The sequence below is a fragment of the Primulina eburnea genome, chromosome 4 (genome assembly GCF_022965805.1).
Source record: "Primulina eburnea isolate SZY01 chromosome 4, ASM2296580v1, whole genome shotgun sequence".
NCBI lineage: Eukaryota > Viridiplantae > Streptophyta > Magnoliopsida > Lamiales > Gesneriaceae > Primulina > Primulina eburnea.
The window spans coordinates 873172-941810 of NC_133104.1; the positions used below are offsets into that span (position 1 = coordinate 873172).

The 68639-nt window shown below is 35.8% G+C and overlaps 10 protein-coding genes across 17 annotated transcripts; 6 read left to right on the forward strand and 4 right to left on the reverse strand.

Moving 5' to 3' along the window:
* Positions 1 to 1577: 1577 nt before the first annotated feature.
* Positions 1578 to 6135, reverse strand: LOC140830433 (translocase of chloroplast 159, chloroplastic-like). The gene has a single exon (XM_073193729.1). The coding sequence runs from the start codon at positions 5920 to 5922 to the stop codon at positions 1696 to 1698; it is 4227 nt and encodes a 1408-aa protein (XP_073049830.1). The 5' UTR covers positions 5923 to 6135; the 3' UTR covers positions 1578 to 1695.
* A 2434-nt stretch (positions 6136 to 8569) lies between these two features.
* LOC140830434 (uncharacterized) lies at positions 8570 to 16636 on the forward strand. Of its 3 annotated transcripts, XM_073193732.1 has the most exons (28): positions 8570 to 8749; positions 8855 to 8905; positions 9008 to 9038; positions 9297 to 9418; positions 9503 to 9625; positions 9862 to 10005; positions 10141 to 10418; positions 11029 to 11150; positions 11225 to 11316; positions 11427 to 11634; positions 11726 to 11783; positions 12620 to 12768; positions 12861 to 12928; positions 13036 to 13209; positions 13289 to 13360; positions 13607 to 13708; positions 13792 to 13881; positions 14129 to 14204; positions 14295 to 14391; positions 14520 to 14589; positions 14684 to 14869; positions 14935 to 15057; positions 15144 to 15227; positions 15312 to 15496; positions 15614 to 15752; positions 15874 to 15933; positions 16062 to 16166; positions 16395 to 16636. In XM_073193732.1, exons 1-28 carry the CDS (start codon positions 8672 to 8674, stop codon positions 16506 to 16508), a joined length of 3201 nt encoding a protein of 1066 aa, XP_073049833.1. In that variant the 5' UTR covers positions 8570 to 8671; the 3' UTR covers positions 16509 to 16636. The 3 variants fall into 3 exon arrangements, with proteins under 3 accessions (XP_073049833.1, XP_073049832.1, XP_073049831.1); XM_073193731.1 differs by having other exon boundaries at positions 8855 to 9038; positions 14690 to 14869; XM_073193730.1 differs by having other exon boundaries at positions 8571 to 8749; positions 8855 to 9038.
* Positions 16637 to 17592: 956 nt separating this feature from the next.
* On the reverse strand, positions 17593 to 20231 carry LOC140830435 (uncharacterized protein OsI_027940-like). Its single transcript, XM_073193733.1, has 6 exons — positions 20078 to 20231; positions 19248 to 19434; positions 18721 to 18874; positions 18596 to 18636; positions 18384 to 18507; positions 17593 to 17869 (listed from the first exon to the last, which is right to left on the reverse strand). Exons 1-6 carry the CDS (start codon positions 20080 to 20082, stop codon positions 17799 to 17801), a joined length of 582 nt encoding a protein of 193 aa, XP_073049834.1. The 5' UTR covers positions 20083 to 20231; the 3' UTR covers positions 17593 to 17798.
* A 2546-nt stretch (positions 20232 to 22777) lies between these two features.
* LOC140830436 (ABC transporter C family member 14-like) lies at positions 22778 to 29064 on the forward strand. 4 transcript variants are annotated; one of them, XR_012117625.1, is made up of 13 exons: positions 22778 to 23414; positions 23699 to 25163; positions 25311 to 25631; positions 25751 to 25837; positions 25953 to 26576; positions 26675 to 26839; positions 26957 to 27251; positions 27362 to 27576; positions 27698 to 28003; positions 28166 to 28229; positions 28342 to 28581; positions 28683 to 28835; positions 28902 to 29064. XR_012117625.1 is itself a non-coding variant. In XM_073193736.1 (13 exons), the coding sequence occupies exons 2-12, from the start codon at positions 23763 to 23765 to the stop codon at positions 28781 to 28783; spliced, it is 3819 nt and encodes a 1272-aa protein (XP_073049837.1). In that variant the 5' UTR covers positions 22778 to 23414; positions 23699 to 23762; the 3' UTR covers positions 28784 to 28812; positions 28902 to 29064. The 4 variants fall into 4 exon arrangements, 3 of the variants coding, with proteins under 3 accessions (XP_073049837.1, XP_073049835.1, XP_073049836.1); XM_073193736.1 differs by having other exon boundaries at positions 28683 to 28812; XM_073193734.1 differs by having other exon boundaries at positions 22778 to 23050; positions 23121 to 23414; positions 28683 to 29064.
* A 3533-nt stretch (positions 29065 to 32597) lies between these two features.
* On the forward strand, positions 32598 to 36059 carry LOC140830437 (calmodulin calcium-dependent NAD kinase-like). The gene is made up of 8 exons (XM_073193738.1): positions 32598 to 33306; positions 33422 to 33645; positions 33742 to 33803; positions 33937 to 34158; positions 34323 to 34449; positions 34690 to 35006; positions 35264 to 35408; positions 35603 to 36059. Exons 1-8 carry the CDS (start codon positions 33096 to 33098, stop codon positions 35846 to 35848), a joined length of 1554 nt encoding a protein of 517 aa, XP_073049839.1. The 5' UTR covers positions 32598 to 33095; the 3' UTR covers positions 35849 to 36059.
* A 536-nt stretch (positions 36060 to 36595) lies between these two features.
* LOC140830438 (uncharacterized) lies at positions 36596 to 37839 on the reverse strand. The gene is made up of 2 exons (XM_073193739.1): positions 37519 to 37839; positions 36596 to 37428 (listed from the first exon to the last, which is right to left on the reverse strand). Exons 1-2 carry the CDS (start codon positions 37705 to 37707, stop codon positions 36802 to 36804), a joined length of 816 nt encoding a protein of 271 aa, XP_073049840.1. The 5' UTR covers positions 37708 to 37839; the 3' UTR covers positions 36596 to 36801.
* Positions 37840 to 39518: 1679 nt separating this feature from the next.
* On the reverse strand, positions 39519 to 43864 carry LOC140830439 (E3 ubiquitin protein ligase DRIP2-like). Of its 2 annotated transcripts, XM_073193741.1 has the most exons (8): positions 43731 to 43855; positions 43361 to 43609; positions 42758 to 42857; positions 42105 to 42429; positions 41588 to 42009; positions 41441 to 41491; positions 40192 to 40264; positions 39519 to 39973 (listed from the first exon to the last, which is right to left on the reverse strand). In XM_073193741.1, exons 2-8 carry the CDS (start codon positions 43473 to 43475, stop codon positions 39800 to 39802), a joined length of 1260 nt encoding a protein of 419 aa, XP_073049842.1. In that variant the 5' UTR covers positions 43476 to 43609; positions 43731 to 43855; the 3' UTR covers positions 39519 to 39799. The 2 variants fall into 2 exon arrangements, with proteins under 2 accessions (XP_073049842.1, XP_073049841.1); XM_073193740.1 differs by having other exon boundaries at positions 43361 to 43864.
* A 2454-nt stretch (positions 43865 to 46318) lies between these two features.
* Positions 46319 to 47017, forward strand: LOC140829580 (uncharacterized). Its single transcript, XM_073192893.1, has one exon. It carries the CDS (start codon positions 46319 to 46321, stop codon positions 47015 to 47017), a length of 699 nt encoding a protein of 232 aa, XP_073048994.1.
* A 1036-nt stretch (positions 47018 to 48053) lies between these two features.
* Positions 48054 to 51198, forward strand: LOC140830440 (uncharacterized). Its single transcript, XM_073193743.1, has 7 exons — positions 48054 to 48335; positions 48417 to 48512; positions 49020 to 49107; positions 49677 to 49761; positions 49895 to 49958; positions 50055 to 50207; positions 50897 to 51198. Exons 1-7 carry the CDS (start codon positions 48225 to 48227, stop codon positions 50942 to 50944), a joined length of 645 nt encoding a protein of 214 aa, XP_073049844.1. The 5' UTR covers positions 48054 to 48224; the 3' UTR covers positions 50945 to 51198.
* Positions 51199 to 63738: 12540 nt separating this feature from the next.
* Positions 63739 to 68073, forward strand: LOC140830441 (F-box/LRR-repeat protein 17-like). 2 transcript variants are annotated; one of them, XM_073193744.1, is made up of 11 exons: positions 63739 to 64455; positions 64764 to 64865; positions 65641 to 65785; positions 65882 to 66066; positions 66159 to 66263; positions 66423 to 66520; positions 66620 to 66840; positions 66941 to 67007; positions 67095 to 67180; positions 67479 to 67577; positions 67742 to 68073. In XM_073193744.1, exons 1-11 carry the CDS (start codon positions 63863 to 63865, stop codon positions 67805 to 67807), a joined length of 1767 nt encoding a protein of 588 aa, XP_073049845.1. In that variant the 5' UTR covers positions 63739 to 63862; the 3' UTR covers positions 67808 to 68073. The 2 variants fall into 2 exon arrangements, with proteins under 2 accessions (XP_073049845.1, XP_073049846.1); XM_073193745.1 differs by lacking the exon at positions 67095 to 67180.
* The last annotated feature ends 566 nt before the right edge of the window (positions 68074 to 68639 follow it).

Below are 68639 nucleotides of genomic sequence, written 5' to 3' on the forward strand. Positions count from 1 at the left end.
ATAGAGGGTATTAAATACCTATTGTACTATATATTTATAGGGTATTTAAGTTAAAATATATATTTATAATATGTAAGTAATTGTATGTATTTACTTAGATATCTGTGTTCGATCCCCTTGCAATATAGTGAATGATATATTGCTTTCAGCAGCACCCTTCACTTATATCCTCAGTCACTGACTTAAGCTTCGGAGGGGCTACGCCAGAACACCCTCATGGCCTCTTTTTAACAGTCTTTTTCGTGATTTCAGGCTCAGGACAATTTCAAAACACTGCGTCTGTACTAGTGACACTAGATATATATATGTATGTATGCAGAGCCATTTTTGGAATGATAAAATGTATTTAGAATTTATCATTCGGAAGAGAGAATTTTGAATATGATCTTAAGGAAAATATATCATGAATGTTTACAGAGTTCGTAAGACCTATAACTCCATTGAAGCAACAAAACCCATTGTGTGTTTTCACTGTTTGATGTTAGATTTTTTATAGAAACTAGTAAAAGACGCACATGCAATGCATGTGCTATTATTATTTTTAATTTGATCAAATAATAATAATTAATTAACACGAAATTATTTTCGATTTTGAAAAGTTGTTCGATTTAAAAGGGAAGTATTGTTTTGATTTTTTTCTATTTAAAATATGGAGTACTTGAAAAGATTTTTAGTAGGATAAGAAGGGTAATTATGGAATTAAATATTTTGGTGTCCTCAAAAGTAGTTATTCTAAGGTCCCCACACTTAAAAGATAACCAACCACTGCTGGATGTGATATAGAAATATAGATATTGGAATCAAAATTAGATGATAAGTTATATTCTTCACCAATGCACTGCAAAGACCAAATGTCATCCTCCTATAACAATATGGTTATATCTTGAATATCCATTCAAAAAACAATAGAGTTGACATCCAACCCATCTATCAAGCATCAGATCAATGAAATGAAGAGAAAAGTAATATTTCCTTGTAGCATTGTTGAGCTTCCTATACTCAAAACAAACTTGTCACCTAGCGAGCGTTCGAGTTGTATTCTCATTCTTTACCATTTTCATACCTCCCTTCTTGGGCAAAATAGAATCAATTTGGATAAGTCTATTAGTTTATCCAATATTTGAGGCCCTTTCTCCCGCTATTGCACAAGGTACTTTCTACCAAACCAAATCAATACATTAACACTCAACTAAAGTAATGGCTCCGTACTTTCAGGAAATATGTTGGCGGTGCTCACTGCTTCCTCTATCAACGTTCATTCGTTCGGCTAACACATGAGATAAACATCTGGATCAATCTAGTAACATAACTTTACGGCACACTAGTTCGAAATTAACCCCAATTAACTATCAAATGATAATGATAATACAGTAAAAGCTTGCGGAAAAGTTTTCTTTCCTCAATTCTGTGTATCACAACTCATCAGCGGCATTCATTGAACGAAGCCCTGCAAAATTAGGCTCGAAACCCACTGCAAGCTTAGCATAAATTCGAAACGGAGAGTAAAACACACACTTACTATCTCAAAGATAACTATATAGAAAAAATATTGATCCACGTGAGAACACGAAACCAAGTAGAATCAAACATGAAATTATGCCATGATTATTCAAAAAGAAGACACAGTAGCAGTCATAGTCTTGCTTGGTGCATGTAATCAAAACAAATAATGCAACTACAAAATATAATGATAAACTAATAGATTGAATACTTCTCATTGGTACCAGCCCAGAGTTTTTTGTAGATGGAAATGGCAGTAGGAATTATGGCTGCTAATGCAAGAGAAATATGTTCCGAACTGCTTGTCCTCACAGTGACCTGACCACTGAGCTTGTTATTGATTCCAGCTCGAACTGCCACCTTCGAGTTACGACCCACAGAAAACTGAGCCAGAGTGTTGAACCCGAGTGCTAAATCGCCTTTCCATTTGATGATAGACATGCTAAATGTAGACTGAACCTGGCCTATCGGATAATCATTCTCCCTGCGTTGCAGCTCGAAATTGGCACCATATGCCGTGTCATTCTGAGACCTGACAGCACCAGCTCCGCCTACTAAAACATATTGTCTTCCTAGTGTAATCTGATCTTCAACCTTGACACCAGGGACAACATTATCACCAAGAAATGTCACAGATATCCCCGCAGCAGCTTTATTCTTCTTAAACTTATTAAATTTCGTTTCGCCCCGTATGATATAAGCGAGTTGCTTTCCCATACTCTGAATATCAAAGCCAGCCATGGTTGACGTGCTGTTATCATCTCCATGCTTGGCTGCAATAGAGGAATCTAAGCTGACACTGAAATCTTTCTTGTCTTTGGTGATTTGAATGGTGTATACTGCCGGAAAACGATTAGCAACAGCTAAGCTGTGTTCAAGGTTGACACCATCATAGCCACAGTCATGGTCCCAACCGTGAGTATCAAGAACAGGCCGTGCAAGAAACTGTGAAGTTGGTTCCAAGAAGCGGTATCGGTGAGATGGATTATCACCATCAAATGAAGGTGGCAGAGCCATATCCGGTAGGGGAACTGCCACAGGAGCTGCGGCTTCTGGATTATTATCATCCTCTGCACCAAAGTCAGTTGTAGTATTTGTACCTTTCTTTTTAAGCGCTCTCAATCTTCTCAATTCCTCTTTCCACTGCTTTTTTTGGAGAAGTTTAACTCTGTAATCATACTCTTCAAAGTATGCCTCCCGCTGTTTCTTGCTGAGCTTGGCCAACTGAGCTTTCTTGAGAGGCCTAAATGGTGGAAGCTGATCATACTCATCTTCTTCTTCATGGTCAGAATCAGATAACTCATCCAAGTCCACATCAGAATCAACGCCATCTCCACCCTGATCGGATGGAAGTTTTGGGTGAACACGAGACTGCAACATTGATGACAGCATGTATGGAAGAGGTGGTGAGCGAGAACGAAAACCAAAAATCTTGCGATGGTCAAATGGGTCTTGAGGTTTTGAGAGTGTGCTTGCTTCTGATAAAATTTTCATCGCGTAGCATAACAACAGTAATTGAGGTCTCCAACTCTGACCATTAGGAAGTATTTTCTGGCCATCCCTGTTTTTCCGACAAGACGGATGGTTTTCCACAAGAGAAACCGGATTCATCAGACTCGGACTCATCATCCGTAGATCACCTACTGCATGCCCGATCGACTGCTGAACAATATGAGATCTTTGAGTGACAAAAACCTCATAGCTTATAGGCGCGCCAGAAGGTCCATCTGGTGGAGCTGAAGCAGCATGAGTGAGGGTGACAATGGCACTTCGCCAGATGGAAGGGCCAAGAGCACTAGTGATGGTCCTCAGGAGTGGGAGGTCATTAAGATCTCTAGTTTGTGCATCTAACCGATCCACATAAAGCATGACATCCGGGGGACATTTCTTAGTGAACTTTTTTACAGAAGACAACGTGTTTCGGTTGAAAGCCTGTTCCATTGCCGAAGACTTGAGACCAGGTGTGTCAAATACACGAACCTGAACTCCATCAACAAATCCAGAGATCTCTTTCATGGATGCTGTTCCCACTTCGAATGCATCAATTGGAGACATATCCTGTCCAAATATTGAATTTATGGTAGCACTTTTCCCCAGTCCAGATTTTCCAAGAACCAGAATGTTGATGGAGAAATCCAAGCTCTCTCTTTCATTTTCTTCTAGCTGTAATGCCATCCTCTTGGCAGCATCAAGGCTAAAGGTTTGGTTGTTTTGCCTTCCCCCAAGAAGCGCAAGTCTATATAAAACCTGGGCAGCCACAGATTCCTCAGGAGAGACACCTAATCTATGAACAAGCCTCAAAAACTTTACTCGGATTTTCTGTAAGTTTTCCAGTTTCTTTTTCTCTTCTTCACTCAAGTTGGCCTCAGACTCTCCTCCACCTGTAAAAGTAGAAGGACTGAAAAGATTGGGTTGGTTTGGCCTTGGGGCGGGAGCAGGGACAGGTCTCAAAGACCGAAGTGAAGATCCCAAACCAACAGGACGCTCCACAGAGAAAAGCCTAGACCCATCTTGAGATGTGATTGTAATACTACCACCATCTGAGTCAGCACCGGTTGCAGCCTTTAATAGTGCAGCCAAGGCAGCAGAATCAAATAACCCTTTACCATCTCCTTCATCATCAGTATCAGCATCTTCTTCAGAATCTGTAACAACTTGGCCATCAGCCCTTTGAGAATGCTCAAATGAACTGTCAGCACCTGCCTGAGAACCCACACCTGATTCTTGTTCCAATTCCTCGATGTACTTTCTGGCAGCTTCAGAGCTCCCAAAGATCATACCATCAGTATCACCTTCTGACATTGAATCAACAGGCTCAACTTCTTCACCTTCCAATTCTGTAATTTCCTGAGAATGTACAGCTTTAGATTCAACAGTATCGGCCAGTTTTGATTCCTCAAATACTCCATCAGCTAGTTTAATAACACCAAAATCTTGTTCACCATTGATCTGCACAGTTTCATTTGTAGGCATGACCTCTCTATCAGAGTTGACGTTGGATGTGATGCCTTTCTCAAATGCCTCAGAAACAATAACAGGCTTAAATCCTTCGTCTTCTTTTTCCGCACTATTTTCCACATTCAGATACCCGCTTCTGTCAACAGAATCCCCGCTTTTTGTGCCCCCAGGAACTCCATTAATCAAATCTGTAGCAACTGATTGACCTAACTTTTCAAACTTGTTCAACCCAAGGGCCGGTTCCAGTGGCTTTCGCTCCTCAGCGTCAGCATTATTCTCAGCTGCAGGTTCAAACTTGTTCGACCCGACTTCCATTTGACCAACAACAGAGACATCCATATCTTTGGTTTTTACATTTCCATTTTCTTCCGTCTCTCCAACTACAGCGACTCCAGGACCTGCAGCATCAACCTTAATTGTATCAACAACAGAATCCCCTTCAGATGTGAGTTTCACATCACGACCAACCACCTTCGATTCTTCCATTTTTCCAACAGCAGCTACATCCATTTCCTTGGTTTTTACATCTCCATTTTCTTCTGTCTCTCCAACTACAGCTACTCCAGGACCTGCAGCATCAACCTGAATTATATCAACAACAGAATCCCCTTCAGATGTGAGTTTCACATCACCAGGACCAACCACCTTCGATTGTTCCATTGGACCAACAGCAGGGGCATCCATTTCCATGGTTTTTACATCTCCATTTCCTCCCGTCTCTCCAACTACAGCAACTCCAGGACCTGCAGCATCAACCTGAATTGTATCAACAACAGAATCCCCTTCAGATGTGAGTTTCACATCACCAGGAACCACAACCTTCGATTCTTCTGTTGGACCAACAGTAACCTCCTCATTCTCTGGTAAAATAACCGCATCTTTAATACTCAAATTGTCAATCTCGCCTTTCTCTTCGGACTCCTTCCCTGAATTGTCATCCTGAACCTCACCCCCACTCTTTAGTTCACCCTTCCCTGCAGGGCTCACAACCCCATTAAGCTCAGCACCATTAACATCATCGCTTGCAGCAGAAACAGATCCAGAATCTTGAATCAACGCAGCATCCTTCCCCTCCGCAGCCTTAACATTTTTGACATCATCCGAAACGGGTAAATTTCCAACCTTTTCATCAGATAACCCCGAAGCATCCACAAAGGGGCCATCAGAATTCTCCTCCCTAATAAAATCTCCCTCGTTCACTGCCCTATCAGGGCCATCTGAAACCGGGTTCTCCAAACCCGCTTCAAACTCCTCTTTCCCACTCACATAACCCCCCTCTTCCTCATCATCATCGACGCTACTCCCACCAATATTCTTACTATTTTCATCATTATCATTGTTAGCATCGTTCTTTTTCTGAAAATTCTCATTTTCAGTACTGTAAGAAGATGGAAACGCATAAGAAACAGAAGAACCTGAAGCAACCTCCGAGCTGGGATTCAAATTTCCTTCTTTCGAGTCCATGGAGTGCCAAAAAGTAACAAAAAAAACGAAGAATTTGAAAGGTGGGTGAATTAAAATATGAGAAATTTGAAGAGTTAATGGATAAAAAAGAAGGAGAGGAGCTGAGAAGCGAAGAATGTGATCGAGTTGTGATAAGGTTTTTGTTTTTCGGGTTTTTGAGAGGGGAAAACTGAGTATGGCAGCCGCAGGCAGGCGCTGCTTGTTGTATGAGATTTTTTCTCTACGATTTTTTTATTTAATATATATATATATATATATATATATATATATATATATATATATATTTCCTATTTTTTCCTGTAATAAAAAAATCAATATTTGTTTTGTTTTTAGATATTGAAAAATTCTATAATAATATTTTGGCAAATAAAATATATTTTTATTTTTGTTTTGAATGATATTGTAATAATTATTTTTAGATGGTAATGATAAAATAATTTAATTTTATAGGATAATAATAACATGGTATTTTGAAAAACTGATTAAAAATTTTAGAAAAAATAATATTGATACTATTTGATCGATTTATAGATTAATTTTTTTACTGATTTCGTGTAAAATATGATTATAATGTATCCTGCATAAATTCGTTTTGTAAGATTCTTCTGTTTACGTATTTATCTAATATATATAATGATATGATTTTTAGATAATTTTTTGGTTAAGATTTTAAATAATATTTTTTCTAATTTTTTTTATTCCTTTATGTTAAATGGTCAGGCAATAATAACCATTTTATGTTAATTTGAAAATAAACGACGAAATATTATTCTTAAAAAATATTTCAAATGCAGTATTATGCTAAGAATTAATTATTTTTATTTTTGTAAAAGATTTCATATCTTATATTATGTCAAATTACTTTTAATTTAGCTGAAAAAATTTAAATACAAAAGTTGCGAGGGACAACCACCTCTATTTGCTCTTTTTATTATATGGTTAATTAAATGGTTATTATGGCTATATGTTTGTAGCTTTTCTTACATTAATTGGAACGTCTGATTCCTTGTAGCATATTTTTAATTTTGTACTAAAAGTGCAGTTCGATTGTTTTCCTAACATGAACGATTATTGCTCTATGTTTATATACTACAAAAAAAAAGTTAGTAACATAAAAATTATTTAAACCGCTATAATCATTAATCACCCCGACTGCTTCTAATTAATCTCATAAAACATGTATAGAATATGAAATGACAAAAATTTGTGTGAGATGGTTTCATCAGTCGTATTTTGTGAAATGTGTCTCTTATTTGGATCATCCATAAAAAAATATTATTTTTTATGCTGAGAGTATTACTTTTTATTGTGAATATGTCTCACAAATAAAGATTCGTGAGACCGTCTCACAAGAGACCTGCTCATATGAAATTATATTTTTTTCTAAATTGTATTATTAAATAAATTTGTTGATAGAGTGTAATCTGGGGGAAGATATGCATTTTATAATAATTTTGAGTAACAATATTCAAGCCAAAATTATTATATTTTTGAAGATGGAATCTTTGTTTGGAAATTAATATTTGGATTGGGTATTTTTTTTTTTTTGTTGATTTTTTTCTTTGGATTGCTAAGAAGGTTTGTTTTGGTCATTCAGTCTTCGTGTGTTATCTCCAGATGGATGGCCAAAGCTTTTCCTGATTTACTGCAATTTCTAATAATCCTTGCAACGTGGAAAGGGAACTTTTGGAAGTTACCAACTATAAAGACCTTGGTGTCAAATAAATAATATTAGTTTTTCTGTAAGGTTCTAAAAAGCGTGAAGTGTCCCGAAACGTAGATGTCGAGCTCCAAGTTTTTCAAGCTTAAGCGAGATTATCACGGACTTAAGCGTGAAAAAAGTGTTTTTTATCTTTAATGTAATTGTAATTATCTCAAACCAATAAATTGATAAAATAATACATAAATATGATCAATTTAAGTTTGATACATTAATTCTCATATTTATAAAAACATAAAAATCTCAAAATTACAATCTTTATTTGTTTTTGCAATTAGACTACATTAAAAATTGTTAAATATTTGTCAAATTATTGTCACAAGCTTAATCATAATTAAAATAAAAAAATAAACATCTAAATTATGAACCTAATTTATTATTTTAAAATAAAAATACATAGTGACATACTTTCAAAATAAAAAACTTAAAATAAATAGAAGCGATTAATTATACTTAAGCACGCTTAATTAAACGCATCAATTACACAATTCGGTCAAACTATATTGTTTGACTATTTTTTTCCGCTTTTCTTCGAAACAGAGCGTTTTTATCTAACTTCAAGCTCTGCTTAAGCACGTTTTTTAGAACATTGGTTTTATGTGACAAATTTTAAACGAATATTTATATTAAAACCATATTTTGTTTTGAGCTTATTTTAGAAAATATTTGCTACAAAAATTTAAAGGACTTTACATATTCCGGCTTTTATTTTTCTAAATATTTCAAATATTAATTTTAAAAAAAATTTATTTTTGTATATAATAATTATTTTTTATTTTTTTAATATTTAGATTTCATTAATCTCCAAACAAATTTTATCATATATTATATTTAATGCCATAAAAAAAGTTGTTCTTCAAATGAAACCAAGAGGTCAAAGCTTTTTATAAAATATATTTAGGCATGAACATGTATAAATTGGCAACCTTTTACCGTTATCCAGCGATCATTTTGATACAGTTCGTTTATGATTTTTTCTCTCTGAAGAAAATAAATTTTTGGCGTTTGTTTAAAGATTAGATCAGAAAAATGGTGGAAACGAGGCGGAGTTCTTCTTCTAAGCACCGTCTTTCACTTTCTTCGTTGCCTGTCGGGAAACGACCCAAGGTTGAATTTTTTCTTGTGTAGGATTTTGTTTAATTTGGTTTTATTTTTATTTTTCCATTTTGGGTTTCTGTGGTTTTTATTTCTGGCGGGTTTTTGTTTGCACAGTTGCCCGAGGCGTCTTCTTTATCTAAGAATGATTCGGTGTCTGCGGAGGAAGTGGTGAGTGCGGCCGCGGCGGAAAATGAATCTGTTAGAGATGATGGTGGACTGCATGAACTTGCCGGAGGTGGCTGCCTAAAGAAAGTAGAAGCTGCGGAGCAGGAGAAACCTCCGGAAGTGGCTGTTGAAAGTGAGACTTTAGTTTCTTGGCTGACCGTCGGTGTGATCTTTGCGCTGCATGTGAATTTATTTTTTCTATTTCTGTTTCTTGATGAGTTTTTTATGCAAGTTCTTGGGTTTTCTTTATGGTTTCTTTTTGTTTTGTTTTGTTTTGTTCTGTAAATCTTTGAGTTTTTTCATGATGTTTTTGATAATTCTCGAGTTTACTCGATGTTTTTGTGGTGAGTTATTGAATTTTTCGTTTACGAATTGTGTGCTCTGAATGCAGGTACTGTGATTGATACGGAGAAAGTAAATTCCATTGTGCCGATAGAGAATGGGAGGAAGAAAAGTCAACTGAAATCTAACGTCGGTGTTGCATGGGGGAAACTTATTTCACAGTGCTCACATGTAGACATATGATTTTTCAATCAATTTCATGATATTTCTTTATTTCGATTAAGTTTCTTACTTTTGCTACAAAACACGATCCAGATTCCGCATGTTGTTATGGAGAGGCCTACTTTCACTGTCGGCCAAGGTAATCAATGTGACTTGTTGGTGCGTGATCCAGAAGTCAGTGAATCCTTGTGTTGTCTGAAACAAATTGAGACAGAGGTAAATGTTTTGTTTTTTTCTTGTAGTTGCCTTTAGGTGTGACAATAGAGAGATTCGGCAGTCATCCATCAGTTGATAAAACAATCCCAAAAATAAAAATGCAAGTTGTCTGCCCAATTCATTGAATAGCCGCCTCCCTTGTTACCTTGGTTGTTGTATTTGAAAAATATTTGTCCCTGTTTAGATATTTTATTGATTTGATGCCTAGTGTGGCATCAATTATTGTTTATCCCTAGGGTGGAGCATCAGTTACATTACTTGAAATTACTGGAAAGAATGGTTCTGTCAAAGTCAATGGCAAAATTTATTCTAAAGATTCCACCATTTACCTCAATGGAGGTGATGAGGTGGTTTTTAGCTCGACTGGGGAGCATTCATATGTATCCTTTTGCCAAGATATATTTCTAAGTTGCAGTATTTCTCAGTAGTTAGAACGTTTCGTGTATTATTCAACCTTACATCTCACTGCTTCCTCAACTTGTATCAGCCAACAGTTTTCCTTGACTTACTACCAGATTTTTCATCAACTTTCCAATGACATTAGTTCTGCAATGAATCGGCTGCCTTCAGTAAGCATGCTAGAATCCCATGGCAAGCCAAGAAAAGAATTACGTACTGAGGCAATATTTAGAATCTTCAATGAGCATAGGAAATCTACATATCAACACAATGATAATGACTCTCCTATTTCGATATCATCAAGGCGCCAAGCATTTAAAGATGGCTTACGACAAGGACTGCTTGATTGCAAAAATAGTGACATTTCATTTGAAAACTTTCCATATTACCTAAGGTAAAGTAATCAAATTATTTGTCAATGTCCTGTTAATCTTTATACCTTCCTCCATCGCCGTTTGCACTTTCCCTGACCAATGGCATCGATAAAACTATAACTAATAGTCATGGAGGCATATTAAATATGTAATATTAACCTAAATAATCGTCGAATGACTGAGGCTTCTGTTAATGTGCTGGTTGTTGAAGTATGTGAACAAATGCATCTATGTGAACATAAACCTCGCTTTCTTCTTAAAAATGGCTTGTAAAGTGTGAGCGAGACCAGTTGTTTGGTTGATATCAACCATTAGTGATTATATTCAATATTTATGGCTAAATGAAACATTAATTGTTTACTTCTATATACATGCATGGGGTGAGTAATTTACTCGCCTTCGATCTCTCCTCCTCCTTGTTTAAATTGTCTATGGACTCAAAGGTTTGAAACATGGAAATTTCCAACTTATTGTTACTGTAAATCTGCAATGTGGGTCCATGGTTAGTGCGTCCCTGTTTTTTAACATTTTCTTTTGCTTTGGCATAGGCTATCCTCATTTCTTTTATGCCATATTTGGGTTTTCCTTCTTTGTTGTGTGATCTTTAGCTATTCGTATGACATCTGACAGTGAATGCACGAAGAATGCCCTTATTGGACCAACATACATACATTTGAAGTGTAGCAAATTGGTAGGATATTCTACAGATCTTCCGACCCTGTGTTCAAGCATTTTACTATCTGGCCCCGCAGGTATAGCCCAGCATTTTCTGTTATACTATTAATATTTTCTTTTTCCTTCTTGATCGTGTCTGATTTTCTTACAGGTTCTGAAATATATCAGGAAACCTTGATTAAGGCCCTTGCTCGATATTTTGGTGCGAAGCTCCTAGTAGTTGATAGCATTATACTGCCTGGTGTAAGCTTCCGCCAATGTGTATTTCTCTGTGTTCTTGACCAAGTAGTTCATCATTGTCTGCTGTAAAATCTCTCTTTTTATATCAACATGCATCAATTAAATATACGCAGGGACCAACTAAAGAGAGAGCTGATTCTGTAAAAGAAATTTCAAAGCATGAGGGAGAACATGTATATGCTAGACGGAGATCGCAACGGCTAAAGAAAGCAGCATCAACTGTAGAGGCAGATACGGCTAGTTTTTCTAATATAAGCTCCCAGACTCAACCTAAGCAGGATGCATCTATGGCTTCATCGAAAAACTATGTTTTTAAGATAGGTATCTTATTAAAACCTTGTATATTGTTGGTTTGTTTGAGTGTGGATTGAGAACATATTCTGTTTGATCAATTGCTTTGTTTTATTTTCAGGTGACCGAGTGAAATATGTGGGTTTATTGTCAAGTTCTCCTGCTCAAGCTTCAGTGAGGTTAATAAGCTACTTTCTAATACTAAGTCATAATGTGACAAATTTGAAGTGAAATCATTTCTTTTTTTTATGTTCGTGTTTTGTTCACAAACAAAATCTGTCATAAATGTAAAGGGACATTGGCTTTCTGTTCCAGAAATTCTTTCAAATTCCCGTTTTCTGCAAAGTACACATTTCTGTTGGTGTCCCTGGAGAAGAGAGAGAAGGAGAGAATGTGCGTGTGTTAGGTAACTGTTTCAAATGGCCACAGTGTAACAGGGATGGAAGAAAATAGAAAAGCAGCGACGAAAAAAATGAAATTCTAATATATTGATAATATAAACTGGATTGAAATGATAGTATATTTCCCAGAAATGATTCTCTGTACAAAGGAATAATCCTTCCCCTAGCTAGGCTAGTGACAGTAAAAAAAATGACTGACATAGCTGAATCTCAAAAACTCTCCACTCTCCTCCTTTTCCTCCCCTCTTCCCACTTGTTCGCTTGACATTATGGCCCATTGGTCTTGGTCTTTCTCCTTGAATATACTTGTGTGATAGCAGGCTTCTCGGGTCAATATGACCCGTGTCTTCATGTCTCGTATCAGTGTGCATGCCAGAATTTTCTTCATTAAAACCCTCCTGGCGTCTCATTATCAGGGTTGGTGCCTGTGATGCGTGCTGGTGAAAATCTGGAGGTTCTTTGATGTTTCTATTCAGTGTTTCACTTGTCATGCCTCATGATATTTAGAACATGCAGTTTACAACTTTTTTAATGCCCTGGACTGATTATGGTATTGCACTAATTGCTATGCATGTGTTCTTATGTGCATCTGGTATAACGCATGTTCTGTGCAGGGGTCCAGTTTACGGTTACAGAGGCAAGGTTGTACTTGCCTTTTATGAAAAGAGTTATTCGAATATTGGGGTCAGATTTGATGAAACAATCCTATGTGGCACTGATCTTGGGGGCCTTTGTGAAAAGGATCACGGTTTTTTTTGTGCCGGTAATTATTTGTTTTTTTTTTTCTGTTCTTTCATTTTATACCCCTGAACAAGTATCGTCGATCCTGTTTTTGTGGGGTTTTATTCAATGCAGCTGACGAATTATGCCTTGATTGCCCCATCGAGGATTTTGACAAGTTTGCGCTAAATGAACTCTTCGAGGTAAAAAATTTGCATATAGTTATATTTCGCTATTCTGTAACATACTTATTCTTGGCTCTATCTCTGTTCCTGTGAAAAAAATATGAATAATTGTTGAGAGTTTGTAGGTTGCTTCTCTGGAAAGTAAAAGCTCTCCGTTAATTTTGTTTGTAAAAGACTTTGAGAAATCTTTGGTGGGAAGTCTTACAGCATGTGCATGGCTCAAAACTAAACTCGAAAATTTACCAGAAAATCTTGTTGTAATAGCTTCTCATACTCAGACAGACAGCACCAAAGAGAGGGTAAGATAGTATTATTTAATGTTTTTATTATCCATTCATCTCCTAGAAATAACATTAAACAACCTACCATGTACTCCAGTCTCATCCTGATGGATTGCTATTCAGAAATTTTGGAAGCGAGCAAACTGTGTTGCTCAACTTTACCTTTCCGGTAAGTCAATTAGCAAGTGTTTACTTTCATTCTGTTTAAACTTGTATTTCCTCTCCCCGCATTAGCTCACATTCCTCGCTAATTTGAAATGATTCAAAAAGTTTTTGTGATGACAATCATATATACTATGTCAAGAAGGCGATATTTAGCCATGCATTTTTTCTTCATCTGATTCACTTATTCAAGATTGCACATGAAACAGAATGAATTGTGGTCCTTGATGTAGTTTTAGTTTTATTTTTCAAGGATAATTTTGGTAGACTGAACGATAGAAGTAAAAAAACTCCAAAAACAGTGAAGCTGCTCAACTGGCTTTTCCATAACAAAGTGCCCATACAGATTCCTCAGGTAATCCAATGTTGGTTTCCATTAATATGAGAGTCTATTGTTAAAATTCTAGGCAGGCTGTGAAGGTTGTTGAACTTTGACAGGATGAAACAGTACTATCAGACTGGAAAAACCAGTTGGATCGAGACATTGAAATAATGAAATCACAGTCAAATATTCGTAGCATTCGCTCTGTGAGTCACCTCTGTTTACTGTGCCCTTTTCTTGGCTACTCCCTTTACTTAATTTATATGAGAGTCTAAAGTGCTCCAAGAAGTAAAATGTAGATTGATAATTATACACAACTTTAAAAATTCTCTCCCAATCTTTTGTTGTATATGACTGAATTATTTTCCATCTGATTTTAATCTATGGATAAACTTGTTATCTATGTTGACATCACACATTGAGTCTCTTATTCTGTTTCTTGTGTGAATTCAGGTTCTAAGTCAAGTTGGTTTTGTATGCCCTGATTTGGAAACTTTGAGCATTAAAGACGAAGTGTTGACTATTGAAAGTCAGTTGATATCACACTACTTAAAGCTTCAAATGAGAGACGCCATGTACTTAAATTCATATGTTAAAATTATTGACTTGATGTTGACAGGTATTCAGAAAATGACTGGCTGGGCTCTATGTCATTACTTAATGCATTGTTCAGAGGTTTCTTGCAAAGAGTCAAAACTTGTAATTTCAAGTGAAAGGTAATTTTTTTTGCCTAGAGTTTAACACTTGTTATACGACCGAAAATCAGAATAACTGGAGATTTAAGAAAAGAAAATTCGCTAGCTACTTTTGGTTTGGGCTCTTAATTTTTTGCTTTATATTGCAGTATCAGTTATGGGCTCAACATTCTGCTGGGTCTTCAAAATGAAAACAAGAGTGTGAAAAAGTCTTCTAAGGTGAACATTGCTGCCCCTCTATAACTAATAATATAATTTACTTGATGGTTTCCGATTGTTTCATACAACCTGGGAAGGATAATGTCTGCTTTAGTTTCAGGACGTGGTTACTGAAAATGAATTTGAGAAGAGAATCCTCAGTGAGGTTATCCCACCTGGTGATATTGGTGTTACTTTTGATGACATCGGGGCATTGGAAAATGTTAAAGAGACTTTGAAAGGATTGGTGATGTTGCCCCTTCGAAGGCCAGAATTGTTCAGCAAAGGACAGTTGACAAAGGTAATTGAATTGTACTATGGTGCATCTTTAGAAGTTCAGTCAATCCTCAACTGTTACTTTGGCAGCCATGTAAGGGAATATTGCTATTTGGACCGCCTGGCACTGGTAAAACAATGCTAGCAAAAGCTGTTGCGACTGAAGCTGGTGCAAACTTCATCAACATATCAATGTCAAGCATCACGTCAAAAGTACATTATTGTTTGCGCTTGATAATCTTGCTTGCCCGTGTTTCTTTTTTGTTTTGATGATCAACATGTTCTATTTTTGGGACTAGTGGTTCGGTGAAGCAGAGAAATATGCGAAAGCAGTCTTCACGTTGGCTAGCAAAATTTCCCCTAGTGTCGTTTTTGTGGATGAGGTTGGTATAATTCACCGGCATTTCTTTTTATTTTTCTCCATGTCACTCAACTTTTTAGCTTCTCGCTTCTATGTGTTGTTGTAGGCTGACAGCATGCTAAGCAGACGTGAAAAACCTGGAGAGCATGAAGCAATGCGCGTGATGAAGAACGAATTTATGGTGAACTGGGATGGTTTACGCACAAAGGAGAAAGAGCGAGTGTTAGTGCTTGCCGCCACAAATAGACCTTTTGATCTTGATGAGGCTGTAATTAGGAGGCTCCCACGGAGGTCCTTTTGTTTCTTAACCTCTGCAGAAATCTTTTTAGTGTTTTACCAAGCCATAATGAAAGGTGTTCTTGATGTATTTACACAAACATCGACTTTAACTCTCAATTTGTTGTGCAGGCTGATGGTCAACTTGCCAGATTCTCAGAGCCGAGAAAAAATATTACGGGTGATGTTAGCCAGGGAAGAGTTGGATCCAACAGTTGATATCGAAGCAGTTGCTAAAATGACAGAAGGGTGTTCGGGAAGTGATTTAAAGGTCCGTGCACCACTGTATATCGTGGAACTTCTGGAGTTTTTTTTAAACCTGCAATTTTATTAATGATCGCTGTTCTATATATTACTAAAAAGCTTTCTTAATTTTCATAATCTTTTCGCAGAATCTGTGTGTAATGGCTGCATATCGGCCCATTAGAGAAATTTTGGAGCAGGAGAAGAAGGTTTGCGCCCTCTTTGTCCTCGTGAAGCTTTCCTGGATATTTTCACTTTTGTTCAAGTTACAAGTCTATACCAATATTCGGGTTTCATGTTCAATCTAATGTGTCAAAACTGATTTGAAATAATGTAGGAGAAAGTGTTAGCGCAAGCAGAGAACATGCCGTTGCCTGCCTTGCATAGCAGCTCGGATATCCGTCCCCTGAGTATGAATGATTTTAAAGTTGCTCATGATCAGGTATATTCATCAAAAGCGGGGAATGTTGGGGCATAGTCCAACTTTACTCGTTCAAGGATCACACTGCTTACCAAATGCAGTTGGTGTTATTCACTTTCACTAATGCCATCCATCACTTACAAATTCAAGTCATCTGCACAATAATTTAGTATCTCATAGTCATAAACCCCTATCGTTTCAGCTTTGAGGAACTGAAAAGTATGTTGGTATTTTGTCATCAAAATGTAGGTACGTGCAAGTGTTTCGTCGGAGTCACGAAACATGAACGAGCTCCTACAGTGGAACGAGCAGTATGGAGAAGGCGGATCAAGAAAGAACCCATCACTTAGCTACTTCATATAGAGAGACGTGTATATCTACTTTCCAACCATTTCTTTCCCTTCGGGAAAATATGTGGCTTTTGTAAATGTCTAAATTTTGTTACGATTGAGTTCTAAACGTAGTTTTAAGAATTTATGCGGTACTTTTTATGTTTTGTGGTCTTCTTGCATTCAAAAAATATTTAAAGTTCGTACCCGAAAACGAATCTATATCTGATGATCGGTTTTGGCGAAGGCTAAACAAATCAAGACCCACCGTGCCCTGCCTGGGTTTTCGCCCATTCCGGAGCAAAAGACATCATAAAATGTCGAGGTTAGGATCGACAATTCTTTATTTCGTCAAATCAAGCTATGTGAACGGTTAACACAGTAGAGAAACTTAACGAGGAGAATCTTGTCGTGAGATGAAAGTGATGATAAACAATGCACAGATATTAAGACATTTGGCAGACCTCAAGTCTCCTTGTTATTGTCCGCAACGATTCGACACTAAGAACTTGTAAACAGTCTCTTTCTTCATAGGTACCTTGCCTTGTGGTGTTCTGTTAATTTATCAGCGTAGTCGTCGCCTAAATTTGAGTGGGATTCTTTCGTTTTTGTAATTGTTGATTCTCAGCCTGACATATTTTGTGCATGTAAAGCGTAAACACACCAGTAACCCAAAAATCTTAGGCCGTTTTTTGTTGGGATGTTGTCTTCACCCCGACCAATTCCTAGGCATGAAGGTTGCTTAAGATTTGCGCTTACTTTGGATCAGTAACAGATAAATACTATGTTTCGTTTGATTAAAATTATGGATGAAATTATAATTAATTGATCGATTACAGATTTTTTTTTTTTGACAATTATGAATAACACTGGTTTCTATGGTGAGTAGAACAATTCTTATTATAGATTAGACGATACCATTTCATTTGCCACGCGTCTCAAAACATGGTGTGAATTTGGTATCTGCAGCACTAAATGCCTGAAGAAAAGGAAATACCAATAGATCCAAAACACAAATCATGTAAATTATTCCATGCATTTCATTCAGAATCAGTTTCTCGAATTAACAATGCTTTGGTATTTTCATATCCATATGATTCCTCGAGGAAGGACTTGAATTAGCTAAAAGCACAACACCATGATTGGATACATATAGTTGTTCAGCCAAGGTGGTACAAACCACAAACGTATAGCGATTCGGGAGCTAAATAAATCAAGCAAAAAGAAAAACATTATGCCATATAAAGCACGCTTTTGTCGCTAAGAAACAACTCCAGAAGATAGCATAGGCTCTCTAAGTTACAGACATTAGACTGGAAAACATTCAGCTGTCTTTGGTTGATTCTCCCTCTGCCTTCTTGTCATGAGCCTTTCCTTCTGGTATCTTGATTTGCTCTGCCAAGAAATTGGTTGATGACAATAGATTTATTACCAGCGAAACATATAGATCAAACTATCCTAGAACCCTGTGGTTAAACAAATCCTGGGTTCATGCATGTCTAAAGACGGAAAAACAGAAAACAAGACAAGATGATGAAATTTTGAAGTTAAAATTACTGTTTCCAAAAACCATTTGGCCCTGTGGTACGGTGCTCCCAAATTTAAACATCACTGTTGCAAAGCAGCCCTCTCTGTAACATTGTTAAATGTTCAAGCACACTCGCAGCCAAATCTTTTGTGATTCGGAAAAACGATACAGTAATTTAATTCTCTTCTTCAGCAACATTTCAATGCTACATGCAGTTAATGTCTGCCTTGTGTGTGTGCGGACATAACAAAAACCAGGAATATGTATCACCGTGATGAATCTGTTTTTATTTACAAAAAAAGGCCAACCAATTTAACAGGGTGCGAAAGAATTCCATTACGCCTCTTTCGGACATGTACCAAGTTGAAAATGCAAAAGTACCTTCATCATCACTATCCTCAGAGTCATCTCCAATGGGATCATCTCCTAGGCCACTCATGTCTCCCAGGCCACCCATGTCCCCCAGGCCACCCATGCCTCCTAAGCCACCCATGTCTCCAAATTTCTGCATAATATATTGAGGCAAAATAACCGTTAAATGTCTGTAACCGCAAACATCCAGAATCAGGACAAAAAAAAAATGAAAAGCTTACCGAGAAATCCATACCACCCATGTCCAAATCCGCAGGCCCACCTAATCAATCATGAGTCTAAATAATCTCTATCGAAAGTCGTCAAAAAATGAAAATAACATATGTAAAAAAAATATAAAACATACCACTGTCATCATCTTCATCAACCCATTTATCCCAATCTACTTTCACATAGTGAGGCACCTTTTCACCTCCACGCAATAACTTCTTCCACCATTTTGCCTCTGCTTTTTCTATAACACAGAAAATACTTCTCACCCCAGTGTTAATTTTACTCTCCTGAAAAATGGAACAAGTTAAGAATATTCAAAAACTTAGGGCTTTAGCGAGATTTATTTATCGGGTAGCAGAAACGATTGAAGCTACATCCTTAACAACACTAATTAAGACTCACAAACAAATTAAAAATGTTATGTCACACCAATTTGCTGGCATTTCTATGGAAAAGACATACTGAGATATTTTTAAGTAAACCATAGGTTGAGTGCTTGGCCCAAAACGATTAAAGAGTGAATTCAAATACTGCAGACAAAGGACTAGAGTTCTATACTTGTCTTAGTACTTAAGAAGCCAAGATCAATACAAGAGAAAAACACCCAATGCATAAAAATTATACAACAACGGTCAGTGCAAAATAACAGTTAAACTTCACCTCTACATTAACTCTGTCAAGAAGATCAAGTTTGAGTTCATAGAGATTGTCGTCTGTCCCAGCAGAAGCGGAAAAAGTAAAAACCCCTTCTGGATCAAGTTTGACCTTTGGATTTTTAGCATCCGACAACTGCACTGTCAGATATACCTTGTCCTCCCTTTCAGCCCACTTAACTTCGGGATGTCGGCTACAAGATACATGTATTATTGTCTCATAAACTATTAGCCAATTTTCTATAACTGCTGAAAAAAAAACTTCAAAACACTTCAATATTTAACTATATTGTAGAGCAAGAAGATTGTCGATAGACAGGTAAAAAAATACATAAATAAATGTTTGTGTTCGACGTTCATTGCAATAAACCAATTGCATTTTTATCTCTTCTCGAGTTTCTTTAAACTAAGACCAAAAGACAGATCATGCAACCAGTTCCCATCGTTAATATAAATTCAATCTTCTATAGTAAAATATATGCAGATTCTACACATGGCAAGGCCCGTACGCAAAACGCACCACCAGAAAGCAGAAAATTCCTACAGAGACAGTAACAAACACTAAAATACAAAAGATAACAATTACTCGTTAACTTAGGCTCATACACCTCTGATGTTGGATTAGTTTCAATCCATGAATCACAATTTCTAAAAAAAACGCTGCTACTCCAAAACAAAACACAATCTTTCCCCAAATCAGCTTCATTGCATATTCACTTTCTCATAATTCCTCGATAATCTATGCTAACCTTCTGAGATTTTACTGAACGATAATGCGAAACTAGAAAAAAGAACAAGGATATCGAAACCCTAAACCACAGTGAGATAAAATAATACCTCATCTTCGAATTTGATCCGCAGAAGAGCAAAGACACGAAACCCTAGCCACAAAAGCACCAAGTCTCGCCTTTAAACCCTCAAAGAACAGAGGTTTACTTGAAAAGCGAGAGAGAAGGAAATATCATACATGGGCCTTAAGGTGATGTCATACATGGGCCTTATGATATTTGGGCCTTAAGGTGATATCATACATGGGCCTTATGATTTTCAAGCCCCTTGTAAAATTATATCGTTTTATATTTGTATTATATTATATGATTATAAAAGGACATATTATATAGTTTTCATGCATATAATATTAAATTTTGTTTTCCAAAATATCCTTATAAAAATTTCATATTTATTTAAAACTAGTGTCATTGTGTGGATAATTCTTTATTTTTTATATTGAAAAACTATAATGGAACTATATTAAACATATTTGTAATTTGTTTAGGTAATGTGTATCTGAATTTAATTTGAAATTTAATGAGGTATGATAGTTATGTAAGTTATAAATTTATTAAAATAGATTTTTATGTTGTTTTTGTTAAATGAAAAAAAGGATTACTTTTCTAAGTTGATGGAAGTATTTTTTTAAAAGATTAAATTTCTAAGTTGATAGGTTTTTTTTTTTAATTAATAAATCAATTATTCGAACCACTAAGAATCTCCAACTCTTTACATATAGTATAACTATCAACAATCACTACATATTTTATATATATTTTCTAACAAACACCTAAAAATTTATAGTTGCAACATGTTCATATGCTAAATCAACAACGGTTTGGTTAAAGAAGGATTGATTAAAACCGTTGCAAACTGGAACGGTACATATTATACTGGGTCAGATTAGCGACGGATTTTTGACAAAATATTATCGAAGTAGAAACGACTTGGCAAAAACCATCACTGATAGTAACAATTTTGTTTCTTCATAATGTTGCTAAAATAACGATGATGGATTTCACAATTGATTTGAAAACTGTTTCAAAAACCATTAGCGACGTTTGAGCGATGGTTAAATCGCTAATGCCTCCGTTTTTGAAGTGATGATTCTTGTACATCAATGTTTACTCTATATGTGCGAATGAGAATACATTTTTAGATGACGGAAAACAAATTCTCACCCCATGTGCAAGTAACCATGTGAGGGGTATCACAAAACAAACAAACAAACAAACAAGATGAATTTTTCAAACAATATTTTATTAGGACCAGTCGGGAAAAACATATTGTGTTTTGCACGCACTAGAAAATAAATGTTAGCTATTCGAGTAGGTCTCTTGTGAGACGGTTCCACGAATCTTTATCTGTGAGACAGTTCAACCTTACCGATATTCACAATAAAAAGTAATACTTTTAGTATAAAAAACAGTATTTTTTATGGATGACCCAAATAAGAGATCTGTCTCACAAAATACGAAATTTTGCCTAATTATTCCTACCTTGATTGAACTTTAAATATGTTGAATAAAAATTGCATGGGTTCCACCATTCATTTTACAGCCAAGCCAAAGTATCATTTGGTATATCCGATAACTAGTCATTTTACTATTTTTTACGCCAAATCATCAATTTGATCAAGATTTAATAATTTCTTTCTAAGTTGTCACACGAGACATCGGAGTTGATATATTAGATAAGTGTTTGACTAATGATTATAATTTTGATTTCTTTTACTACATGTTCTTGGATAAGTAAGTATGTCACACAAGACTTACACAATGTGGTTTACTTGGTTAGCGTGATTTACAAGCTATTGTGTTAGCCCGATAGTTTACAAAATGCACATCGAAGATGATGGCTACGAATTCTCACGTCATAGAAAAAAATAATTAATAATTTCTTATTACGTTATTGATTCGTTAATTTGTTGAAAATTTAACGAATCTTTCTTCTGGTATAAAATCCATTTTAAGATATGTATTTATTTATTACATATTTTAACATAATTTTCAATCATCATAATTAGGAGAGATTAAAAAATATGTTTAGTATTATTTTATCAAATGATGTATACTATCTACTTCAAACAATATAGTATAATATTATTTTAGAATTAATAAACATTTCACCAAACCCCCCTCGCTTTTATTTTGGTAGCTAGTTACGAAAGTACAAGACCTAATCGTTTTCATGGCTGTACAGTGTCCATCTTTTTGTCTCTCCCAAATTTGAACTAAACATTACACGTTTCCGTTTTAATTCATTTTCTAGTTTATTATTTACAAATCGAATCAAGTCGAACATAAGAAAAATTTTAAGGTTCAAAACTCGTGCTTATATATAATTTAATATATTTGAGTTGTACATTTATTATCAGTCATGACTTTTTACTAAAACGCGAACATTTGATCATATATGATATATTCAAGCTCATAATAGTTTAAAATATTTTCTCGAGTTCAAGTTAAACTTGAAATATTCGAATATTTTGTGAGATATTCGAAAATATTCAAATGTTGGTCGAAAACAAATATTCGAAAGACTTAACATATATTTATTTTTAAATAATCAGTTAGTGTAATAAGATATTAAATATCGCGATGATCATGAACTATGAGGTAAAATAATTTTGGCTCGATTTTCGTTTTTTAAAAATATCATCAATAAATTATGATGAATAATTTCGTGCAACCGATAATTATTTTGATGTAGAATAGTTGTTATATATATTGTCTATAAATCATCGTGAACCGCTGCTACCTGCTTCTTCCTTCTTGCGCCTTACTCGTTCATCTTTTGCCTGAATCTTTCTTTATTTTTTTGTTTTTTTCATGCGGAAGTGGTCCTCCTCTATGTTCATATTCTTGATTACTCTCTGTTTTTGTATTCAATGATCTCTTTTGCTTCAGTCGGTTGCAAATTGACGTCATGCATTCATCCCACCTTTAAGTTTATCGAGGAGGCGCATGCCTTTACTGATCTTAAATTCGTTTTCTATTAGATCGTTGATTGACTGAGATGGTTCCATCTTTATTACTGGTTTTTTTCGGCTTCTTCTGTTTATTACCTTTAATGCAGCAAATTTTTAACTAATATATTTGGTTTACAGGGATCTGCAATCTGTTGCGGGAATTAATTAGGCCAACTTTTTTTCTGGGGCCGCAACTATTTGCGGCGGTACACGAGATGGTGCTTCTTTCTCCTAAAGCAGGGGATATATAGACTGGTGTTCCAGAACAGGGAGGATCAAAGAGGAAATCCCGATTCATTTCTTGGCTTTATCTTTTAAGTTCTGAGCAAAAATGTCATCTTTTTATTGGATTACCACACTTTCTTGCTCAAGTTCTGCAGTTCGGTTGTCGGAATATTACATCACTGTCTCTTCTGTAGTTCAATGTCTAAGGTTAAGTTTTCTTGCTCCCTGCCTACAAAGAACACTTTGTAACTTCTTTGGACATCTTGTTCTTGGTTGTCATGTTTGTGTTTGAAGTCCAAAAGCAGTTTCTTCAACTGTTTTATGCATTATTACTGTTTGAAATCACTGTTTTATGCATTATAGCTTCTGGTAGAAAGTCTGGATTCCAAATATACTGGATTGTTGAATGTCGTTGTAGCTTTGTTCTTTACTTCAAGCCTCTTACATTTTATCTCTTTTCACGAAAAAGGTTATTGTTTTTTCTTTGTCAGTTCTTCTTGTTGCTGGAATTGAAGGGTCCTCTGGATTGCGGTGCTAAGGGACTTTGAACCAATTATGGATTCAGATAACAAACCATACGAACCGCTTTTGAACAAATCTCAAGTGACTGGGTATGCTTCGGCCTCTATTATGTCCAAAGCCTTTTGGATTTGGTTGAATCCCCTTCTAAAGAAAGGTTACAAATCTACCCTCGAGATAGATGATGTTCCAGCACTTTCACCGGAACACCGAGCCGAAGTATTAGCCGAGCTTTTCACAAAGAATTGGCCTAAGCCTGTAGAGAACTCGAAGCATCCTGTGGTGAAAACGCTGGTTAGATGCTTTTGGAAGCAAATCGCCTTCACTTCGTTTCTTGCAGTCTTAAGGCTCAGTGTGATGTATGTTGGGCCGACACTTATACAGCGGTTTGTTGATTTTACATCTGGAGATAGAAGTTCTCCCTATGAAGGATACTACCTAGTAATGATTCTATTGATTGCGAAATTCGTTGAAGTTTTGAGCTCACACCAGTTCAACTTCAATACTCAAAAACTGGGGATGCTTATTCGATCCACCCTCATTACTGCTTTGTACAAGAAAGGGTTGAGGCTTTCGGGCTCCGCTAGACAAGCTCATGGAGTTGGACAAATGGTCAACTACATGGCGGTGGATGCACAGCAGCTCTCGGATATGATGTTGCACTTAAACAACTTGTGGCTTATGCCGTTGCAAATCACTGTGGCCTTAGTTATCCTATATCAGTACCTGGGCACCTCAACATTTTCTGTACTAGGTGGAACTGCCTTATTAACCATGTTTGTGTTGTATGGTACCCGAAAAAACAACAGATTCCAATTTAACATTATGATGAACCGCGATTCGAGAATGAAGGCAACAAATGAGATACTTAACTACATGAGGGTGATAAAGTTCCAGGCATGGGAAGAATACTTTAACAAGAAAATCATGTCCTTTCGTGAAAAAGAATATGAATGGCTGTCAAAATTTATGTTTTGCATAACTGCGAATGTCGTTGTGCTATGGAGTGCGCTGCCTTTTCTTGCCACGATTGCCTTTGGATGTGCTATTCTTTTCGGGGTTCAACTTACCGTAGGCACAGTCTTTACTGCAACATCGCTCTTAAAGATGTTGCAAGAGCCAATTAGGTCCTTCCCGCAATCGATGATTGCCGCTTCACAGGCAATAATCTCTTTTGAACGACTTGATAAGTTCCTGACCAGCAAGGAGTTGGAAGATAAATCAGTTGAGAGGGTTCAAGATTGTGGAGGGGACATTGGTGTGGAGGTAAAAAACGGGTCGTTTAACTGGGACGATAATAGTGAGAAAGGTATAGTGAAGAACTTAAACTTTGAGATCAGAAAAGGGGAGCTTGTTGCAATTGTTGGTACCGTGGGATCTGGGAAGTCTTCCCTTCTGGCGACGATTCTTGGCGAGATGAACAAACTCTCAGGAAAGGTGCAATTTTCAATTCTTATGTTTAATGGATATTATTTTCTTGATGAACCACTTTTAACTCTTTTGAGGATCTCATTTGAATTACTTTTTCAACTTATACCATCCGACTCTTATGAACTAACTCGACCTATTTTTTCTGCATCACAGATCAGAGTATGTGGTTCCACAGCCTATGTCGCTCAAACGTCATGGATCCAAAGCGGTACAGTACAAGAAAATATACTTTTTGGTTTGCCTAAGAATGAAAAGAGATACAAGGAAACTATCAGGGTGTGCTGTTTGGAGAAAGACTTGGAAATAATGGAGTTTGGTGACCAAACCGAAATCGGAGAACGTGGTATCAATTTAAGTGGCGGCCAGAAACAACGAATTCAACTTGCAAGAGCTGTTTATCAGGATTGTGACATTTATTTACTTGATGATGTGTTTAGTGCTGTAGATGCACACACTGGATCAGACATATTCAAGGTGCTGATGTCTTGTCTTATCAAGAAGAATCGACTATCTCTTTCACATATATTTTTAAATTTCATTCGATTTTCATATTATTGTCACCTCTATATGTGTGGAAATATTTCTTATTGCAGGAATGTGTGAGAGGAACCCTCAAAGATAAGACCATTATACTTGTTACCCACCAAGTGGACTTCTTGAACAATGTAGATCAAATTTTGGTATGTACGAATGCCTTCAACTTCCAACATCTTAATAACATCAATTTTCGAGCTGTGGATCTATGCGTCTTATTTTTGACATAGAGTGTAATTGATGATGGTTTCTTCAATCCAGGTCATGAGAGACGGGATGATTGTTCAATCTGGAAAATACAATGAACTCCTGAAAATGGGCATGGAGTTCAAAGCTTTAGTAACAGCCCATGAGGCATCGATGGAATTTGTAGAGACGGAGACAACCCCAGAGAACAAAGCTTCCTCGAAATTATCTAGTCAAAGATCATCTAAGTTAGGAGAAGAAAATGGTGAAGTTGATTCCCAAGAAAGGTCTGAGTTGAATGGGGGAAGTTCAAGGCTTGTCAAGGATGAAGAGCGAGCAACCGGGAAAATAACTTCTCGTGTTTATAAGTTATATTGCACCGAGTCTTTTGGATGGATAGGAGTGGTTGCTGCATTAGTCTTTAATCTTGCTTGGCAAGGGTCTTTGATGTCAAACGACTACTGGTTGGCATATGAAACTTCAGAAAAACGTTCAGCGTCATTCGACCCTATTCTGTTCATTGAAATATATGCTGCCATTGCTGCCATTGCCTTTGTACTGGTTGCGGTAAGAGGAACTTTGTTTGCAGTCATTGGATTAAAGACTGCTAAAAAATTCTTCGAACAGATTCTTCATAGCATCTTGCATGCTCCTATGTCATTCTTTGATACTACACCTTCTGGACGAATTCTAACTCGGGTAGATCTTCCTATAACAGCTTTTCATTATGAAAATTTAGACATCTGAAGATTTTTGTATCAAAATATAATCCCTCAACTGGCTTTCTATATGTGCAGGCTTCAACTGATCAGACCAACGTCGATATTATAATCCCTTTCTTTCTTAGTCTCGCGGTTTCAGGGTATACTTCACTTCTTACTATCATCATCATAACTTGTCAATATGCTTGGCCAACTACAATCCTTTTGATTCCACTTGGTTGGCTAAATATATGGTACAGGGTAAGTCTTTATCCCTATGCTCGAATTTCTTCTTCGTCTTTTTATTTGTTCGAGCTAATCCATTCACAAATCATTTGCATATGAGTGAACTTTACTCTGTTGGGCTTTCGTTTCCAGGGGTATTACCTTTCTACATCCCGGGAATTGACTCGACTGGACTCTATTACAAAGGCTCCTGTCATTCATCATTTCTCAGAGAGTATATCAGGAGTGATGACAATCCGTTGTTTCAGTAAGCAGGAAAGATTTATTGAGGATAATATTAATCGCGTAAATTCAAATCTGCGTATGGATTTCCACAATAATGGATCCAATGAGTGGCTGGGATTTCGTTTAGAACTTATTGGATGTTTCGTTCTCTGCGTGTCTGTACTGTTTATGATATTTTTACCTAGCAATTTAATTGATCCAGGTATGCTCAAGTTTCATGACAATGCAACTTGATATCAGATAATTATTCATCCTTGCAAAGTACAAAAATTAAGATCTTTTAACGCATTATTCAATGACATGCTTTTGCAGGGAACATCGGTTTATCCCTTTCGTATGGGTTATCGCTTAATTCTGTGCTCTACTGGGCTGTGTACTTGAGTTGCTTTCTGGAAAACAAGATGGTTTCAGTTGAGAGGATAAAACAGTTCACAGTCATACCATCAGAAGCAGAATGGAGGAGAAAGGACATTTTTCCTCCACAGAATTGGCCGATTCGTGGCAATATCGAGCTGAAAAACTTGCAGGTAAAGATACTAATGAGGATTAATTTTTATAATATCAATGCTCCTCGTCAAATTTTTCAGCATGCCACAAGAAATTGGGACAACCATGGCATTTTTTTTGGATACAATTATTGATAAACAGGTCAGGTACCGTCCAGATACTCCATTAGTCCTTAAAGGAATTACACTAAGCATTGGAGGGGGTGAGAAGATAGGTGTTGTTGGACGTACAGGCGGTGGGAAATCGACGCTGATCCAGGTTTTATTCAGATTGGTGGAGCCATCAGATGGAAGAATAATCATTGATGACATTGACATTTCCGCATTGGGGCTTCATGATCTTAGGTCTCGTTTCGGCATCATACCTCAAGAGCCTGTTCTTTTTGAAGGAACGGTGAGAAGAAACATTGACCCCACTGAGTCTTATTCGGATGATGAAATATGGAAGGTAATCTGGCGATTAAAACTCCAAATTCTTCATTCTGAAACGTTATGAACTGCAATTTAACTGTTCTTTAACTAGAAAACAAAGGGATGTGCTCTTCTTCTTACCTCTGTTTTCTCTCGCATATTGGACGCTTATTATCTGATCTGTGGACTCTTTTTGAAGTGCTTAGAGCGGTGTCAACTCAAGGAAGTAGTTTCTGAAAAGCCAGAGAAACTTGATTCAGCTGGTATTTTATACTATTCTACATGCTTCAGTGTTTATTTTTCACAGTAGGATAATGCAACTTTGATAGTAGAGCAGTAACTCAAAATGTTCAACTATTACACCGTGTTTTATAGTTGTCGATAACGGAGAAAACTGGAGCGTGGGGCAAAGGCAGCTCCTATGCTTAGGAAGGGTGATGCTAAAAAGAAGCCGGCTTCTCTTCATGGACGAAGCAACTGCATCGGTCGATTCATATACAGACGGAGTGATTCAAAAAGTAATCCGGGAGGACTTCAAATCCTGCACCATCATCAGCATTGCACACAGAATTCCAACAGTGATGGACTGTGACAGAGTTCTGGTCATAGATGCAGGTGACTTCCTTGTTCATATTCCTTCCTTCATCAAACATTAAAATGAATGCAACTATTCCATGTACATCTGAAGTATGATTCTTTCTTCGCTATCAAAACAGGAAGAGCAAAAGAATTCGACAGGCCGTCTAACTTGCTTGAAAGGCCTTCACTCTTTGGAGCATTGGTTCAGGAGTACGCCAACCGGTCATCAGAGCTTTGAATTGTCTCCTAGACTACGCTTTTTAAATGGTTGATGCAAAGATGGATGATTGGTAATGTTAAGAATATTTCCATCCAACTGCATGCTAGGATTGAATAAGCTGCCTTTTAAATTGTAGGGGAATGGTTCGGAGCAGAAAGGGCATCGGCCAAAACCCCAAGTAGCATCCTGGATAACGATAGAGATTGGCCCAGTATTTGAAATTTATTTAATCACGACAATCTGTATTTTTGACAGTGGAACAGCCCTTGTCCTTGAGCTTATGTATTGTTCAATTTCAATGTTTTATTTGCTTATTCTATATTTGCATTTTGCACAATTTCGCTGGTTACTCGAGTTCTTCCATCACGGAGAAGCTCATTTCAGACAAGAACGACATTAAAAATGTGCCACATTCTTACATATCACCACCAGAAATAAGATTTGGGAAACTGTTATTACTCATAATTCATTCTACGCTCGTCGGATTTCTCCAAAGATCAAGATTTCTCAGGAAACCCGGAACGATAATTCCGCTTCAATAGGTAGTTCACATATGATTTGTCAATATAAGGTAACTGATCAGAGAGTGACATAATAATGAAACATATAGTAAGATATACATGACTCGAGCTCGAGTTGTCGCCATAGCACGAGCTATGGTCGAACCACCCCACCTTCCGGTCCATGCAGTCTGCCTCTACACACATTCGTATGCGAAAGAAACGAACACGTACAAAATGATATATATTAACTATTATTGTAAACATACGCAAACTAATAAATATATGTGACGTGACGTCATTTCTTGGGCGAGAATTTCCTAAAACATGGTCCAGTCAAATAAATGTACGAGTATTTAATTTGTTGCAGCTGGTCAACCCAACGTGTCGTAGAAAAAACAACACGAATTCAAGCATAATAAAAACTAAAAAATAATAATTAATTAATTTCTGGTTTGAGCGATGAGGAAGGGAAACTAGCTATCCCAATACGTACACTTGTTAAAACTCACATTTTTTTTTGGCAAGAACATGCATTACGCATAATCAAATTTATATAGAGATGTAAATGAACCAAGTTGCTCGTAAGTTATTCGAACTTTGATTTGATAAAAACTCGTCTGTAATCGTTTAATGAGATTCATTAAGTTAAATGAATAAAACTCAAGTTTTACAATATTTCATTCATTAACGAACATATTCTTTTGTAGGCTAATGAGTCAACTCTCCGACAAAAAATAAGAGTTTTGATTTTTGATTTTATTGATTTTTGATATTTCGAGTACGGATCGATTATAAACGAGTCAAATTCAAAATTTAAGAGTTCGACTTGACTCGATTATCTCAAAAAATGGGGTCAAAATTTTGAAACTTAATAGTTAAAAGTAAATTAAACAATGGATTGACAAAGTAATGAAGTCAAATTTCAACTCTCTTGCATACGCCTTTGAATATTTTGTGTTTCACAAATTCTTACATGTTTAACAAGTTACGCAACATCTTGAATAATAATACTGATATTAAAATTAGATCGTAATATCAATTTTTTTAATGTTAAAACTCGATCTTAATATTTTTTCTTTATAAATAATTTATGATGTAAATATGAATAAGAGATATATATATATAATTCATTTATTTTGCGTGAGATGTTTCATATCGACTGAATTAAGTTATTTGAAAGTTGTATATATGAATTTGGAAAAATTTATTTTTTAAACAAATTCTTTTTTCTAATTATTATCAATTTCGGTTTTAATTTTGTTCGTAGTTTTTGTAATTATGGTCAACTGTTTCTATTAAAATTATTTATTAAATTAAAATAAACCTTGTATTCTAAACTCACGACCAATTCAATTTCTAACATTTACAGTCAAGTCAAAATTTATATTATATGTCAAGATTCAAAGAGACACTGCTGTGCAACAATTTCATGCAGCCGCTGTATATATAAACACACCCCACCCTTTATCTTTTACATTCAAATCACATCCAATTTTCAATCTTTTTCGTTTTCTGATTTTTTTATTGCTCAAATCAGATTTTTTTTAAAAAAAAATTGTGAAATCATCATCCATCATGAAGAAATCTGCTCAGAATTTGATGGTCTTGACCACCTTATTAGCATGGATTTTCCTCCTAGTCACCGTAAAACCTACCGACGGCGCTCGAGTTCTCCACGAAGAAGAAGAACTATGGCGATCGGATACGTCGTTGCAGCACCGCCGCCATCTTCTTGTAGTAAACCCTCCGTCTCCAAATGGCTGCACGTGGATTCCGGGTACCGGCGGCCCCCCATGCAAGCCAGCCGCGATCAATGAGCGGCACTTTGCCCGCAGTCGCATGATACTTTCTCCTCCTCCGCCACTGCCACCGCCGCGGTTACCCGAAAACGATACAACATTTCCAAGGCAAATGGTGAAGTCGGGTGTTGCGGCTGATAACAAATGAGGCTGCATGGCCTGATTTAAATTGTTTCATAAAATATTGAAAATATACATTTTTAGGTACTCTGTGAAAAATATTAATTTATAATTAAATATTAATTTATAATTATGTAAAAATAATAAATACCTTGTACAAAATAAAATGACATATCGTGGTATGTCATTTTATTTCTTGAGTATTTATTAATTTTACGTGATACAATAAATTAATTCGCCATTTTATTTTTTCCAAAATGAAACGGCACTCTTAACTTATTTAATTATGTGGAATTTTTTGACAAGTGACAATTTTTTATAGTTTAATTTATTTAAAATATAAATTTTATTTATTTATTCTAATACACAATATTAATTCCCCATTTTCCATTCTTTCAACGTGATTCATATTTTTATTTTTTATTTATTTTTTGGCGTTCAATGTTGTACGTAATATTAAATTATACAAATTGAGAAATGAAATAATAATTTTTTATTATTTTTATTTGTTGAAATGCATATTTAGTTATATATGGACATTGGGTTATAACGATCAATGGATCCCGAAAACATTACCCTCAAGAATATTGGTTTGGCTCAACCTATAAAATTATGAAAAACAGAGAATTATTCAAGAATTTTTGGCATATCACATGAGCTAAAAACATATATCGAACTCAAACTTGTTTTTTACGACGTTGGATGTGCATTGAATAAATCTTTGGACCGACAACTCAAACTTGTTGAATATTATAAAGTTTGATTTGGAAAGATCGATATATATAAACTTCGAGTATTTAATTATTTTATTTTTAAAATATGTTATGTTTGAACTTTATTTCAATTTTTTTTTTCAATATTTGTATATAAAAATAAAATAAAAGAGTGATCTTTAAAAAAAAATACATACATAGATCTCTATATGAGGTTTAAATAATTAAATTTGATTAAAAAATGACTATTTTTATGTATTAGAATATTCAATATATTATAAATTTAATAAATATATATCGAAATGTAAAAGTATTTATATTATTTTATTGTAAGAAGCATCTTATTTTATACAAAAAAAATTTAATATATGATAACAAATATATTTTCATTATTCTATAAAATTTTAAGGTAAAAACTTGTGTGAGACGGTCTCACAGGTCGTATTTTGTGAGACAGATCTTTTATTTGGATCATCCATGAAAAAATATTATTTTTTATTCTAAGAGTATTATTTTTTTTTTTATTATAAGAGAACTATTCAAATTTTAATTATTTTTTATTTTATTTTTTTGCTATAGTGTACAGAAACGAAAATTGCAATTTCCCATATTAACCAGCAATCCAACGGCATGGGAATATTAACTAACTTTATCCACTTTTTTGGTCTTAGATTCCCAAAGCCGAATCTTTTAACTACAGCAAGACTAGGACTTTGTGCTGTCTCTATTGGTCATGTAGGTGATGAAATATATGGTCATTTCCTCTTAGATGTACTTCATGACGAAGAAATCGGACTGGTTGAAATGGCTGAGGATGATGATCCTACCTGATAGTCTTTGTTCAACCCATGATGAAACTGCAATTTGCTGGCTTTTTGTTTGGCTATGTTCGTAGAAATAGATAATGTAAGAATAATTTAGCTAGTTAACTTTAAAAAAAAAATCAATAAACTCCAACCAAACGCACCCTTATTTGTTCTCATAACACGTGTGTTTTCCCAAAGCCAAAACAACCTTAACGACTAACCAGCAATCATGCAAATCCCCGAATCCACAGGATAATCATCTTTCTTCTCCTTCCTCGGCCAAGAAATGCAGAAAGGTGAAATCTTTACGAGTACATTCTTCATGTTTTGAATAATATGTTGTGCAGACGACAAAATAAAAGGTTGTGTTGAATCAAATACAGAAAATAATGGCAATATCTTTTCCCCTTTCAGCAGTTCATATCATCAGTTCGAATCCCACATATACACAAATAATTTTAGCCTCGTCCATGGGATTGATCATAGCAGCAGCGATGCATTATCGATTCAAGAAAATAAGAGATCACCGGATCATCCCGCATATAAAGGTTTCAAATACTGGCCAGGTTGTGAAGCTTGAAAGATTCTCCCATTACGTAGGTAAATTAAGATCTTTAGTGTTTGCGATCACGCGTTCGAAGCATACATTCCTCGTGTCATATAGATCTATATCGGATTTTCTCACCATATATGATGTGCGTTTGTGCTTATGCAGCAAGGCAACTGGGATTTGTAGATAGAAAAGAATGCCCAAATCTCTGTAAATTAGCTTCTGATTACATAAGAAAAGTGGACGGGTGTGAGGAAGAATTATACGCATTTTTTGCTAATGAACCAGATGCAGACTCCCTGTTTATAAAGATGGTAGAAGAGTTTGAGAGGTGTATTCTTAGTTATTTCGCTTTTCACTGGAAACATGCTTCCTACATGATCAGTCAGGTATGTGTGCGTGTGTGCGTGCACAAGTTTGCAGATAAATGAAATCTAAATCGTACAAGGAATCAGATAAATTTTGCACACTGTGATAAATTTCAGGTTCTTGGTGCTGAATCAGAACCAAAAAAGAAACTTAGACACATAGTCATGGCAGCCACCAGGTATGTGTACATAAATATTACCTTTTGTCTCATTCACTTTATAATTAAGAACACTTGACATATCCATTCTCAAGTTGAAGATGTGCAGATTTCCAGTAAAACTTTTTTGTTCTTGTGTTTCATGGGGATAAAGAGAACAGAGATTTGAAAGGGTGACAAAGAATCTGAAGGTGGCTAGAGTATTTACCACGTTAGTGGAAGAAATGAAAGCCATTGGTCTCGTATCTCTCGATGATTCGCAGTGTACCGATGTGATGGTTCCAATGGCTCATAAAGACAGAAGTCCTGTTCTCCTCTTCATGGGTGGTGGAATGGGGGCTGGCAAGAGTACTGTACTAAAGGAAATTCTCAAAGAGTAAGCGCATCATATTATCAGCTAAGAAAGAAAACCCAACTATTAGATCGGTTTAATTTCATTTCATAGAAGAGTCATAGTCTAGAAGTTCTTAAAAATCATAGTTTTTATAAAAAAATCACACTCTATACGTCTGAATCAAGATTGCCACCTTCCTGGAACAGACCATTCTGGATTGGAGCATCTGGGAATGCTGTTGTTATAGAAGCAGATGCCTTCAAAGAGTCGGATGTCATTTACAAAGCCCTGAGCTCCACAGGACACCATGATATGCTTCAAACTGCAGAACTGGTATAAATTTCTGCCGCTCCACACGAACACACGATTTCCAACCAACAAATCCGCCATCCCCTATGCCAAAATAACTTGCAGAAGAAAGGAATGAGGATGTTAGTTTAAAAATTATACATGCAAAAAACTAAAATGATAATTGAAACATGCAGCTTATCACCACAAAGATGAGGCTAACAGTTGCTTTCCACAGTATATAAAAAACAATAGAAAACATTTCAACATAATTGAATTTTGCAGGTGCACCAATCATCTACTGATGCAGCATCATCCCTCCTTGTAACAGCACTGAATGAAGGGCGAGATGTGATCATGGATGGCACCCTGTCATGGGTTCCATTTGTTGTGCAGACCATAACCATGGCTAGAAATGTTCACAGGCGTCGATACCGCATGGGAGCTGGTTACAAGGATAAAAACGGAGTTGTAACTGAAAGCTATTGGGAACAGATAGATGAAGAACAAGAACAGTGGGAAACCAAGAAGAGAAGGCCATATAGAATAGAGCTGGTGGGGGTTGTTTGCGATGCTTATTTAGCGGTTATTCGAGGAGTAAGGTCAGCAAGACGTGTCATTTGTTTGGATTATTCTAGATATCTGCTATTATTCTAAAGTTGATGCAAGTAGGATATTGTGATACAGCATTTCCTTTATAATGTTTCAAGCGTCAACCAAATAAGATGAAAAGGAACTTAATTGTGCAGGTTCAACTTCAAAGTTCTAATTATTTCCCAGAATCAACTGTGAAACCCACAGCACGTATTTCATGACTAACATATATTCTGAGTGCCCTAAAATTTCTCCTCTTCCACAGGAGGGCTATAATGTGTCGACGAGCGGTGAGAATAAATTCCCAGCTGAAATCACACAAGAGGTTTGCAGATGCTTTCAGTACCTACTGCCAACTGGTTGACAATGCTCGACTCTATTGTACCAATGCATTGGAAGGTCCTCCTAAGGTACAACCACCACTCTTTATTTCTAAAGTTTTCAATGGGTTTCATTATCTTAGCAACTAAACCAACAAGAAACAATAGATTTTACGAACCCAAACCCAAAATTTTATTCTTGCCAAAAACTTACACAAAGCTGTTTTTGTGTAATTTTTTCTGGTTGTAACATCTCGTATACTAACACAGTTATAATTTTGAAGTTAATAGGATGGAAAGACAAAGACAAGACTTTGCTGGTTGATCCAGACGAAATAAATTGTTTAAAAGTTGTAAGCAAGTTGAATGACAAGGCAGATTCAATATTCGAGCTCTACAAACGTACAAATCCAGCTTATGAGGCAGGGTCAGTTTGGAAAGACATCGTGTTGTCCCCTTCAAGGCTTAACATCCAGAAAGAACTCAAATACTCAATTCAGAAGGTTGAAAGACAAAGAGAGAGCGATTAGACAACATATTGAAACCAAAAATCAAGTACTTTCCCAATACAACCAAATTAGATGTGGAATAATGGCACATCAGTTTAAGGAACGAACATCAAGTGTATAGAACATATGAAACTCTCCTGCATACAGTTACATATAGGATGGGGCAATAGAATTTCAGTAATTTTATACTGCAAAAAGCAAAATCCTATAATTTTCAGTCTCCATCTTTTATATGAATGATATAGATTTGTCAAGCTGAACGCATATCATCTTAGGGGGGGATATTTTTGCAGGTGAAAACTCTCACAAATTTGAGATTCCAAACAAACCCATTTAGGTGCAACTTTGATACCTGAGTATACAAAGATTTATTGACATATACTTGCATTATCTCCAAGTGCTAAACAAAAAAGTAAATAAGCATGTTGTACATACGATTAACAACTTCTAATGGTTGAATAAATAGCGAACAAGCAACATCTTATAACTGAAAGACCAGTGAGCAACAAATCGAGGGAAAACATGTATCAACCTGACCTTCAAATTGCCACACAAAACCAAGATATGTTAACCGGAACCCACATTCAGAAAGAGCAAACATCATCCATCGCATGCATTTAACTGTTGATCCAACATTTCTGGCTAGTGGTTAGATGCCAAACAAAACAGCCACGTGCATTACTTGTGGATAAATATTGTGAACTTCCATTCAATTTTCTGAAATAAATGTTCATAAAGAAAGAGGTTTTAATGATTCATTCCGGAAAATAGATTTGAAGATCAACCATGTTAAACATCTGCAAACTGTTTCGATTCTGAGTAAGTTACATAAAACTGCAAAACACCAAACGTCGCAATAAGAAAAGAAAAATGTGACTCTATGAGAGAAAATCTTTTAATAGCAATACCACAGCTTACATTTACAAAACTAATACAACCAAAAAGCGCTATTATCCAAACATATTATAAATCTCTTATTTCTTTCCCCTTCTTGCAGCGGCTTTCTTCACCGGAGACTTGACAGACTTGGGCTTTACACTCTTCAACGCAGCCTTAGCCACCGATTTCTTTGCTCCTGCAACCGCGGCCTTCTTCTTCCCCGGCGAGCCACTTGCTGATACTTTTGCCGCCTTAGCAGCCGGTTTCTTTTTATTTTTGTCCTCCTCCGGTTCCTTTCGCTTCGACGCGGTCTTTGGCTTCACGGGATCAGCAGCAGCTTCCGGCTTCGCAACAGGCTTTGCCTTAGAATCGGGCTTGGTCTTCGCTGCTGGCTTAGTCTTAGAAGCGGGCTTTGTCTTCGCTGCTAGCTTAGCTTTGGGAACAGTTACCTTCTTCGGCTTAGAGGTTTCTCTGGCAGTATCTTTTGACTTGGCAGCGAGAGCCGGTTTCTTCTTAGCCGGAGCAGAAGGACCAGACGGCAACTTATACGAGGCCTTAACTTTCACGAGCTTTCCAGAAGCAACGAGCTTCCTCAACTGAACCAGCAAAATCTTCTTGAAGTTGGGTGGAAGATTCTTCTGTTTCTCTTCGTTGAACTTCGTGATCGCATATTGGCTCGATCCCGTCCTATCCTTTAGGGTCACGATCGCGTCTTGAATCATCTGTATTCACGCAGAATTATCACTAACCCACTTTCACAAGAAATAAAAACCCACAAAAAAAAAACAGAATATGAAGAATAATTTCACTACCACGAAGTAAGGAGGGTGAGAGGACGAGCCCCGCTTTCTCGGCGCGGCGAGCTTCTTGGGCTTGGTTCTCTTAGAAGCGGCTGTTTTCTTCCTGGGCTTTCCCGACGGTTTCTCGTCCTTCGACGGCTCAGTAGCAACCTCCTCAGTCACTGTCTCGGCCTGGAGTGCTGGTTCTTCGGCTGTAGCCATGAAGAATCTTGATTATATCAAAAACAAGATCTAATCTTCGGGAAAAGTGGAGCAATTCAGACTTAAAGCTATCAATTTCTTGGTGGATTTAAGAATCTGTTGACAATATGCTGATGAAGAGTGGCAGTCACTACCCAAGAATCGGACTACTTAAGTAGGAGAATGAGTGGACTCAAAATCTAGAAAATGGGATCTTATTGGTGGAGAGCCTCTTGACGCGGATCGGTGGCTTTTTGATAAATTTTGAATATGACCGCACGATTTAGTTTGCGGGCACTTGATAGATATGGATCAGGACACACTGGCTGGTTGTAGGAACCAGAGGTGTGCTTTTGTGCCCCATTAATCTTGGAATGTATCGATTTCTAATAACTATATTTTAACAACATTTATTTCAAAACGTAGGAAATTCCAAAAGCTTTCTAATGAATATTTGTTTTTGAAATTCGGGTATGTCGTCGGAGAAATATTACGTCTACAAGTTAAAGTGATCAAAAAAGTATTTGTGTGGCTCATGGCAGAACTTTCGATCCTTGAACAACATGACCATTTTTATGTCATGTTCTATACTAGATCAACATGAGAGTTCACGGAATAATAATAACGATGATATGACTTTGATTTGATGCAAAATTATTGATCCGAAGTATTTGATCTTACCCGTTTGGACAGTGTCTATATGGGTCAGGATCATGACATATGTCATCATACTATCACTATCGACAAAACCATTGATTATAACAACAAAACTTAAGGTGACGTTTTAATTATCATATGCTTTGAAAACACCATGTTTGAAATGATATCCGATACCTAGTATTGAATTATCATATGCTTAAATATTTATAATATAATTTCAAATGTACATATATAACACGTAAACTCAAACTTGACAATCTAATTTCAGAAGTTTCGCGATGCACGTTTTTTTGTATAATCTATAGTGTATATTCCATCTAATCAAATTTCATTAAATAGTATAAATAAGCACCATGAACTTAAGGTGATTGAAAGACACTAAATCGAGAGGGTAGAAGAGTTATTTTTAGTACAAAGAGGAGGAAGATTCGAACCCTAGTATGTAGACAAAGAGGAACAGGTAAGAACAACTGAACTACATGTCCGATCATTTAGATTTGAGGGCTAAGGATTTATTTTTTACGGATTTAGATACATGATTTAGATAACTACGTATCTTAAATTGGATTCTTCTAATCCCAAGCTCAAAGAAAATACAAATAAAATGTTGTTAATATAAAGTTTCTTATTATTTACTATTACTATTACTATATATATATTAATACCAACACATAGCATGCCAATTTTATTTTAAAATTGTTCAAATTAGTCTCACACACATTTTATTTAGATATAAATCACATCGATTAATCTCACGTATATAAATCTATAAAATCGTTTCACGAGATACTTATACCTACAAATAATATGTTTCATAGAGGAATGATACAGGAACTCGAATAAATAATAGTTGTATCTTAAAAAAAAAAAAAAGAATAGTTATGTCAAAAAAAATGAAAAAATAAATAAAATAAAAATAAAAGTGATGTTCGCATATAAAATTGAAAAGTTATACATACAATAAGTAGATATCGTACCATAATCGAATAAAAATATGAAGCAAACACAAGCATTGTATTTTTTCAAAAAAAATGAACGTGTAATATTTATATTTCAAATAATTGATATAAGAAACAAAACTATAACTAAAAACTTCGGGAAAGTATTTAAATGTAATTTAAAAAATATAACTTCGAATTTGATATTAAGTAACGTTAGCAAGAAATTTAATATCAACAAAATAATATGAGGTATCAATGGTATATTATGTTTCAACACATCCATACCTGAATAATCATGCTAATTAGAAGAGGTTGCATAACTATATGAAATGACAAATGCACACAATAACACAAATGGTTCCACGCAGCTTGTAGATCAAGTCATCAAACACAATAAACTCGCAAGAATCATTCTCTCCATCTTAGATAACATAAATTTTTAGAGCACGCGCGAATCGCTCAGAAGTGCTATGATGTAACACGAGCTTCTTAGGACATGAGAAAAGGCACAGTCAACTGGCTGCTGGAAATTTGCGGGCATAGCATAATACCATCACGAAGTCTTTTGCAGACGAGCCAATGTTGGCTGATGCTCTTTCTGTGCCAGTTGTTTGAAGCCAGAGTTCGACAAGATTATTCAGCGTTAGTGTGGGGATCACTGTCTGTCCCATGCATTTTATTTCGACCTACAAAGTTCAATAAGCAGACACATTAGTTGCTGTAAATATGACTTTATAGGCATAAGAATCACCATCTCAGAACTAAGGCCGCAAGTGAAAGAAAGTGAAAATAAATGAAGTTACTGATATTCAAAAATGAGAGACAGGAAATTGTGACTATATTTGCTAGATTGATGGTGCCAGAAGCCACATCTACTTGATCAGAATGGAATGAATTGAGTTACCTCATTTTCACTTGCAAGATCCAACTTCAATTTCAGGTATTTTTTAATCAGAGAAACCGGTACGCTCCCATCCCTGTGAAAATTGACGGATATAATCAGTTATATTTTAAACTGAATGTTGACAAGTACAAAACTTTTTATGGTTTTAGTGCGAGAGCCCATAAACCATCCCTTCATTCCTGTCTTTTTTCCTGTGTTCTTAATAATTCAGCTAAACTAAAAGAATTGGAAGTATAACATATATATTATAAGATGCAGATGGGATTAAGTACAAAAACTCTTCATTTAATCACCTTGAACTTAAGGTGATTAAAAGACACTAAATCTTAATTTATAAGCTCGAGTTTCTGACTTATTCTTCATAATAGCAAATGCAGACTCCAACAAGAAGGCAAAGTTCGCATAGCAGAGCCTCCAAAAAGGAACATAAAGAAATATCTGCAATAATTCTACAAGTCTACAACACAGTTACTTGATAAATTTTCAACTGTGACAACCTTCAAAGAATCACAATGGATCCTGAGGGATTTATTATAATGGTACCGGCCCCACACATACTCAAGGATCTGTTTACAGGGTATGAGATCAATTGGTGCTAGTTCCTCGTCAGCCTTGGATTTATTTGCCTATGGGTGTGTTAGATCATTCGAGGATCCAGGGGTGATGGACAAATGGCAACTTAGCCAAAAGGACATGGCGTGGACAAACACAAGTCCAGCTTCCCAAGAAGAGAAGCTCTCTCATCGTGAAAAAATCACTGCTGATTAAGATCTGCAACTTACAGTCAACTATATCTTCGTAAAATGGTAGAACGCCATGCCAAGTTTGAATTTACAAAAAAAAAAAAAATTCACTGCTGATTAAGATCTGCAACTGACAATCAACTATATCTTGGTAAAATGGTAGATAGCCATGCCAAATTTGAATTTACAAAAAAAAAAATCGAAACTCTCAACCATAGAAGCACGGAAACATTTCAGATCATTCCAAAGGAATTCCCAATACCGTGAGATTTAATTAATTGCTTGCACAACAGCTTGTAAAATGTGTTAAGTAACACTCTTCTCATGTACCATTGGCTGACAATTTTGTTGACATGCATCCAGATAGTTTAAGTTATAAGCCACTAATAATCTTGTGCAATTCTGGTGGAGAATATAAGGACTAAAACATCCCAACAGGAACATATTTTCATTCAAAAGTATTTCTCCTTCAGAAGTTAGAGCAATAAAAGTTATCGTGCACTTACTTTATTCTTAGGTAACTAGAAGTAATCTGAGGCAAGGGTGCGTCTCCATCCCTGAAGATATAATACAGAAAATTACAAATGGCAGATAGTTGGCTTCAAAACGAAATGTCATTTCACATTCTTCTAAGGATATATGTGACTACTTACTGCTCATCAGATGCCACTAATGAGAACCAGACCGGATGATTCTTTTGGTCAAATCTAGCACAGGCAGCTTCGAGCAGAACCTGAGGTGGGACCCTGAATTCTCCAGAGTTTTCGCCCTTTTTCTGGCGACCTCTCCTCAATTTTTTAGGTTTTACCGATTCTTGTGGGGAGTGAAGAGTAGAGTTCTCAACTTGAACCTTCGATTTCAGCCTGTTTTCCTTATTTTTTGTCTTAGCGAGATCTCTCTCATTCTCATGGGATTCTGATTTAGTAGCAGATACTTGAGTTGTAAACTTTGAGGATTTGCTCCTATTCGCTGCATCCACCAAACACGTTAATGGTTTCCAAAGATCAAGTCTCCCCTCCCAAAGTTCAGAACGATTCTCCCCTCCTTTATCAGATGGCTCAGCAGCAGTAGATTTCTGCAGCATGAGGAATCAGAGTTGTAGCAAATACAAAAGTCTACAGAGTCCACGGATGAGGTCATATTCAAACTAATTGTAACTCTATACTTCACCTTTCGCGTAATCTGAGTAAATTTTGTTAAAATCTCCCGTGAGCTAGAGCTCTCAGGGTGGTCACTCGATTCTTCCTCTTTTCTAAGATGTTTCTCTGCAATGAAACTTGAACCTCTCGAAGCCTTTCTAGCAATGGATTTTGATCTTCTACCAGTCATCCCACTCTGCATCGAAACTCTTGGAGTGCTGACCACCAACGATGAGAGAGATCTTTCCTTTCTTTTGGCTGGAAAAGTGACAGGAGTCACGACCTCCAGAGCCTTCACCTGTATCCTTTTATAAGGGAATATTTTTGCTCTTATATCTTGCAAATTATGATCAGGCCTGATACACAATCATGAGTGAAATGATAAAGAAGAATGATGTAGCCCACGTTCAAACGACGAAATCTGAGGTGCACATAAAGTGCACAAATAAACAAGGTTATCCTTATAATTTTACTGCAATAAGTCTGATAGAAAAAAAAAAAAAAAGGTACATTATGTACAAGAAACAATGAGCTATTCACGATTTACATAGGAAAATTCACACGATCATGCAAAAAAATCCAGTATCGTACGCTAATGAAAAGAAAGAAGAACATGCAGAGAAGTAAGCATAAGTGCGAGCTAGTGTGTGAGAAAGAAAGCGAGCAATGCTGACAACTAGCTACCTCAATTTCTCTAAAGGAGCACATCCCAGATCAATATCGCAAACTGGGCAGCAGTCCATTTCCTCATCCAATAGCTTCTTGAATATGCATTTCCTGCAAACTGGATAATATTTAAAGATAAAAGAATATCAGTTTCGTCGCCATTAAACAAGAAGCCAAGAAGAATATCACTCAGCAGATCTGTCAATTATAGGCGTAACGAGTTAATTGACATCAAGTAAACTTCAACACCATACGGATCATTAGATCAATGAAACGGGAAACTCACCTTATTCAGCTCACATGTATAAATCTATAAATCTAATCATTTATCCAGAGATAAATAAACTTCCCACCGAGCAGACAATAACTTAAGTCCACCGAGATGAATATGAATACAAAAATTCACACAAACAATCCATGAACACGTGCAGCTCCCAGATCGCTAGCACATGATCCCACAAAACAAAAAATGGAAATTGAATATAACAAACTCAACGAAAAAATCCCAGATGGCACAACCACCATCACACTCCAAAAGAAGTCATAATTCGAAGAACCCGCGCCAAATCACAAGAGAAATCCACGAATCCAAACAATTGTTGAAAAAGAAAAGCCACTCACACGTATGAAGGCATTCGATAATCGTAGTAGCATCACGAAACAGCTTGTGGCAGATAGGACACGTCATGCATGACGCCACGGACCCTCGCTTCGCTTTCACGACCTGATTCGGCATCGCACAACCAAATTCCCCGGAAATCAACACAAGAAAAACCACGAACGAGAGCCACCACGTATCCTACGCAGTGCATGCTATCGCCACCGCATGAGGCATGGGATTTACGTCCATCTCCACTGGCTCTATAACATCTGTATCAACCCCATAAACCAAAGCAAGATTATTACAACAACAGCAAACGACAAGCACCGTAACAATACGCGTGCGAATACAAGGGGGATTGCGCCAGCGATTATTGCTGCATCAATTGACCAGAAAAATCTGAGTATAAACAGCTGATTTGGGGGAAAGCTGGACGTGGGTTCTGGGGATTGACTCTCGCGGATGATCTGAGAACTGGGTCGCTGCGTAGCTGGGGTGTGACTCGAAATCGAGAAAGAGAGAGTATGAACAAAGAACATGTAGTAATATATATATATATATATATATATATATATATATATACATTCGATTTTTTTTCATTTTATTTCTTATAAAATATTTTAAAATAAAAAAAAATCTGATTTTGCCAATGGATGATACGGTGGCACAAAATGTTATTAACCTAAACTGTGGGGCCGGAAATAACACCCGTTGTGGGGAGCTTTGGAGTTAAGCCGCATGCTATCATAATCTGTTGACGATTTTGCCCTCGTATTTCTAGTCAATTTGTCCTCCCCATTATTCATGGGTTAAATTTTTGGTCAAATTTAGATTTGGTATTAGAGTGGACACAATTTCCATGGAGAATCCGATCTGAACGAAGTAGAGTATAAATAATATATATATATTTACTCGAGTAAATAAATGAGTAATTAAGTACGGCGACTGATTCAGTTCGACTCGAATACCCGATTATATATATATATATATATATATATATATATATAATGTTATTTTTGTTGCACAATGATATTAGTCTTGGGATTAATTATTTATAATATTTTTTATTTTTTTATTATTATTCTCAACAATTTAATAAATATTCGTAACGTATTCGAAATAATTCCAATTTGATAAAATGCAATTATACGTGATGACAACATTGATGAAATTACATATAATAAATGAGCATGAAAATATAATATATGACATCCTACTTAAAACCGGCAATTATCTTCTCTACAGTGAACTAAACTATATATAAATTTTACCTTTTCTGACATGGAAATGTTATCGGTAATAGTTTTATATTATGTCGAGATAAATAATGGATACTAGTGCATCGACACACGTGTTGCGTGCTTGTATAATATTTTTTATAATTCATTTTATTTATATTTAAATGATGATCAAAATATAATTATAAAAAATAGTGAGGAAATTGAAAAATAAAAAAATGGAAAAATAACCTCAATAAGAATTGAACTTATAACATAAACACCAAGAAACAATAACTCTATCCACTGAACTACATATAACTTGCGTTAAAATTTTAACATTTTATTAATATATATAATTATTAAAACATATTAGATTTATTGCGATAAATGATTAGATTTATACATGTGAGTTAAACACCAAGAAACAATAACTTTATCCACTGAACTACATATAACTTGCATTAAAATTTTAACATTTTATTAATATATGTAATTATTAAAACAGACCATAACATCAAAATTAGTTATTCTAAATGTCTCAAATTTAATAAAATAGTATATATAATATATCACAAATGATGATAATTTAGTCGGATGCACAAATGAAATGAGTAAAGAATTAAAAGATTTGTACACCGTAGTGTGAAATAGAACATAATCGTGGGCCGACACTCGAAAAATAGCAAAATCTACGATCAAAAATTTTTCTTAACTCTTTTGAAAAGAACCGAAAATAGGTTTAAAGTTGAAGAGTAGACATATTCAATATGGCGATTGCGTTTTTAACAAATAAAAATTAAAATCAACAATGATATATACAATAAAAAATGTCATTAAAACTGACACAAAAATAGATAAATAAAAAATCATCGATCTAAATCTTATGTCGAAAATAGCATCGTTTCAATTAAATAACGAATTATGAAATTCAAGATTATAAATTACCTGCAAACATGGAATCAATTGCGATAAATTATAATGTTATGATCGGAAATTGATTTAGAGATAGGTGAATTAATAATATAAAAAATTCTGAAAATATTTCGGCTCAGTTAATAAAGTTGAAATTAAATTCTTGTTAGTTGAGTATCAACGAGCCATAAGTTTGTTACTGCATGGAATTAGGATCACGAATAAGTTTTGAGCACAAAAATAGCTTAAGGTAAGAATAATTAGGCTATCAAATATTGAACAAGAAAAGACTAACTGAAATGTAAATAATACGAGTTTGTTCTGGATGTTCGAAAACTTCAATTACTCTTACGTTATATATCTTTCGATGAGTATTCCAATATAGATACTTATTGTTCCACGATATCATATCTTCATCGGTGCGCCGGTGACACCAATTTAATCCATGAGTACACCTACGAGTGATTAGATATGATAGAATTCAACCTACTCTTGAAATATTATCTCAATCATGTATTCATATTTATTTTTATATGTGATGATTTTTTTTACCTCGTATAAAAGAATAAATTAAAAATGTAAAAAAAAAAAAAATCGAATGTAATCTTATGATAATACTTTAAAGCTAGTGTTAAAAGTGAGCAGATAATCTAACCTTTGTATATAATAAATAGAATTTATGAAAATATGAAGGTGTTTCAGTTTATATGCAGCCAGTGCCAACCCAACTAGCTAACTGAGTAAACGTACAATAGGAAAAAGCCTACTATTTGCTCGCCAATTGAGGAGGGGGGTTTGGGTATTCGAGATCTTATAGCTTGGAATAAGGCGCTTCTCACTAAGAGCATGTGGAATATTCACATTAAGAAGGATACATTGTGGGTTCGGTGGGTGCATCATTATTACTTGAATGATGTCATAGATTGGAGGTGGAAGAAAGATGATACTGTTCTCATTAAGAAGCTCGTGGAGATCCGTGATGAGCTTTTGGCTCGTGAGGGGTGTTGGGATGCGGTGGTGGCTAGATTGTCGATTTGGTTTGGTACGACGAGGGGTTTGTCGAAAGCCTACAGGAGTTTCTTACCAGGGACAGGTAGATGGCCGTGGAAACCATTTTTATGGAGACCACACATCTTACCTAAACACCGTTTCGCCCTTTGGATTTTTGCTCATGGGAAGTGCTTGACAAAGGACAGACAGCCCTATATCCTAGACAAGTCCTGTGGTCTTTGTGGTACTGTAAATGAAACTGCACATCATGTTTTCTTTGAGTGTACAGCTTCTACACAGCTTTGGGTTAGATTGTGGGAGTGGTTGGAAGTTCAGTGTATGGCGCGTTCTATGACAAATTTACTTCGTCTTCTCCGCAGGAGATTCAGAGGTACTACCATGCGTGCACGGAGGTGCCACTCGGGGATAGCTGCATTGGTTTATCACATTTGGAGTGCTCGTAACAGGGCACTTTTTGACGGTGAGAGGCCGGATGTGGAAGCTATCTTTCGGAAGATTTTGATTCATATTCATCGAACGCTGGCTGCTGGATGATGTTCATATTTTGTCTCCCAGTATTTGGATTTCATTCTTGGGATATATCTATTTTTTGAAATAACCATTTTCTTCGATTATGGTTTTCGAACACTGATTATGTGATCTCTGGGTATACCCAGCGTATTTGTTATTCTCTTTATTTACCATCTATGATATGTGTAAAAAAAAAATAGTAATGACTAATATAACGAATGGTATCTTATCTTACTATCTAACTAGAGTTGCGCCAAAACTCGTGTGAGATAGTTTTACGATCAATTTTATAAGACAAATATTTTACGTTAGGTTATGAAAAAAATATTAATTTTTTTTGTAGATATATATGATCGACATATCTCATAAATAAAGATTTATGAGACCGTCTCACCTAAAAGTTAATGCCTAGGTTTTTTGTGATAAGGTCTCACAGATTTTTATCCAACTATGCTCATATTTATAATAAAAAATAACATTTTTGATAGAAAAATATTGTTTTTTTATCAGTGACCAAAATAAGATATTTGTATCACAAAATTGATATGTAAAATCATTACACACAAGTTTTTGTGAAAATTACTATATTTGTATTAATTAATTTTTAATTGATTTAATTAAATCATATTTACTCTTATTAAATATTTTATTGATAATTTTTTATTATATTCTAAAAATAACATATCTTTTTAAATGTTCAATAATAACTTTATTTATAATTTTAAATTTTTAGATTTGATTAACAAATTACTAATTAAAAATAACCAAAAAATCATATAAATAAATATTTCTGCATGCAAATGAGCATTAAGTTAGTTAATGAGAGAATATAAAGCAGCCATTGAACTAACTCTTGTTTTTTCAATTAAAAAAAAAATTAAATATTTCTAATTTCGAGGGAAAAAATATCATCTTTATTTTATAAAGCTATAATTGAATTTTGGAACTTTTAATAATAATACGATAAAATCACAATTATTTTTCGAAACATATAAAAAATCACTAATTACAAAAAAATTATTGTAAAGTATAATTTGTCAATCATACTTTGGAAAAAAAAAAAGAGAGATTATTTTAGGACTAGCAGTCTAGCTCGGGCTAAAAAGGTCCGAGTCTCAAAATCTCCGCCGCTGCAGCCACTCTTTTTCTGCAACCTCCGGCGGCGGGTCTCCGTTCTCTCCATTGAACTAATTCCTCAAATTTATTTAATCCGGAAAATCACGAGGAATAAATGTTTCTGTTGAGTGAAGTAGAGCACACTCTAAGATTACCACCTCATCTCCTCAGTCGACCTCTCAATGAAGCCATTAAAGGAGAGCTCGATTCTCTGTTCTCGGACAAGGTAAATCTGCATTGAAATTTCGTTTTGATCTTCTTTTTCGTATTATTTATTGATCGATCCCACGTTGTTTTATGATGCTAGGTTATTCAAAACCTTGGCTTATGTGTAAGCGTGTACGATATTCGTTCCATTGATGGAGGATTTATCTCTCCGGGAGATGGTGCTTCTACTTATACGGTGTGTAATCGTGTCTTCTGAATTGGGCCTTTCTTTTATTTCGTTTTGATCGCTGCATTGTGTGTGTTACTGTTTGTTTTTATTCTTTTGTTGCGTAAAAAATTGCTGTAATTACGGTAATTCTTATGAAAAGTCAACTACATTCTTGAAAAGGCCATACCTTGTTCTACTTGTTCCTCGAATGGGGCCGGAGTTGATGTATTCTGGTGTTACATTTGCTTTTTTTATAAAGTTAATGCTAAATTTGAAATTTTGCATACTCAAATTTACTGAATTCGCGACAGGCTGCTTCCATTTTATGCTCTGATATTTACTAAATGAAATTTGAAGGAACAATTTTTAGTTTCTTTCAAAATTCTATTGACAACTTTGAATTTGGCTAGTGCCTTGTGTCCTTTTCTTGATATTTTTGAAGTCTGCTTTGAATCGAATTTTTAATCTTCTGATATGTAGCTTTCCTCCTTAGAAATAATACTTTTTGTGGTTCAATTTTGTGAGCTTCTGCAGGTTAGGTTCAGATTGGTGATGTTTCAGCCATTTGTGGGAGAAGTAATATCTGCCAGGCTGAAAGAGTCTAACAAAGATGGTCTACGTTGTAAGGCTCACAAGTGTTCAATTTCTATATTTTGTTTTAATTTTTTAGTTTACTGTTTATATCAAGGGCCATCTTTTTGCTCAAACAACATAGTTGTTGGATGACCTTGGTGCAACAAGCCAAAGTACAGATGTTGAAAATACATATGTTAATATGGTTAATTTTGTAAAATGTTGAATACATGCTATGATTACAATAGGTTAAGGGGGGAAAAGTGATGCAAGTGTTGATGCAAGGAGTTTTAGTGAGCACAGCTCCTTTTATAATTTGCTGGGTTAAGTCGGCACTGGCATTAGTTGAAGGAGGCAAAATGACACTGATCCATGTTAAAGAGGTGGCTAAAGGGAGAAGTTTGTTTTTTGATTTGATAGATAATCCACTTTTGTTTTAACCACAGTCCACTGCCATGTGCAATACTTGTATCTCACTTGAATACCAAGTAAACATAAAAGGAGAGATTTGAGAAACGAGTTCTGAAGTTGAATACCTTGCCAGTAAATGCTTTCTGTGACCCAGTTATTATTCGTTATGTCTCTGGATTATTAACTACTAAATAATTCCCTTGGCAGTGTCTCTTGGATTTTTCGAAGACATATATGTACCTGTCCCATTGTTGCCCAGCCCCAATCACTCTGAACCTGATCCAGAGCAGAAGTGAGCTACTCTGTTGTTACGAGATTTTTTGGAGATTATATAGTTAAAACTGTCAGCTTTTGCTATGTCTATAATGATTCTTCGTGTCACATCCACAATCATGCTTTGAATATGTTTTCATTTCCTTTCGCAGGGATGGTATCAGGTGGATCTGGGAGTATGAAGGGGAAAATTACCCCATAGATGGGACAGATGAGGTTTCCATCGTCCACTTTGTGTTGTCCATTCAATTATTTCGATAATCTGACACTTGTTGTGTAATTTGATCGAACAACTGTTGTATTTGACTGCAGATAAGGTTCAGAGTTCACAAAATAAGTTATCCACCTGTGCCTTTAGATCTAGCAAAAAAAGAATCTGATCAAAAGGAATCTGATAAAAAAGAGTCTGATAAAAAAGATTCGGAGCAAAAAAATTTGAAGCTATTCGCCCCTATGGTGGTTACTGTAAGCCAGTCTTCTTAATCATTCAGTGATATATTCCTCATTCTAGCTTCCTTAACTTACAATCAGACAATGAATAAAATTCATCAAGTCTTTGTTCATAGACATTCCAGCGATCATTGGGCGCATAGTTATTACGAGCCCATAATGTCTGCGCCCAGGCTCAAGGCGCAGTGGGACCTAACCATTTCATCTAAGGACATGCCAAAGCACAGCTCTTTTCATGTGCCTTGGACATGAAGCACAGATTTTTAGTGTGCCTTAGAGGCCTGAGATGTAGATTAACATGCCTCAAATAAAAGGATTATGTGGATTGTGTACATTTTATGAAATCCAATGTACTGATGGTTCATATTTGCTTGTGCTCTAAAAATATTTTTCATTTTATTTTTGTCCAGTTCCTTGTAAAATATATATTAAATTCTGTATAACATAAATTTTTTAGGACATCTAATTTTTAATATATTATGGCTCAGTGTGCCTGACTTCAATAAAGCACACATCTCAACTTGCACATTGAGCCTAGGCTCTGGGGCACATACAAGCCTCAGTGTGCATTGTGTGTTTAAGAACTTTCGATTTCCTATGTCACGATGCAATTACATACTCTACTGTGATCTTTCAATAGTGATGATGGACTTCTGGTTTCAGAATTACTAAAGATGATATATCGACTTTATATTTTCTGGCAGGGATCACTTGATGGTGATGGTTTAGGTCCCATTTCATGGTGGGTGTGATGGTTGTGTAAGATGATTATCTACCTCAAAGCAACTGCGGCGGTTGGTATTGGTATTCTCATATGCCTTAGGTTGATGAGGAATAGGCTATGGTAGACCGTAAGGCGTGTTTATATGTTGCTACTAACGTGATTCGAGTTTTCTTGATTGTTTTCCCAGTCAGAAAATGACTATGGGTTTTAGTTTTGATGTAAAACCACTGATAAAATAGAATTTTGGGTTGCTGATAATCTTTTACGTTTTAACGTTTGAAATCGTTTCGATATCCGACGACAAAGATTTCTTATTCGAATCATATATTATATAATAAATGACAAAAAAAACTTGCGTGGGACGGTCTCACGGGTCGTATTTGTGAGACATATCTCTTATTTTGGTTATCCATGAAAATGTATTACTTTTTATGCTAAGAGTATTACTTTTTATTGTAAATATGGGTATGGTTGACCGTCTCACGGATTAAGATCTGTGAGACGGTCTCACATGAGATCCACTCATAATAAATTTAATGACAAAAATATCATAAAAAATATACAAAATATTATGGAAAAATCAATAGAGTTAAACTCAGTTAAACTCATTTACTAAGATAAAGATGTATGTATACAAAATCCGATTAAAATTTTATGTCGTTTTATTTGCATAAATTGAAAAACGGCTATTAATTTTCTATAATTTAGATATGTTACTAAGATTGACAAATCTAATTGGAAATATTATATTGTATATAAGGAAGTTTTCTCAATAAGGAAGCTAGCAAATTTGCAATACAGTCCAGATACGTCACGAACCTGTACAAGAAAGCAGTCTACGTTCATCCGAGAGAGATTAGTGCAATCACCCATTTGATTAGCCATCAGCGTCATTCGTGGAGCAACTTCAGAGCTTACCAAGCTGATTTTCCGTGCCTATAAATAGGAGGACTCTTCATTCAGAACTTGCACTCCCAAATCTCGAAATCCTCTCTAGCATCACCGTATTTTCGAAGCTTTCATCCTCAAGTAACGAAGCTCTGCCGCAATCTCACCATTCACGTTTCCTTTAGCAGTCAGAATACTGTAAGTGGGCTTTTGCTATATATATTTCTTTGTAAGTGGGCTTTTGCTATATATATCCCACTTTTGCTATATATATTTCTTTGTAAGTGGGTTCTTGATAATATTTTGTTTGGCACACTTATTTCCTTTTAAGTGGGCATAATATGTTTCGAAAATAAATTAAACATGACTTTGAAAATTCGATCGGCGTGATATATTCATTTCCATTTGGTATTGAAATCCCTTGAATTGTTCTTTGTTCGATATCAGTTAAATATTTGAAGGCATGTTTGAATTATTTGAAATGCACTGTAAAGATTTGATTTAGAAATGGTAAAGGAAATTCCGAACTTTGATATACTTTGTTTAGGCCCTGATGCGGTGGGTTATAATAACCGTTCCTTTGGCCTCGCCCCTTAGAGGAGTAACATATAGGGGACTGATCAGTAAAAACCATAGAAAATGAGATGATTTTCAGTGCTATATTCGTATTTGTGTTATTATTCTATTCAACATGCTTAATATTGAAATTATGATAATTTATTCGTATGTATATCATCGATATTTGTCATGCACGATCGGCCCCCATTTACTGAGTATTTCCCCAAAATACTCACCCCTTACATTCCCACCCAGATAAGAAAGAGGAACAAATCGAGGATGAAGAACAAGAGTACTTTTGGGGATGGTGATGAAGCCAATCTTATTCGAAACCAGACACATTATTTTGTCCTTTGATTTCATCATGTATTTTGCTTCCGCACATTTTATTTCGTTTTGGAATTTATCGCTGTAAGACAAGATTATTTTGAGTTAATTATGAAATAGACTGGTTTCGGTTTATACTGAACTAAGAGGCTTGTTGTTTGGCGATTATGTGATTGTTGAACAACGTCGGTATCTACTAACCCCGGTCGTGGGGCGTGACATTTAAGTGGTATCAGAGCAGCCAGGTTCATAATCCGGTTGGGGAAAGAAATTGTTCGAAAAAAAAAAATAATTCGGTGGAATTTTTAAATCGGCCAATGCAGTTCCCTCCGAAACGGCCCAACGAGTAATATTCACAACTTTGTTGTGAGGCATAGTCCGAAAACGTGAAAATCCTTCGTTTAGACCTCCGAAATCGCGTTCTCGTTATTTTAGGAAAGTTTCGTATAACTCATAACTTTTCGTAGAAAACTCAGAATTTAATTCCATCAACTGTTCTAGAATCTTCTCGACGTATTCTTTCTATCCATGGGTCAATGTTCAAACTTTCTACTATTGGAAACTTTCTCGAAAAAAAATCCCGTTCAACGTGTTTCTTGAACTACTTGTCGCAATTTTATTGAATTGTATTATGGGGACAATTAGTATTTGTCTATATTTTTGGGAATATACCTATCAGAGATAAGTTGAGTTAAGCTTCTGACTTAAGATGAAAGATTTGACTCGGGATGATAAATTATTTATGAAAAACTAGCATGCGAAATCTGATATAAGAAGTATATAATAAATTTTGGGTATTTCAATATAGAAGTTGAGTTTGTGTCGATAGTTAACTGTGTGAGCAATATGTTTCGGTTATTAAGAAGGTTAAGCGCTAACTTTAAATATATAGGACCTTGGAATATCTTGTGAGACAATATCATCAGGTTAAGAAATTTATATTATTTTGAGATAACAAGTATGCTATAATCTTATGTAAATAAAATAAGTTATGAGATATTGGTGGAAATCAAGAAAATTATAGTACAATAAGTTTTGACTTTTCTGGTACTAAGAATGATTCAAAGAGAATGACATTCAATGAAATTCTTGTGTTAGAGCGTGATAGGCTCATGATCTTGATGAAAGTAAGATTTAGTGAAAAATAATAATTATTATTTGAGGTAACGACTAGGTTATAATTTTTCGGGATTTAAGTCAATAAGCTATAGATCGATAATGAGTTAAGTTTCAATATTCTATATGGGTTTTAAGTTTTGAGATAGTAATCGAGATAATTTCAAGATGAGATAAAATTAGTATAAATTCACATATATTCAGTGCCGACTTGATTCAACTCACTTCGGTAGATTTCGACGCCATACTAGGGGTGAATTGGTTATCTAAGAACCGTGCAATAGTATATTGCCAGAGTAAGAATATCAAACTCTGAACCCCGAACCAAGAAGAAATAAGGTACCATAGCGATGCCAAGGAACAAAAATACATTTTTCTGTTTGTCAGACTTGGAAAGCCATAATATCGGGAAAATAAGTTTACCTAGTAATGGTGAACAAAGCACGAGAAGGAGATGAGCTGAAGTTGGAAGATATTCAAATAATACAAAAAAAATTGGTCGTTTTTCCATAATTGCTTCTTGGAATGTTCTCGGACTAAGAAGTAGAGTTCGAGACAAATTTGGTACCGGTAATGCACTAATCTCCAATACATTGTACTGAATGGCTTCAGATGAACTCAAGGAGCTAAAAGAATAATTCCAAGAGTTGTTAGACAAAAAAAGCATATTATGTCAAGTGCATCTCATTGGGGAGCTGCAGTCCTATTTGTATGGAAGAAAGATGAAAGTATGAGATTGTGTATAGATTATAGAGAACTCTATAAGATCGCAATCAGGAATAAGTATCTTCTTCCAATAATATACGGTCTTGTCGATCAACGTAAAGGAGTTACAATCTTCTCTAAGCTTGACCTGAGGACATGCTATCATCAGCTAAAGGTCAGAGCAGAAGACACCCCAATGTCAGCATTCAGAATAAGGTCATGTGAGATCGAAATCAGGAATATCAGTGGAACTAAGAAATTAGAGGCAAATCTAGATTAGCCGAAACATAAGAATGGAACCGAAATTAGAGGCTTCTTTAGATTACCAGGCTATTAGCGTACATTCGTCGAGGGCTTCTCTTCAGTAGTCGTATCACTGACGAGACTCGCACAAAAGAACTATGAATTCAACTGAATAGAGAGATGTTAAAGAGCTTTCAAACATTAAAGGAGAAGCTAGCATCTACACCAATGTTGGTATTATCTACTGAGGACAAGGATCAAAGGAAGATATCAGAGGCGTACTCATGGAAGAGAGGCTAGTCAACTAAAGCCACAGGAGCAAAACTACCGTACTCACGATCTCGAGTTGGCAGCAGTGATCTTGGCTTTGAAAATTTGGAGACACTATCTCTACGATGTCAAGTGTGAAATATTCACTCACTGACCACCAAGTCTCAAATATTTGTTCATTCAAAAAGAATTAAAAATGAGACAAAGACGGTTGATAGAGTTACTCAAGGACTGTGACTTGACAATAAGCTACCACGCCAACCAAGCAAATAAGGTAGTCGATCCTTTGATTCAAACATGGGTAAGATAACATAACATCATTCTCCGCGCAACCATGCCTTCGGGAAGCAGTCAAGTTAAATCAGAGTCGAGACACGACACTAGAGAAGTTCAAAGAACAAGCCAAGAAAATAAAGTCATCAGATTTTCAAGTGGACCCAGACGGAATCCTAGGGATGAGAGGACGATTATGTGTGCCAGATATCAACAATCTTCGATAAGAAGTGATGTAAGAGGCACATAAGTCAATATTCCCGACCCACCCAGGTAGTACAAAGATGTACAGGGATTTGAAAGTAAGTTTCTAGTGAAGCATAATAAAAAGAGATGTCACCGAGTTTATATCTAAGTGACAAGTATGCCAACAAGTAAAGTGTCGTTCATCACTGTGCATGGAAGAAATAGAGGAGACAGTCATAACTAGGCTAGAACTAATCCAAGAGACAATGAAAAAATGGTCATCATCAAAGATAGACACAAGGTTGCATAAGACCAGCAAAAGAGTTAGTCTGATCTTAAAAGGAGACCAATGGAATTCACATTGGGTGAAAAAGCTTATATAAGGGAATCATTAGATTCGGTAAAGCTGAAAAAGTGAAACCTCGGTACGCAGGACTATTCAAAATTCTGGAGAGATTGGCACATTGTCTTACAGAATAGCATTGCCATCAGATATATCTAGAATCCACAATATATTTCACAAGTCCAAACTAAGGAAATACACCTCGAACCAAAGCCATGTTATGGAAATTGAACCGCTAATGATCAAAGGTAACATGGGGGAAGAGCTGAAATATGAAGATGTCTCTATTCATATTGTGGACACCAAGGACCAAGTACTAAGACGACGTATCATTCCCTACGTCAAGGTGCAATAGTCAAAACACACAGAACGAGAAAACTAGCTGGGAGTTTGAAGAGAAAATGCACAAGCAATATCCCTACCTTTTCGAAGGACAAGTTAATCCAAGTTTCGAGGACGAAACTTACATTAAGGAGGGGAGAATGTGAAGACCATGCATTATGAGAGGAGAAATTGAAGTGCACCAATTTTGGACTCTCCATTTACAACTTAAGAAAACATAAATCACTCTCCATTCAGCATGAATCTCGGGTGTGTATCTTGAATCAAGAAGAGGCAACATTCATTCGGGTGAAAAAGGTGCAATCTTCGCTTTGATTAAGCAATCAGCGACATTCTTGGAGTGATACATGCTTACCTTTATAGTTGATTATTCAAGCCTATATAAGAAGCAAACTCCCTCCCCATAACTTCAAGAATTCAAAATTTAGCATTTGCAGCAACATAGTCGAAGCTCTACCGCAACCTTGTTCGAACGAAGTTCTTTTGGCACGTCCTCCTAGTTTTCTAATCCAAAAGTAAGTGGGCTTTTGATATGTATTTCTTTGTAACTTAAACTTTGTATAAGTATTTCATGACATGCGTCTATGTGTGTCAAATCATCTTCGGAAAATGCTATTATATATTTTATAAAATCTCGATCGATGTACGATATGTTCTTCTATTTCCAATGTTCTTTGATTCTGCTGAGTTCATTCAAAAATTCCGATAAATGTTGTTTGATACATCTGATTTTGTGGTGCACTGTTATGATTCGAGTGGGATATGGAACGACGATTGTAAATTATATATGGCCCCCATCAGTGGGTATAAAACTGTGTTTCGGCCCCTATCAGTAGGTATAAAACTGTGTTTCGGCCCTCATCAGTGGGTATAAAACTGTGTTCCGGCCCCCATCAGTGGGTATAAAACTGTGTTTTGGCCTCACCCCTTAGAGGACTAACATATTGGGGACAATTTGACCATGGATAACGAGATGAATAACAGTGTTTTCGTTTGTTCTGATTCGCTCTGTTCTGAATTGTCTGATAATCTTTGTTTCACATTTCAATTCCGATTCTGATCTGATATGAGATACTATGTTTTGAAAATCAGTTGTAATATGGGTTTTAAATTATATTTATATGTATTTGTGGTAATCGATCGGTCCCCCACTTGCTGAGTGTTTCCCAAACACTCACCCCTTACATTTCTCCCCAGATAAGAATGAGAATCAAATTGAGGATGAGGAGCAAGAATACTTTTGGAGATGGTGAAGAAGCAGTCTAATTCGTGACCGATTGATTATTCGGTCTTATGATTTCAGTATTACGTATTTACGCATCCGCATGTTTCTATTTCTTTCTGAGTTGTAAAGACGTTGAACTTTTGGGAAATTATGATAATAAACTGGTTTTTGTTTATACTGAACTACGAGGCTTGTTGTTTGGCGATTATGTGATTGTTGAACAACGCCGGTGTAGACTAACCCCGGTCTCGGGGCGTGACATTTAAGTGGTATCAGAGCAGCCAGGTTCATAATCCGGTTGGGGAAAGAAATTGTTCGAAAAAAAAAATAATTCGGTGGAATTTTTAAATCGGCCAATGCAGTTCCCTCCGAAACGGCCCAACGAGTAATATTCACAACTTTGTTGTGAGGCATAGTCCGAAAACGTGAAAATCCTTCGTTTAGACCTCCGAAATCGCGTTCTCGTTATTTTAGGAAAGTTTCGTATAACTCATAACTTTTCGTAGAAAACTCAGAATTTAATTCCATCAACTGTTCTAGAATCTTCTCGACGTATTCTTTCTATCCATGGGTCAATGTTCAAACTTTCTACTATTGGAAGCTTTCTCGAAAAAAAATCCCGTTCAACGTGTTTCTTGAACTACTTGTCGCAATTTTATTGAATTGTATTATGGGGACAATTAGTATTTGTCTATATTTTTGGGAATATACCTATCAGAGATAAGTTGAGTTAAGCTTCTGACTTAAGATGAAAGATTTGACTCGGGATGATAAATTATTTATGAAAAACTAGCATGCGGAATCTGATATAAGAAGTATATAATAAATTTTGGGTATTTCAATATAGAAGTTGAGTTTGTGTCGATAGTTAACTGTGTGAGCAATATGTTTCGGTTATTAAGAAGGTTAAGCGCTAACTTTAAATATATAGGACCTTGGAATATCTTGTGAGACAATATCATCAGGTTAAGAAATTTATATTATTTTGAGATAACAAGTATGCTATAATCTTATGTAAATAAAATAAGTTATGAGATATTGGTGGAAATCAAGAAAATTATAGTACAATAAGTTTTGACTTTTCTGGTACTAAGAATGATTCAAAGAGAATGACATTCAATGAAATTCTTGTGTTAGAGCGTGATAGGCTCATGATCTTGATGAAAGTAAGATTTAGTGAAAAATAATAATTATTATTTGAGGTAACGACTAGGTTATAATTTTTCGGGATTTAAGTCAATAAGCTATAGATCGATAATGAGTTAAGTTTCAATATTCTATATGGGTTTTAAGTTTTGAGATAGTAATCGAGATAATTTCAAGATGAGATAAAATTAGTATAAATTCACATATATTCAGTGCCGACTTGATTCAACTCACTTCGGTAGATTTCGACGCCATACTAGGGGTGAATTGGTTATCTAAGAACCGTGCAATAGTATATTGCCAGAGTAAGAATATCAAACTCTGAACCCCGAACCAAGAAGAAATAAGGTACCATAGCGATGCCAAGGAACAAAAATACATTTTTCTGTTTGTCAGACTTGGAAAGCCATAATATCGGGAAAATAAGTTTACCTAGTAATGGTGAACAAAGCACGAGAAGGAGATGAGCTGAAGTTGGAAGATATTCAAATAATACAAAAAAAATTGGTCGTTTTTCCATAATTGCTTCTTGGAATGTTCTCGGACTAAGAAGTAGAGTTCGAGACAAATTTGGTACCGGTAATGCACTAATCTCCAATACATTGTACTGAATGGCTCCAGATGAACTCAAGGAGCTAAAAGAATAATTCCAAGAGTTGTTAGACAAAAAAAGCATATTATGTCAAGTGCATCTCATTGGGGAGCTGCAGTCCTATTTGTATGGAAGAAAGATGAAAGTATGAGATTGTGTATAGATTATAGAGAACTCTATAAGATCGCAATCAGGAATAAGTATCTTCTTCCAATAATATACGGTCTTGTCGATCAACGTAAAGGAGTTACAATCTTCTCTAAGCTTGACCTGAGGACATGCTATCATCAGCTAAAGGTCAGAGCAGAAGACACCCCAATGTCAGCATTCAGAATAAGGTCATGTGAGATCGAAATCAGGAATATCAGTGGAACTAAGAAATTAGAGGCAAATCTAGATTAGCCGAAACATAAGAATGGAACCGAAATTAGAGGCTTCTTTAGATTACCAGGCTATTAGCGTACATTCGTCGAGGGCTTCTCTTCAGTAGTCGTATCACTGACGAGACTCGCACAAAAGAACTATGAATTCAACTGAATAGAGAGATGTTAAAGAGCTTTCAAACATTAAAGGAGAAGCTAGCATCTACACCAATGTTGGTATTATCTACTGAGGACAAGGATCAAAGGAAGATATCAGAGGCGTACTCATGGAAGAGAGGCTAGTCAACTAAAGCCACAGGAGCAAAACTACCGTACTCACGATCTCGAGTTGGCAGCAGTGATCTTGGCTTTGAAAATTTGGAGACACTATCTCTACGATGTCAAGTGTGAAATATTCACTCACTGACCACCAAGTCTCAAATATTTGTTCATTCAAAAAGAATTAAAAATGAGACAAAGACGGTTGATAGAGTTACTCAAGGACTGTGACTTGACAATAAGCTACCACGCCAACCAAGCAAATAAGGTAGTCGATCCTTTGATTCAAACATGGGTAAGATAACATAACATCATTCTCCGCGCAACCATGCCTTCGGGAAGCAGTCAAGTTAAATCAGAGTCGAGACACGACACTAGAGAAGTTCAAAGAACAAGCCAAGAAAATAAAGTCATCAGATTTTCAAGTGGACCCAGACGGAATCCTAGGGATGAGAGGACGATTATGTGTGCCAGATATCAACAATCTTCGATAAGAAGTGATGTAAGAGGCACATAAGTCAATATTCCCGACCCACCCAGGTAGTACAAAGATGTACAGGGATTTGAAAGTAAGTTTCTAGTGAAGCATAATAAAAAGAGATGTCACCGAGTTTATATCTAAGTGACAAGTATGCCAACAAGTAAAGTGTCGTTCATCACTGTGCATGGAAGAAATAGAGGAGACAGTCATAACTAGGCTAGAACTAATCCAAGAGACAATGAAAAAATGGTCATCATCAAAGATAGACACAAGGTTGCATAAGACCAGCAAAAGAGTTAGTCTGATCTTAAAAGGAGACCAATGGAATTCACATTGGGTGAAAAAAGCTTATATAAGGGAATCATTAGATTCGGTAAAGCTGAAAAAGTGAAACCTCGGTACGCAGGACTATTCAAAATTCTGGAGAGATTGGCACATTGTCTTACAGAATAGCATTGCCATCAGATATATCTAGAATCCACAATATATTTCACAAGTCCAAACTAAGGAAATACACCTCGAACCAAAGCCATGTTATGGAAATTGAACCGCTAATGATCAAAGGTAACATGGGGGAAGAGCTGAAATATGAAGATGTCTCTATTCATATTGTGGACACCAAGGACCAAGTACTAAGACGACGTATCATTCCCTACGTCAAGGTGTAATAGTCAAAACACACAGAACGAGAAAACTAGCTGGGAGTTTGAAGAGAAAATGCACAAGCAATATCCTTACCTTTTCGAAAGTCAAACCGACTCAAGTTTCGAGGACGAAACTTCTAATAAGAAGGGAGGGATGTGAGAACCCAAATTTTTGGGCACATAATTAATTAAATATAGACATGTATAAGAATTTATTTTCGAGTTATAATAAATTTGAAAATATAAATAATACATGGAAATCGAAATCCAGTGCAAGATACACAGTAAATTAATACTGGATATCCACCTAATTGGAAATATTATATTGTATATAAGGAAGTTTTCTAAATAAGGAAGCTAGCAAATTTGCAATACAGTCCAGATATGTCACGAACCTGTACAAGAAAGCAGTCTACGTTCATCCGAGAGAGATTAGTGCAATCACCCATTTGATTAGCCATCAGCGTCATTCGTGGAGCGACTTCAGAGCTTACCTTGTAAGCTGATTTTCCGTGCCTATAAATAGGAGGACTCTTCATTCAGAACTTGCACTCCCAAATCTCGAAATCCTCTCTAGCATCACCGTATTTTCGAAGCTTTCATCCTCAAGTAACGAAGCTCTGCCGCAATCTCACCATTCACGTTTCCTTTAGCAGTCAGAATACTGTAAGTGGGCTTTTGCTATATATATTTCTTTGTAAGTGGGCTTTTGCTATATATATCCCACTTTTGCTATATATATTTCTTTGTAAGTGGGTTCTTGATAATATTTTGTTTGGCACACTTATTTCCTTTTAAGTGGGCATACTATGTTTCGAAAATAAATTAAACATGACTTTGAAAATTCGATCGGCGTGATATATTCATTTCCATTTGGTATTGAAATCCCTTGAATTGTTCTTTGTTCGATATCAGTTAAATATTTGAAGGCATGTTTGAATTATTTGAAATGCACTGTAAAGATTTGATTTAGAAATGGTAAAGGAAATTCCGAACTTTGATATACTTTGTTTAGGCCCTGATGCGGTGGGTTATAATAACCGTTCCTTTGGCCTTGCCCCTTAGAGGAGTAACATATAGGGGACTGATCAGTAAAAACCATAGAAAATGAGATGATTTTCAGTGCTATATTCGTATTTGTGTTATTATTCTATTCAACATGCTTAATATTGAAATTATGATAATTTATTCGTATGTATATCATCGATATTTGTCATGCACGATCGACCCCCATTTACTGAGTATTTCCCCAAAATACTCACCCCTTACATTCCCACCCAGATAAGAAAGAGGAACAAATCGAGGATGAAGAGCAAGAGTACTTTTGGGGATGGTGATGAAGCCCATCTTATTCGAGACCAGTCACATTATTTTGTCCTTTGATTTCATCATGTATTTTGCTTCCGCACATTTTATTTCGTTTTGGAATTTATCGCTGTAAGACAAGATTATTTTGAGTTAATTATGAAATAGACTGGTTTCGGTTTATACTGAACTACGAGGACTTGTTGTTTGGCGATTATGTGATTGTTGAACAACGTCGGTGTCTACTAACCTCCCGATCGCGGGACGTGACAAATCGCCTGTGCAATTTTGGTCGTTTACTTTGCTTAAGAAATCCATCACCCTTGCACTTTTTCCCTTTTTCCTATTTATATTAATAAACATATCCAATTTGGGTGGTAACTTTTATAAATATATTGAAGAAATAATATTTATAATTAATTGTGAGAATCAGCGATATTTTTAAATCACTTGGGGGTAAGACATTTTTAATGCGTACACCAATTGATGTACCAACTTATTTAGTAATAATAAAGTTTGTTTCATTGTTTTTTGATGTAGATAAATATTAGCATCGACACTTGGACAGTTCGAGCATAAAATTTATTAGAATACAAATAAGTTTATTAGGTTTGAGATAAGTCAATTCGATCTATATTTACACTGAATAATTAATAATTTTTATGTAAAAATATTATTTTTTTATGAATCGGATTGGATTAAATATTTATTTAACAAAATTATTAAAAAACAAATATTTAATGTTTTAGTCAAACCGGGACGTGCAAAAGTTGGCAGATCGCAATATATTTTGAGAAAAGATGTTAAAAATAATACAATAGTATTTGCCTATCTGGTTCTTTGCTATGACAATCTTGAAATATCTGTTGATTATATACTCACTTGGTTACTTTGATGAATAAATATTACCCATTATATTATCAAAATCATATGATTATAAACCAAGGACGGACCTAATCGAGCTGAATATAAATAAAAATTTTAGGGTTTGAGTTGAAGTTTGAATAAACATATTCAAGTTCGAATAATTAAATATTTTTTACCCCAATTCGTCTCAAATTAGAGCTTAATTTTGAGTTCGAATTAAAATATTCAAGTATATTTACGAGTTTTTTGAACACTGTTAACAATTAAAGCTAAAAAAGCTGAAATATATTTATTTAATATATATGTATTTAAAAATATCGATAATTTTGAACGGATTGAAGTTATCGAACAAATAATTTGAGTTTAATTTCGGATAAAAAATCAAAAAATGTTTGAGTTCAGCTCAAATTCGATAATTTTGAATATAAATGAATAATGTCTTAACCGATATTTTATCTTTAGTTTTGGTTAAATATTCATAATTATGGATCCTCATTACTAATATACTATTGTAGATCAGCTTGATGAATTTTTTTTTATCGAAAGTGCATATTTAAATTAATAAAAACATTTTTTTAAAATCCAAAAAAGAAAATATAATTTTTTAGAAGAAGCACAGTGTAATAGCATTAGCTGTTCACAGTAGGGTTGTTGCCCCATAATTTTCAAAACTCAGGCGCCAACTTTGCCTTTCCCTCCCGCGCCTTTCTCTGCCGCTTCCCCGCCCTTTATTTCTCCCCACATTCCACTCTTACTCACCCTCTAGCTCCTCTCTCCCCTTTGTACTGCAGAAAATGCGCGGCCACCTACCCCACCCCGTCACCCCCATCCCCGACGCTGTTTTTGCCGTTAAACGTGGCAAGAAACGTGGAAACTATAGCTGCGGTCGATGCGGGTTGCCCAAGAAGGGCCATTCGTGTCATCTGCCTACAAACGAGGATGAAGTCTCCTCTGTGTGCACTCCAGGCGCTGATACGTCTGCCACCTCCGCCTCTGTGGTGGCGTCGGCGAAACAGGACGACACTTCTCCTCTGTCAATTGTCCGTTCGCTGCCTCCACCGATGCGTCGGCGGGCTCTATCGTTTGAGGATGTTAGTGTAGCTGTCTCGGCGGAGGAGTCGGAAACGGAGTGGGTTGATGATCCGGATCCAAACCCTTGTGGGGTGTTGCCAATGAGTTGTATGTGGGAGGTGCTGCGGAGGTTACCGCCGTTGGGGTTGATGTCTGCGGCGGGTGTGTGTAAGGGGTGGAGGGATGTTACTCGGAGGATTTGGCGGGGGACGGAAGAGCTTCGACTTGGGGTTCCGGCGAAAGCCCAGATAGGATTTCTTGGATCCATGCTGCCGAAATGCACTGGACTCCTGAAACTTACGCTTAGAATCGAAAGGTCGAAATCATGGTGGCTGATGATCAGATCTAATATTTTATTACAGATTTGATACCAGAATACTAAAAAATAATTTGATAACAAATGTTAAAGTAAAAAACGCAAAATTCAGTAAGATCTATAGCCAAATACAACATTCATTGAGTAACCATTGGATCTAAAAAATTTATTTTAAGCTTCTTAATTCATTGAAAAGTTTTTATAGTCTTTCATTGGAACAATTATGATGACGAACGATTTGTAATCCATACAACATTTGACCAAATGATTGATTCTTGATCTGACTATCTGTTTTTTGTGGCTTCCAGTGATTTTGATGCAACAATGCTCGCGTGCATTGCCTTCTCATGTCCGAATTTGCAGTCGATGCAGATTTTCACAGCTGATACCTCTGTCAATCGGATCTCTGGGTATTGATTTCCATCCTTCATAGTTGATACACGAGTCTTACGATCTTTTCTCGATTGAATTGGTTCAAGTGTTTTCTTCATCTATTATCTCTTGCAGTGGGAAGTGTTTTTAGGCAATAGACTTGCTGCTTACACATTGAACATACTTTTATTTTCTTCACAAATCAAAATATGGCTGCTTGAGATCTGGATCCGACCTTTTCTCCAATATGTTTTATCTCTATTTGACTTCACCATATGCAATTATTCGGCGGCTCAAAGTTGTCAGCCTGCTTTATGATTTACCAAGATTACATGGCATATATGGACATGTCGCTGCACAAAAGGGTGGATCTATCAAATAAATATAGAATTAATAGTTGGCTTGAGTCTAGATTGTTATGCGTTGGTTTCTGTTGATTTATCTAAGAAATGATTTTCTAGGTATCTCTAATGTGTTTTTTTAATTTTCGGTAGATTCTAACTTCAGATTCTTGAGTTGACAAAAGTTTAATCTAATTAGCTTGCTAGGTTTAGATTCTAACTTCAGATTCTTGAGTTGACAAAAGTTTAATCTAATTAGCTTGCTAGGTTAGAGCTAAGCTAACTGCTTCAAACTCTTGCTTGGATGTTTGCCTGGTATATATATCAAGTGAATTTAGTTATATTCATATCCATGTTTTAGTTGTATTCATTTCCATATTTCAGTACATGATGATAAAGATAGCACATCCTTCTCAAGAAGTTGTTGAGTTTTTATCTTTGGATTGCTAAAACATCTCATGACTCCATTCAGGGAGGAATTAAGTCGTTTTATCTCCGATAAAAGATGCCTCACGAGTCTCAAGATGGAAGGGTGCAGTAACCTTGGAAGTTTTGTAATTTTTTCAAACACTCTATCTACTCTTTGGCTCTCTGAACTTCACTCGCTCTCAAAAACGGTACTTACTCTGCAGACTCAGTGTGTTTGTGATCATGTCTACTTCCATCTTCTGTTTAGTTCCGACGTTGTGATTTTTGTTCGCAATCTTGCATAGATCGTCAATTTACCGAATTTGAAGGAGATATCTCTAGGATTTCCTCAACAAGAAAATGATAACACAGATCTTACAGCTGTTATGGATGCTTTGGGGAGAAGCTGCCCGAAGCTGCAAAACATCCACATGGCTTCAATGCGGCTATCACACGCTGCCGTGCTAGCTCTAACAGCTGCAAATTTGAGGTTTGTTTTGTTTAGTTTTTATGGGGTAATTTGTTTCAATGAATGCTTCTGATTGAGTTCGATGAAAACCGTGTCATTGCTTTAAATTCTAGGGGATTGAGGATGCTGTCGCTCTTACTCGGTTCAGCAATAACTGATGGATCGGTAGCATCAATTTGTTCAAGCTACCCAAAGCTCGAATTGCTTGATCTGAGTGGGTATGTTTCCAATCCTAGCTGTATTTTTCTCTATGGGCTTGAAATGTTGAAATGTACATGAACTTCCTATCAACTGGACAAATATCTATGTCGATGCTAATTCGTTTTGCCTCAATTGATAAGTCATATGTTTTCTTGTCTCTGTTTGTTTTGCATTAGGTCCAGCATCACCGACAGTGGCATTGGAATGATCTGCAATGTCTTTCCTGAAACATTGTCAAAACTTCTACTTGCTCTATGTCCCAACATTACTTCAAGTAATCCTCGATTCCTGTGATAAAACTATTGTAGTTGAAGATATACACTTTTTTTTTTATCTTCTATGTTAAACGTCTCTGTGGATGCATCATCTATAGGTGGCATTCAATTTGCTGCTGCTCAATTGCCCCGTCTGGAACTCTTGGACTGTGGAATGACGATATGTGATCCCAGTTCACAATGCTGTACTGATGAAGAGGATTACGACTCTAGGTTACATGAAACACCCCACAGCAAGTTGCATCTTGTATACCAGAAGCTAATTATCAAACATGATCGGTTGAAGAAGCTAAGCTTATGGGGTTGTTCTGGCTTGGACGTAAGATTCTTTTGCATGCAAGTGCACTTTATGTTTCCTTTTGCTGAAGTCTTGCATGAATTTCATTCTAGAGTAAGCACGATGCTTTTGAAAAATGCAGGCCTTATATTTGAACTGTCCTCACCTTAAAGATTTGAATCTCAATTCTTGTAGAAATCTACATCCAGGTAGTTCATCATTCATTTGAACAAGCTACCTTTTAGTTGATGGGGTTTTTCTTTTCTTATGTTGTAACAATTTGCACTTGACACCAGAGAGATTGCTGCTTCAATGCCCTGATTTGGAAGGTGTTCATGCATCTGATTGCCAAGATATGCTGGTCAAAACAATAGAAAATCAGGTAGCAGCCTAACTACCTAAGTTTCTCCATCGTGGATCATATTTTTCAGTTCCATATAATTTTTCAGCGTGATATGACTTGAGGGTAAAATGTATTTGTCTGATTGTCTCTGACTGATCTTCCGAAGCATCTAAAAGTTAGATGTGAAAAATTAATTGGCGTAAGATGAATTGATAAATCAACAAAATGTGAAAAAAAGTAGAATATTCATAGCTTTATTACATGAGTTTTTCGACAATATTTTAAATCATTAGAATCGTTGGTGGTTTGCTTGTTGAACTCTATGGCTTTCATGTAGGTCAACGACAGCTCTCCTGCTATAGAAAATCATTTTCCATCCAAACGTATGCCTGATGGCTCGAAGCGAGTCCAGGTCCCATATTTTTACAGCCCTCAGGTACAACATCTTTCCCATCTTATAATCATGATATGATCTTTGACAAGTAACAATCTCAGTAAAAGTTCAAGTGATTTGGTCGCATTTTCTTGAATATTTTGCACATGTTATGATCTCTCAATTAACAATTTCCAATGTGCCTCACTTCTAGTCCACCTTTGCAGCATTCTGATGATGACAAGAAACGGAGAAGGGGCGTAAAACGCCCTTGTGTAGTGGCTGCAAGTTAGTCGAACACAGTGGCAACATTTGCTTGTGTGTTCAACTCGGGAAGATGTTGCCTGGATTAGTTCATGCAAGGTGTTGAGGCTTGTTATGCCTTTATTTGTAGCATAAAAACTTGAATACAATGTTTCTGATTCATTAAAGGATCAATAGACTAGGCTCTAATAAGATGAAATTGTGTTATTTATTTACTCTCGCATCAACAACGTTGTATTCTCCCTTTGAGGGATAGGACAGACGCTGCTTTGTAATAAAAAAGTTCGAAGTTTCATATGCTGAGTAATCATTGCCTTCAAAATAGCAACATTTTCTTACAGCATAGTATCTACCCTCTTCATTTTCTTGGCTCCTTTTGAAGCTATTAAGCCTATAAATTGATTAACGAGTATTTTTGGCCGACACTTGATGACATATATTTTAGTCTTAGTATTGTTTAGAATGCAAAATATTAATTTTAGTCTTATTTATATCGTGGTATGACATTTTTTGTTATATATCTTTCGTTGAATCAATTATATTTATATGATTTTAGTCATCTTCATCTAAATAGTTAAACTAAAAGAATAATACCTAATTATAAAAATTTAACAACATTATTAATAATTTAATTATATGATTTAGACGAGAACAAAACTACAATCGATTCAAACAAAAATACAGCTAGAAATATAACATTCAAAAATTATAAAATTATAATTGACATATTACATTTATTGAATTTATCCATAATATTATATTATGTGGTAAGTACCATCGAATTATTGTACGAAAAATGTGGACGAAAACTCCTTACTGGTATGGCCCAAACTGACAGTAAGGAGTGAAAGTAGGGCCTCT

Bases quoted from the DNA above. Each gene is read 5' to 3' on its own strand.
- LOC140830437 (XM_073193738.1), top strand. From the start codon at position 33,096: ATGGCAATATCTTTTCCCCTTTCAGCAGTTCATATCATCAGTTCGAAT. The intron at 33,646-33,741 runs GTATGTGTGCGT...GATAAATTTCAG, and splicing joins CTTCCTACATGATCAGTCAG to GTTCTTGGTGCTGAATCAGA. The intron at 33,804-33,936 runs GTATGTGTACAT...ATGGGGATAAAG, and splicing joins ATAGTCATGGCAGCCACCAG to AGAACAGAGATTTGAAAGGG.
- LOC140830435 (XM_073193733.1), bottom strand. The intron at 18,637-18,720 runs GTATGTTTTATA...ATGATTGATTAG, and splicing joins TGATGAAGATGATGACAGTG to GTGGGCCTGCGGATTTGGAC. The intron at 18,508-18,595 runs GTAAGCTTTTCA...TATATTATGCAG, and splicing joins TGGGTGGTATGGATTTCTCG to AAATTTGGAGACATGGGTGG.
- LOC140829580 (XM_073192893.1), top strand. From the start codon at position 46,319: ATGTGGAATATTCACATTAAGAAGGATACATTGTGGGTTCGGTGGGTG.
- LOC140830436 (XM_073193736.1), top strand. From the start codon at position 23,763: ATGGATTCAGATAACAAACCATACGAACCGCTTTTGAACAAATCTCAA. The intron at 25,632-25,750 runs GTGCTGATGTCT...TTCTTATTGCAG, and splicing joins CTGGATCAGACATATTCAAG to GAATGTGTGAGAGGAACCCT. The intron at 28,230-28,341 runs GTATTTTATACT...CGTGTTTTATAG, and splicing joins AGAGAAACTTGATTCAGCTG to TTGTCGATAACGGAGAAAAC.
- LOC140830433 (XM_073193729.1), bottom strand. From the start codon at position 5,922: ATGGACTCGAAAGAAGGAAATTTGAATCCCAGCTCGGAGGTTGCTTCA.
- LOC140830438 (XM_073193739.1), bottom strand. From the start codon at position 37,707: ATGGCTACAGCCGAAGAACCAGCACTCCAGGCCGAGACAGTGACTGAG. The intron at 37,429-37,518 runs GTAGTGAAATTA...GCGTGAATACAG, and splicing joins CTCACCCTCCTTACTTCGTG to ATGATTCAAGACGCGATCGT.
- LOC140830441 (XM_073193744.1), top strand. From the start codon at position 63,863: ATGCGCGGCCACCTACCCCACCCCGTCACCCCCATCCCCGACGCTGTT. The intron at 64,456-64,763 runs GTCGAAATCATG...TGTGGCTTCCAG, and splicing joins CTTACGCTTAGAATCGAAAG to TGATTTTGATGCAACAATGC. The intron at 65,786-65,881 runs GTACTTACTCTG...AATCTTGCATAG, and splicing joins TTCACTCGCTCTCAAAAACG to ATCGTCAATTTACCGAATTT.
- LOC140830439 (XM_073193740.1), bottom strand. From the start codon at position 43,475: ATGCCGAATCAGGTCGTGAAAGCGAAGCGAGGGTCCGTGGCGTCATGC. The intron at 42,430-42,757 runs GTAGCTAGTTGT...ATTGTGTATCAG, and splicing joins GCTCCTTTAGAGAAATTGAG to GCCTGATCATAATTTGCAAG. The intron at 41,492-41,587 runs GTAAGTAGTCAC...TTATATCTTCAG, and splicing joins TTAGTGGCATCTGATGAGCA to GGATGGAGACGCACCCTTGC.
- LOC140830434 (XM_073193730.1), top strand. From the start codon at position 8,672: ATGGTGGAAACGAGGCGGAGTTCTTCTTCTAAGCACCGTCTTTCACTT. The intron at 13,210-13,288 runs GTAAGATAGTAT...CATGTACTCCAG, and splicing joins CAGACAGCACCAAAGAGAGG to TCTCATCCTGATGGATTGCT. The intron at 14,590-14,683 runs GTGAACATTGCT...TGTCTGCTTTAG, and splicing joins GTGTGAAAAAGTCTTCTAAG to TTTCAGGACGTGGTTACTGA.
- LOC140830440 (XM_073193743.1), top strand. From the start codon at position 48,225: ATGTTTCTGTTGAGTGAAGTAGAGCACACTCTAAGATTACCACCTCAT. The intron at 49,959-50,054 runs GTTTCCATCGTC...ATTTGACTGCAG, and splicing joins CCATAGATGGGACAGATGAG to ATAAGGTTCAGAGTTCACAA. The intron at 50,208-50,896 runs GTAAGCCAGTCT...ATTTTCTGGCAG, and splicing joins TCGCCCCTATGGTGGTTACT to GGATCACTTGATGGTGATGG.